At 41.2% G+C, this 50,567-nt stretch overlaps 1 protein-coding gene across 1 annotated transcript; it reads right to left on the reverse strand.

The window, feature by feature from the left end:
- Positions 1–21,823: 21,823 nt before the first annotated feature.
- On the reverse strand, positions 21,824–47,407 carry SMAD1 (SMAD family member 1). Its single transcript, XM_009577384.1, has 6 exons — positions 47,008–47,407; positions 33,302–33,559; positions 30,428–30,544; positions 26,360–26,581; positions 24,042–24,298; positions 21,824–22,150 (listed from the first exon to the last, which is right to left on the reverse strand). The coding sequence occupies exons 1-6, from the start codon at positions 47,405–47,407 to the stop codon at positions 22,007–22,009; spliced, it is 1,398 nt and encodes a 465-aa protein (XP_009575679.1). The 3' UTR covers positions 21,824–22,006.
- Between the last annotated feature and the right edge of the window lie 3,160 nt (positions 47,408–50,567).

The following is a 50,567-nucleotide window of genomic DNA, read 5'->3' on the forward strand; positions in this document are numbered from 1 at the left end:
GATCAGAGCCACCGCCATCCTCCTTGCCCTTCGCCAAGCATCCCGCCCCTCCTGGGCTCTGGCAGCGGCCCTGGAGTGGTGGCATCCCGAGAGGGGCCAGAGCCTTCGTGCTGTCAGGAACGTGTTCTCCACCCTCCCTGCCTCCAGCGATTCGCCTTTGGGTGAGATCAAACAAGCCACCTGCTCAACCGCCCACCGCGCTGCCAGCGTAGGTCTGGGGTTGAAGCAAGGCAGAATTTCAGCAGCTGACTGACATAAACTACACCTCAGGAGAGGGACACACACCTTACTGTGCACGGGGAGACAAGGCCCAACATCCGCCACCCCACAAACATGCCCTAACCAGGTCCCTCCACAACAAACTCAGGTGAAACCACATCCTAGTCTCAAAAAGTGACCCTGACCTCTAATCCAACATCCTGGTGATCTAGGACACCAACTAATGAACTCAGTCAGTGCAAAAATAAACTTTCCCTGAAGGAATGTTAAAGATGAATGAAAAACACTATAGGTACACAACAGTGGCAACCAAATCTCTTTTCAAGTCCTCGCTTTGGAGATACGCTCAAAACTCATTCCTGGTCCTTTCACAAGTACACAAACTTCCATGTTAATGTAGTAACAGTTTCTTGACCCTGTCTTTATAAGGAAGGATGTTGCAAATTATCATTTCTCTCCGGGTCTGAAAAACTAAAAATGTCCAGTTTGAGTCTGTGTGCAACAATTTACTATTCCCTGATTTCATTTCAGATACCAGGAAGGGAGAAGAAATGCTTAAACACCCCAAATGTGTTTATTAAATCATATTTCTTTTCAGTCTTCGTTTTGCCAAGTTAAACAAACCTGATTTTTAAAATTTCCTCTCATGGAATGTTGGTTTGTTGTTGTTCATTTTCTTGTTTTTGTGGTTTGGGTGGTTTTTTTTTTTTTTTAATTGTTACTATTTCTCTAGTGATTCCACCATCCCTTTTCTGTACCTCTTCTTGTTAAAGCACACGCATTTATTTCCAATAAATAGAAATGCTGACACAAACAGCTGTAATGCCTTACAATGATACTAGCACTTTTCTAGAATGTATTAGACTTGTTCACAGTCCTATCAGATTGGCAGTGCAACTAATGGACTGTGTAAAATAACAAAAGTTTTGTTCTTAACTGCTGAATGCATGATTTAACCTCATTCCTATTATTCCGGTCCACAAGATTACCATACACAGAGAACTGAACAATCCACTCTTCAGAGTTGAGAAAACATGCAATTTTGTGTCCCTATCAGCATGTGATGAAACCACAGCAGAGAGAGACAAGAATTCTCATTTCAAAATAGCCTTGTCTAGTCTGTTTAACCAGATCTTTATTCATCAGAGTTAGCATGTATCACTATCATCTCTCCCTTAAACAAGTTTTCTAAAAGCTCTCTGTTTCAAATGCTGTGCTTAAACCTAGGTAGCACATCCCCACTATTATTTTAATAACAGCAGCAACAACAAAAAGGCCATTCTGCTATGGTTTTATCACAGATCATTGAACCTGCATTTTATTCCACGTTGTGTGCTTTCATCTTGAATACTTTTGTTGTTAACCTTGTTGCAAGAACTAGATGAATGGGTACACAAAATTGCACATTTTGTCAATGCTGAAGAGGAGAGTGAATTGTTCAGTTCTCTGTCTATGATAAACTTGTGGACCGGAATAATAGGAATGAGATTAAATTGTGCATTCAGCAGTTAAGAGCAAAACTTCTGCTATTTTATACAGTTCATCAGTTGCACTGCCAATCTGATACGACCATGAACAAGTGTGTATGTGTTTTAGAGTACTCTTCTTAGAAGAACCATTTCAAGACCTTGCACGCTGGGAGGTGTAGAAATCCAAATTGTTCAAGTCACCTCTTTTTTCTCCCTTTCCCCTCAACTCCGTTATTCAACAAGTTTGCTTTTCTTCAGAGACTATAGTCCCCAAATGTCAGATATGACAGGAAGAGTTCCTGTTGCACTATTATATACACCCTTTCTTTCAATATTCTGGAAAAGAGATTACGCAGAACTGTGCGCTCTTCTACCACCTCTGATTGTATGTTACTCTAAACTCATCCAAAAAAGGCAAACTATTTCCTTAGAAGCTGGACCGTTATCTAGAGTCTCTTTAATCTACGTTCTGTCATATTATACAGTGCTCTTATGCTTCCCCTATGGTCTTTTAACATACGTGACCAAACAGGTATTTTTTTTGGTCTTTATTACACACAGCCCAATAAATTTTGGTCAGACTCACTGTTTGTGTGCTTTCTGATCTCCAACATAAGGAGTTCTCTTGGCTCATGTGTTCCTTTACCCAGTCATTATTAATTCATTTAACATCCTAGCTGAGGTATTCAGGAGGGTACTTCAGTAGCTTTCCACATCAGCCTCTGTTTCTCTTTCCTTTTTTTTTTTTCCCCCCTTTCTTTTTTTTTTTTTTTTTTAAATTTTTTTGGGGGGGAGGGTTGTTTGTGGGGTTTTTTTTAATTTCACATTTAAGTCATCTTCCTTTTTGTGTTCTCTCTGCTTCTTTTCCCCAGGGGTGTCAGAAGAATAAAAATGTGCATCCCATAGTTATTCCATCAGAGTCTGCAAACTTGTCCAAGATTTAAGGAAAATGATCTCTTCTAACCTCCTTGCTGCAAATCTACCCCAGATGTTAAAGAAAATGGTACTGCTGGTTACTCATGAAATGGCAGTCTTCCTTCTGAGCCAACAGTAAATCAAACATCCCGTAAAGTGTTGCGCCATGGAGTAAGGGTGCGAGGAGGCACAAATCTTGAGACAAAATGTGCAACTGAATCCCAATCATTATAAAATAATAGAAAGAGAGCCTTCTGTAACTTCTCACAGGAGAAACAGTACCACCATTAGCATCTTTGCCAAATTCCACCATGTAAATTTACATTCCGTCTAACTGGCTTCCCCTTGCAGTTTTAGTTGGATTCGTTCGTTCTTCCTTTCTCTGGCAGCACTCTGACTTCCTTGCTCTGTTCACCTCCTCTTTAAGAAGTCTCGAAGTAATCTTTGTGCACGTTATTATCACAACAATATTTAATACGTTCACAGACATAGCTATAAGCAATGTGCCACGAAGGCAAATACAAAACTAACAATTTTTATGATCTAAATGAAATTACAACAGGACAAATAACTGATGAAATTAAATAAACAGCATCAGCCTGAAACTCACCAGCTTTTCCCTAAACATATAAAGACGTACTTCTGTTAGGAACTCTCTATGGGTCCCCTCCCTCTGTATGTTAGAAGGTCTGGCATGCCTACAGTCACTACTGGTTATGGTTACAGAATTATGAAATTTGCATCACTTACAAGAAGAAATTATGATTTCTTAGAAATGAGATTTTATTTCATCAGTTCTTTCTCCCCCTGTGAGGCTGAAAAGAGTGTTTAAGAAGGCTCTGCCATGCTCCCAAATCCCTTTCTCCACTATGCCTTATTGCAAAATGAACTTCTCATCCAGGAATACAAATCATTGGCAACTCCTACGCTGGCTATTCACATTGCACTTGCAGTGTAGCACCTGATTGTCTTCACTCTCTCTCTTCCTCCAACATTTCTCCATTCTGCATGTATAGTCCACCCTACTCACTTGCAAATGCATGTTCTTGGCTAGTATGATTGCAACTAGACTAGTGGTTTTATTGCTATTACAAGCAGTCCAAGAAAAAAATCCAGGATATTCCTTAAACTACATTAGAAACTTTGGCTGACATAACACAGATTGAAGTTCAGGGACCTCTATCAGGGTCCATCCTGCAAACACTACCTGCCTGTCCCCCAGCCCCCAGGAACCAGCATCGCAGCGCTTCCCCTTCTGTGGCTACGAACCAGACCCATTGCCTCCGAAGGCACAGGAGAAACGAGGTGTTTCCTCCATTGCAACCTACAACAGCTGACCAGAGCAACAAAAAAGTGTCCATTTGTGGTAAGGGTTAAATCCTACCTATATCAGGTTTAGCCAAGTTACAGAATAACTACAGTCCCTGCCACAGTACAAATGGAAACTATAGTGGTGACCGAATGACCACTTATCCTTTATTTTAGAGGACACCCCTCAACTCATTTCAGTTCTCACACAAGCAGAGAAGACTAAACCAATCTCCTCTTTGCAGCACAACACTAAGGAAGGTAACTGCCAACTACAATCTTATTTTCAGTAAAGAGCACTAGCCTTTTAGTAAGAACAGTCTCAGCACTTCAGACAAAATATTCCTTCTGCCTCATCTGAAAAGATAATTAAACACCTGAAATAAAAACAATAAGAAGCATATTCACAGCTGAAAGTTTGCCTGTTTAAATGCAACATGAGCCCAGGCCTCAGGTTTTGCATTCATTACTCAGGCAAGGCAACAGCACAAAAGAAGCAAATCTCCCCAAAGGCTCATTAACAACCAAACATGTTTCCTGCATACGGGCATTCGAAGGTTTTACTACAAAGGCCAGGACAGAGCAGCAAGTCAGCTCCCTGGCTAGGTCTGGAGACAAAAGCCTTACCACAGCTTTCCAGGTTCAGCAACCTACAAAAAGGGGATGACTCCAACAGCTGAGCAGATTCACTGTACTCGTGCTGGTGAGGAGCCGTAAGGTTGTCAGAGCTGTTAGAGCTGCCTGAGGAAGCTGGAAGGGGAATTTCCTCTTTGAGCTTTGGCTGAGACCTGCAAGAGAGTATCTTGAAGAAAGAAGAGGAAAATTCACCTTTAAACAACTATGTTTATATTTATGTAACATTTTTATAAGCAAGGGAGGTGAACTTTCTTCACAAAACCTTATAGCAGTGACTTCAACATTTTCTTGTTGGTATGAACTGAGCTATGATTGCACGTTAGTGAGAAATGACATCAACCGTTACAGGAAAGTTTTCTACTGCTTATGCACAAGTTTTTTAACTTGTTCATGATGAACTGCCTCATATCAAATGACACATAAAGGGGACAGATAAAGTATTTTCTTATAAAAGTGATTATCTTTTCTGTAAATGTTCACATTTCTTAGAAAATAAAAATAAAGTTACTATATGGGCAAAAAACCCTAAGCATTATTCATATAGACTACTGATTATAAAAGCAAGTTAAATAATGTTCTCCAAGACTGATTCGTTGTTAAAATTATAAACCTGGAAGGGCAAGTCACTTGCCAGTAAAATACTAATTTTTTTTCTTTCAATTAAGAAAGTATTTAAAAGCTTGGCTTAAAGAGTATGTTTTTCTCCATGGCCACCAATGACTCATGATACCAAAATGTCTCATGTAGTTCATTATGGCACAGCTGAAAAGGAAACCATTAATTGCCACCTCCTGATTATTTTCAATACAGCAATGAAACCATAGCAAGTATATTAGTAAACATAAGAAGTATTATACAATCTGACACTTGACTTTGACAAGGCACCCTTGTTCCCAGCTACTTTTTGCTTAAGAAAGGCTTGATCAGCTGGAATTTCTAAGTTCTGCAGGAGTTGACAAAGACAGGAGCGAAGGACTGACACTTTCAAGTGACTAAATACAATCCTCCTTCCCCCCACCCCAGTGTGCTAAAGATTTATTAGGTTGGTATGAAATTAGCACAACCTTATACACCAAAAAGTGAATACCTTAGTTCACAAGGTGAAGCGTACATTGGGGCAAGGAATGAATCATGAATGCATAACTCAGTTTACAACTTGAACATTAAGAGTAAAGACATAATCTTTCATGCATTCAAGTGTTTTTTCCCTGCATCTCCAACAGTATTGGTGCTCAGAGGTCTCTCTCTCAACATCCCTATGCCAAGTGCTTCACAAGCAGGTGAAAACCACAATTGGTGGAAGTGAGATAGTGGGTAGAATTGTCCATAGGAACATAACATTGCAGCAAAACATATCAAGACACATTTTCGGTTCCAGGATGACACTTACAGCCAAGATGAAGAGGAAGACCAAGCCCACAATAAATCTGATAATTGGGATTCAAGACTGAGATATAGGAAAACCTAAGTGTTTCCAATTCGGACCAAACCCATAGTATGAACAGGGAAGCCTGTTTCCTGCAGTCCACCTAAGCGTCTTAAAGACGAAGCTATCATTTGTCACGCAGGAAGTTTCTGTTTCTCTGGTATGTATGTATGTGCATGCATGTTGTGTTTGCATGCTTACTTTCCAACGTGCCCACAAAAGCAAGACTTTGGTCTTCTTATAACGCAGAATTGTTTAGTGATTTAGATGTCCCATTTTTCCAGGCAGCTGTAGCAGATGGGAGTGAAAATGACAGAGGAAAGATTCTGCTAAGATTCAATGTTATATGATCAACCCACACAGAAATGTAGTACCACAACATTGTAAAAGGCTAGCAGACTAATTTAGAAAGAGCTTGTTAAAAAGCATGTTGGATCATACTGTGTATTGTTGCTTTATACCACAAAATAAGCACCTTTATGCTAGTACACCCTACATTTACAAAGCTTAAGCTAATGCTTACATTAAAATGAAAGAAGAATCTTTAAATAAGACAAAAAGGCAAGCAAAAAACACCCCGAACTCCAAACAAAAAAAATTTACAATCATAACTGATGCAAGCTGCATGGGGAAAATTAGCATACAGAATATGAAAAGCAGCAAAATATTTGTTTCTAGTACCAGCTAATAGGGATGCTAGAAATAGGGAATCTTTCTGTCCAGAAGTTGGTATTTTTATGTAATTGCTTTCCAAATTAGGCCCATGTTCAGAAAAGAATTCTATGTTCCAACAGCAACCCCATTTCAATACATCATTGTATTATGGTGCAAGAAGCAAAGATGTTCCACCAGCACTTTCCCCCCTCCCCCCAACAGCAGTTAAGCATTAATTTGTTCTCTGAAAACTAGTATTTATCTTTAGCACATAGAAATAAGATTGAGAAATAATTCGTGTGACTCTTGCCTTCAGGATCACTTACTTCTTTTAGCCAGAAGGGGAAGCTAGCGCTATGTATTTTTGTCATTCTGAACACAGAGGAATTCAGTATTACTTCATCATCACAATGGTAAATCTACCCTGTTCGGCCATGGCAGACTTTTAACAATCTGAGGAACTTAAACACATTGAACATTTATTCAGGTGCTTTCAGTAGGTTTCAGAATGTAAAATATAAAAGTCACACCTCTGCCAGCATGAATTCCATCTCAGTTTTGTTTTGGAGAGTTACTCACAGAAGACTAGCAGCAAGTGGCTATAACCCTCTTTAGGAGTCCTTTACAGTGAGTTTCTGACTTTCCAGCAGAATTTGCCTGTTGCCCTCTCGATGGTCATTGCAGTAAGTCAGGGATCTCCATGTAACATAGGGCTTATGGGGGAATGTCATCTTATTCCCACCTAAATCAGAAACTAAATACAAAGCATAAATTTTAGCCAGTATTTCTGTGTTAAGACGCCTATTCAGAGTATCAGTGTGGGGAACAAACTGAAAACATCATATGAAACGTATGAACAGTTGCCTTGTTGCATAAATCAATGTTAAAGGACTTTATGTTTCATTGTTGAGAATGAAGAAGAGGAATCTGCAGTATTCACCTCAGATGACTCGCGATCATCAGCATCCTGCATCCTTCATCCTTTTCAGACCAGACTGAACTGTATTTATTTGATGTTTTGCAATTTTAGTAGAGAAGGAGACAGACTGAATGACTTGAATTTTTTCTTTCTGATCAACTATTCTATTTCAGCTTCTCAGCATTAAACAAACGTCTGTTTATTTGATTAAAGCTGATTTGATTATCAGCCATGTTAGATGGCCTTTCTCACAGTCAGTTCTGTAGAAAGAAACACCAGCAGTCAGATGTTCCATTTTTCCAGGCAGCTTACATGCCCATTAGATCTTAAAAATGACCTAAAATGAGGAGATAAGCAAAAATTCATAGTGTTGCATTAAGAGTACTCAAGAAAGCCTCCTTTGTTGAAGAGTCTCTTCCCCACCACCATCCCTTTCTACTGCTTACTTTTAGTACCTACTTATTCTAAAAAAGATGGAATGAGTGGAGACTCAAAGGATTAGAACAGTAGAGTTACTTGGGGAATGAGAAATTCCGTGAAAGGAAGGGATCTTGATTTTGTCTTTAGAAAAGGTTCTCATATTTTATACCACACACTGGGCTATAAAGATCTTTTTGTTAAAGAGCAACATCTTTTACCAAAAAAACCCACAAACCCAAACCAAACAAACAAGAAAATCAGAGCTCTCAGCTCTTAAGCCACATTTCAGAATCACATCAATGACATTTCACCTCTCCTGTGCTACTGTTCAACTGAAGGAAAAATAAGCAGTCATTCAAATCCTCACTTACTTTAGCTGGTATTCTAGAAAAACAGCATTTCATGAGTTAAAGCCTCATGATCTGTCCATCTAATTGTGGAAAGCATAAAAATTCTGATGTCATCTCCTTAGAGCGAATCCATTCCTATAACTAAGCCTATGACAAGAATAAAAATGGCATCAACAATCTGTTTTAATGACACTGTTTGTATCATTTCCAATTACAAAAGTAACATTTCTCCAAAGTCATTACCGCCCTGCCATTATAGCTGTCACCGCTTCTCCAGTCCTGCTGCTCTGAGAGCAAAGACTCTGGGTAGGTCCCTGTTAGGAATATTGACAAGCCTCAGGAGAAGCTCTTTTCCAGATGGTCTCATATGAGGCATTCATAGTCCAGCCGTTCCCAATGAAGGTTAAATGCTATTAGCAGAACACGCTTTCCAGCAGAAAGTGAGGTTTGTCACTAGGATAGCTGTGCAAATCACTAAATTTTTTAGCTGTAACTCATCTTTGTTTTAACTACATAGGCATGTGGAACAAGGAGAAGAGGGGAAAAATATTTTTGCCTGTTTTATATTAAATCAGTATGGCTCAATAGGCATGAAAATATATTCAAGTGAAAAGGGATCCCCAACATCAGCTTCTCTGACAGAATTCAGTTCTTAAATGTTCAGACCAAGCCCTAAATACTCAGTCACAGCACAGAGCAGGAAGGCATCCAAGAAAGCATCAAGGACACCTGTGCTATTTCCAATGTGCATTTTTCTAACCTGTCATTGACAATCTCCAATGACCAATTCTACAAAACCTATCCAGAAAACTTGTTACAGTATTTTACTATCTTTACCGATAGGAATTTCTCTCCCCTGCCCCCAGTATTAAACTAAATTTTTTTCTCTGCAATTTAAGCCTGCTATTACTTGTCCTATTCCCCATGAAGTAGAGAAAAGGGGCTGAACTCTTCCTCCTCAGAGTAGCTTTCTATGCACATTTCAAGACCTTCAGGTTTGTTGCAAAAATGTGAGTACAAGCCAAGTAGTTCTAGTTGATGTTCTAAGGATGAACCACTAAGGATGCTGTTTCCTATCTAGTCCCTATAGTCACACAGTAGTTTATTCTTGTTGCAATGTCGGTTATCACATTTGTCCCTATTAAAAAGCAAGCTATTTTTTCAGCTACCAAGTTACCCATCTCAGTACCTCAAGGGCTTAGGAGTCAATGCAAGTAGAAGGAAAGCTGGCCTTCTTTGTTTCTCACTTTTCTGGTCTTTGCTACAATTAATTAAAAAAAAAAAAGAAAAGAAAACAAACACCCTCCCCCCCCCCAAAACAAACCAAAACACCAAAATAAACAAACAAAAAAACCAACCACAAAGCTCTTCTCCCTTTTGCCCCCTCCACAAATTTCTACTTACTTTTAACATCAAAAATTGTCCATATTTTTTCCCTAGGAATCTGTGTGGCATATGTTTTATCATCTTCAGATCAGAGAAGCTAGAGTAACCTGCAAAAGCTCACTAGTCAAAGCCCTTATTCTACAGGACAGGGACATTCCAGTAGTCTATGTAAAATTAACACGGCAGACCACAAAGGTAACTGTGCATTTAAACAGTTAAATCTGGTTTGGTTTTGTTAACATAGTATTAAATGCCAAGGCAGGTGGCAGAAAAAGCTCCTTAACCATAAAATACAAAACCCCCAATCTCTTCCGTTAAGAGCAGAGACAGAGGCCACTGACCAGAATCTTCAAAGACTTCCAACTAAACAAGTACAACCCTGATCTGATATTCTTTAGCAAGAAGAATAGAACTCTATCTGGTGGGAAGGGGGGGTAGAAATCAAACCTCGTTTATATGTCACAAATCCATTCCTCTGACCTTTTCAGTTAATTTTAAATCATATTTATTTACCATGATGTTTTAGAACAAAACTTTTCATAAGTAACGATAGTAATACAGTGAGTATAGTGAGCTCTGATAGGCAGTTTCCTCACTTGATTCTCCCACCATGTACGCAAACACTCCTAGATTACTTAATGATGACTGCAGTATCTCAGAAGCACAGACAACAGGGCAGCATGTATTTTAGTGAAGGTTATTTCTGAAAAGTTTATGGTCGGCCTTTCTGGAAGACAACTACAAATACAGACCTAACGCTAGTTATCTAACCACATACTTTCTTAATTCATACATTCTAAGTAACAGAGATCACATTTTCAAGTCTGAGCTGTAAATAAAACTTTTTGTTCCTTGTGATCTACGAAAAAGGTGACAGCACAAAGGTGACAGCACATGCATTTTTCCCACTGAAATAAGAGGAAAAGAAAAAAAAAAATCTTTTGCCTCCCTTCTTCACTGTAATGCAACTGTTGAAGGGTTCCCCCGCCGCCGCCCCCTCTTTTTTGTTTTTGGTTTTTTTTTTTTTTTAAAATAGTGACTCTCAGATGCTTGTTGGATAAATATTTCAACACTTTCTTAAGAAAGAACAGTAAATACCTACCAAAAAAAGAACACTTAAGAATTTTAGTTTAAAAAGGTATCAGAGAAACAGTCAAGAAAGAAAAGGCAAGAACAAAAAAAAGCTTCATCCAAGGGAACTATCTCTGCTGATAGCTTAATTAATCTTTTCTGAAGACTAATCTGGACATTGCCCATGATCAATTTCCAGGGGATACAAAATTTAAGATTTTGGCTCAATTATGCATGTAAGAGTCCTGGAATTTGGCCAACTTTTTCCTCCCCTCATTGCTCATTCTCACAAGAGCCTCATGAAAGCATCACGAGATGATGAATGCACCAGGACTCCCAGGAAAATACAATGGAACCCCGCTGTATTTATAGTGGGGTAACAATCACTAAGGGCAAGCACAAGAGACAAGATTTTGTATAAAATAAATACATACATACATAACTACAAACCAAACCCATTTGGCTAGGCACTCATCCTACTAAAAAGGGTTGGAAACCAGAGACTGGAAATGCTGTTGCAAAATGCAATTCTGAGATGTATTAAGAGAAGTGTTACAAGAAAGAAATGAAGTCATCATTTCACTTTACTCAGCTCTCCACTCAATAGCTTTGAAGTATTGGTGAGGCCTCAAGTAGACTACAGCACTCAGTTGCAGGCACCCTACTAGAAGAGATGTAAGCAAACTGGAACCCAGAGGAAAACTTCACCAAGTACATTTAAAAGGGAAGAAAAGCAAAGAATTTAAAAAATGAGGTTTTTGACAGGAGGAGAACTGGAAAAGCAGGGGAAAGAGTGGAAACATACCTTTCTTCAAGGCATAAGCTATTATGAAGATGACAGTGAATGACTTGCTGCATCACCATCAAAAGCAGACTAAGTAGTAATCAGTTTCATTTGTAGAAAGGCAAATTTAAACCAACTCATAGAAGAAACTTTCTAACTACAAAGGTGATTAAGAACTGGAATAGGGTACATAGTGAGACTGCAAAATACCTTCCATTTGAATTTTACTTAGTCCCTATAGAAGTCCTTCTGTCCATACCATATACCATCTGAAAGCATGCATGATGCAGCCAGCCATCACCTGACTGGGATTTACTGCACTTCTGCATATGTATAACATGTACGAGGCTCAAATACGCTTCAGATGCAGCATTCCTAAAAGAATTTCTCTCAAATCTTTATGCACCCAAAGTGTTGTTTTGTTTTTTTAAAGTATTTTCCCTCCCCTCATAGCCCTCAGGCTTTTAGCCTGATCTTTTTAGAGGCCGAAATTCATACCTCCTCCGAAGACCACAGCATCTGTTCCACTGTGAGATCTCCCCCTGTTGCTCGGTCAGCTTTACCCAGAAGGAAACCACATGGAGCAAGTCCCTCCAGATTTTTCCCTTTCCTCCCGTAAGACCTACAGAGGCAGAATTCGCTTGGATGAGGTGGCAGGGAAGGAAGTGAAGTAGATCCCTGTTCTCCCGCTCCCCAAATATCAGAACTATAATTTCTCACCTCTTTTCATCCAGCTTTCCAGGAAAAAAAAAAAAACAAACAACAAAAAACAAACACAAAAACCCCCAAACCCACAAGAGATCATCACTTAAGCACATTTGATGAGACAAAATAAATAAAGTGATGCATCCCAAGCTTGGTCCTGTCATTAACATTGCGTATTTCTAAATCGTTGTACCACGTGAATGTTACTTCCAACCTAGCCTGGGTTTGATTCTACACACTATGAATCTTTCATTTTGTCAGACACCACAGTCTCCCAACTCTAGTTCCTTAACACTTAGTCCATTACCACTTTGAGAGGTGCTACAGTATATCTAAAGAGTATAAGCACCTATGGAGCAAAAGAACTCCAGGACCAGATGAAGTCCAACCGCTGTGCCAGTTAGTAGCTACTGGGTACTGTGAAAATGGCACTGAGCTCCATTTTTCAGGAACAGTAATTTCAGGTACACTACTATTTTGATAGTCAGAGAAAACGCATACACAGCTCACAACAGATGCTGTTAGAGAACAGCCACAAGCACAGTCAGCTCCTACAGACATCAGACCCATCTGTTTGGCTGTCACCCTCAGACCTGTGCTCCTTTGAAAAGTGACTAAAGGGTGCAACTGCCATGCACAGCAAACCCAGATTGAGCAAAGGAAATCACTATTTTCTATTCTCACCTGTGCCTTAAAAATAGGGTCTTATAGAATTTGGCTTCTCTAAAGAAAGGGAATTTAAAATTTAATTCCAATGGCAGAATTTGAACCTTAGTAGAGAACCAGCAATGCCAGGTTAACCACGTCAGACTTGCAGTCTGGAAGCTACACTCCCAACAATCCACAAACAATAAATAGGATACTTAAAAAACCTAACAAACACAGCTGTTTGTTTTTCCAGGTATACACTAAATACCTTCTCATGGTTCCACATCAACTTGTACTCTACTTTCTTTCATTAACCAGCCCTTTTACTATGCTCTCAAAAACCTCTGTAAGAGCTCAGAGGAAGAAAGGCTACAAGGAATGAGAGGTAGGAGCTTCACGAAGTGTTCTGGTTCTGCATTTGAAAAATCCAAAAATGAATATGAATATAATCCATAGATTATACATGTGGAAATACATGTGAAAATATGGAAATTAAGAGTGCCTAATTATTATATATGCCTAAAGAGGCATCAGTCTATTGTTACATTACATGGTATTCTTTTTGAGGAAATTAAGCCAGCTTTTACTGACATACTAGCCAGCACTTAAAAGTACGTTGTATTCCATCTCTGACAACTACGTCTTTAATAATGTATGCTACCTCTCTGGTTTTTACTACTCATTGTCATCAGAAACTTCAGACGATCAGAGAAACCCCAACCTTGTTTCTAGTGCTGCAGGTCCAGCCCAGTTCCTGTGTAAGTAACAACCTTCACGCATGCAGGCTTTCACCCACACTGCTGTACGTAAAACATTTGTGTCTTGGATCGATTTTAGAAAAAGACTTAAATGTGTAAGGCAACATCTGGTACCTACGCATTCATCCAGCATGTGGAAGCCAGTTACAACCACGTTTTCCAAACTTGCGTGGCACTGCGACGTTACCATATGGAGATGACTAACAGTGTTGTTTGGATTAGGCTTTCAGCTACACTCAGCCCCTACAAGGGCTGTTTCCTGTTTATGTGACAGGCATGTCACATTTTGCAGGCATGCCATATGCAGTTGTAGAAATAATGAATTTTGACGGGGTTTCTTGTATATGCCACCTGTGTGAGGCCACGGTGATTTCCAACGCAAGGAGACACAGTAATGTTTTACAAAACGCAAGGGGTGACCAGAGCATGGAGAAAAACAAAGGAAAGGCCACATACTCTGCATATGCTTTCATCCACCTTACTATTGAAGGAAAAACAGCGCAAGAGCACCTAGACAACTCTGAACCAACACTGAAAATAAACACCACACACAACGAGATCACTCAAACCGCGATCAGGTGATCCTGTCCCCCCATTCTACTCCAACGCGATGCTCACATGCAAGACAGCCTCCATGCACGTTCAGCTGCGAAGTTTCAGGTCTGACCAACACACTTGGGATTGTTCCATGTAACAGCACAGCCGTACCCCAGCCACCCACCCACGCAGGCACAGAAGGGAACATTCCCTGTACTTTCTCAGGTGATGGTAAGAAAACCTGGCTGCGAAGACACTCCCTTGGTACTTCCTCAGCCAGCCACTCTTCCTGTACCTGCTCTTCGCTGGCTCAGCTCCCTGGCTACACCAGTGTCACCAGTGCTGCTCCTCTCGCTCCTCCCTGACAGCGCAGTCGCCGACGCAGTGCTGGCTTGAGTTTGTTTCTTAGGGTGACTGGGGCAGAGAAGGGAAAGAAATTAGACTAAGCACAGCTTTTAGTTCTCTTCATCTCCCTCACCAGTTTTGCTCATCATAAAAGCAACACCATACCCATGTCCAATTGAAGCGGGGTGGGTGGTGTTGGGGGGGAAATATCAGAGGCCACTACACTAAATCTACCTCTGAAAGAAGATCAGGAAATCAATTGCTGTTGTATAGCCCTAACAGCCCAGCCTGTAAAAAAAAAAAAAAAAATTAAAAATTCACCAAGTTCAATGAACCCTCCCTTGCCACTGTACGGACACCTTTTTTGCTTTGCTTCTATTGATTACTCACGATACGGATTAATCTGGGGCTTGTGTGGTGCTAACAGATCCCATGAGCCAGAAAGGGTGGCCTCCTACTGAACATATGCTTTGCTGAATCAGGCTCCTCAAACTTGAGGTTCCTACCTCAAGGTAACTGCTTAAATTGCCACATGTACCTATGCCAACATTAAGACATCCCAGTGCTTTTCTAGGAGCCATTTTGAAGATGATCAATTTCTAGAAAGTTTAATGTTTTAATATTTTGATTATAAGAATGCAAATAGCTGTTTTCTACCAATGTAAGATCATCAAATTCAAACTAAGCCCTATTGCTATATCTGTTCACATTTGCTCCTGTGACTTGGGGAAATCACAGGAACACTTAGGGCAATGACATGACTCCTGAAAGACCAACAGCAATACAATGGGTCAGAAAACAAGACTGGCCACAATGCCCAGAATGTATTCCTAACTAGCGCCAAATCAATTGTTACCAGTAGGGGTACAAAGAAACCCCACACCCAAATTAAAAGCTACCCCATGAAAGAGTATTTACAAAGCTACCCTCCTGGCACAAGATAAAAATCCAACTCCGGAATCATAAGTCTTCAGAGCATGCAGATCAAGGTAGCTTCTTTCTGTACTGCTTTAGAAAACATCATGGACCAAATCCAACAGACACAGGGATTAAGCTGTGTTTGAGAGGTTTGTAAAGTTTGTTTGTAGTCAAACCATTGCCCGAGTCATGTTCAAAACAAGCCATGCTTGGATCCAGTTTTTAAATAGTGCTGCTGCCAGCACTACGGCCTATGGTGATTTTGACTTGAGGAGACCAGTCCACAAGCTTGAAGAAATATCTGATGGGAGAGCAGCCACCTTCCAGTCTCCACATACACATCTGAAAACGCTCAGGATTACCAATCCCAAAAGTATCAACAGAAGTGGAGGGCTCAGGGATGAGACAGACCCTGCTCTCCTGCCAAGAACCAAGTGCTCTGGGAAAACAGTAAGTCTTACTGCAGCACTACACACATCGAGTGTCATTCTCCAGCTTGTACTAAGTTCAAGTCAGTAATCTAAAGGAACAGAAAACCAAGAAGTTCAAAGTCATCATGTAAGGAAGGGTAAGGGAAGGTGAAGTTAGGCACACTATTTTTCTTCATATAAAAGAATGTATTTACATGTTACAGGGATACTGAGGAAAGAAAGAAGCTGCAATAGGAAAATTAGAATATTCTTTACAAAGGCAAACTGTACTGTTCCCACCACATCTAAGCAAGTGACCTGTCTACTTAAACCAAACTCTTTGAGCAAGGGAAGCCTGTTTGGCATGGGCAGAGTCCTCTCTGTAATACAGTTATAGCTCATTTTACATTTACTACAATATAGAGTTGTAAGTGGCAGGTTTTTATCACTGCTATGAGGAGAGATCTTAAGTCCTGTCTACAATCTGAAGCACGTGAAGGTGCTCACTTCTTCAAAATTTACCTACAGCAGCCTCCTCTGAGCTTTATGGATTTAAAGTCTCAGATGAGCTGGTGGGATCATGAAGAGATGATACAGATTTTTCAACTCATACCTTAACAGCAGGATGAAAAGGGAAAAATCACAAACCAATTCCTAAGAGAAAATTAGGAATCTGCACCCATTAGGATAAAAATTGTTACATTCCTGAAAGATGACTGAATCAAATTCCAGACTTTTGGACTGTTTGTAAAATTTGGGGGTTTGTTTGACATTACTTTTGATGACTTCAGCCACACGTGACAAGTTAACATACACTGAAGACCCAACATGCCATTTTTAACTGTAAAGCATTTATCAGATCCGAGTGAAAACTATACCGATCTCATCCATTCACTGTAATAGACCTGCTCATCTTTGCACCCATGTCAAGCCCAGGGGACGCTTACATTATAAATCTTATTGGAGTCACTTTTGGGATTGCAACAGGCTTGATCAGGAGGTTGTCTCTCCATTGCAACTGCTTCAATGAAAAGCAATTCACCATATACCCTGTCAGACATAGCTGTTGCAGCTAAAGAGATCATCATCTACCACAGCTGGGATGAATGAAATAGGAGCCATCTTGCCAGCCACCTCAACTGAACTGAAGAAAAGTGGGATATCGGAGCCCTCTGCCTCAGCAGTTCACAGCACATGAACATACACAGACAAACCGGTGGCAGTTTGCCACATCACACAGACGCGTGACCTGCAGTGGCACAGGAACAGGCACAGCACCTCATGAGGATGGCAGCCCCTGGGAACAAGGACCACTTCAGCCATCCTGCACATATCAGCAGTCCCGGCGAATGAGAGCCAGGTCCCAGCTACACAGCTTCATTTGTCCCGCAGAGGTTTCCCCTCTGAGCAAGTCACCCAGGCGAGCAGAGAGTACAGGAGCTTCGTTCTACAAACCACACAAGTTATTTATTCTGGAGCCTGTTGGGAGAGAGAGATGACGAGAACAAGTGCAAGGCTTGCTTGTGAAGCTGAAGGCAGCAGCCAGGGAACACAACTGCTAAATACAAAGCCTGAGCACCCTGGCTGACAATTTCTGTCATTTCAGTCAGATGCAAGCCAAGTAACATACTACCATAGAGAGGAGGGAAGGGAATCTTAATAACTGTAAAAACCTTTAAAACAATAATCCCAAGCAAACGTGAAATCCAATAGCACGAACCTGTCCCACTTCACCTTCCTCTTCCAAAAAGCATTTGAGATAGCAGGGGTTGAAAAAGTGGTGCCTGTGAAGCATGCTTATCTTTATGGGTGGCTTCCAATGCCTACAGCAACCCATAATTCTTTACCTGCCTTTGGCAAGCATACTGTAGAAGGTTTTTTGTCTGACTGAAATATACAGTGTCCAGCAGGTATGAGAAAAGAATCAGACAAAAAGCTGTCTGCAAAGAGTTCAAAAAAATAAGGAAAGTCATCAAGAATCTAGCAGTCAGGAGCAGTCCCTAGCTTAGGGAACAGACAAGAGAGAACATCCCCTAAAAAGATAATGTGACCAGGCTGTCTCTTCCTTGAGGTGTTCAAGTCAAGGACAGAAAGGGACAGAGTAAAATAAAAGCCATTTTCACTTCTCTCCTGCACGGAATTACAAATGTATTTAAAGAAAATGAACTGTGAGATGATGCATGTAAAAAATATATTGCTCTACCATGACTGGTGATGGTAGAGTTATGTTGTATATTTAGGCACACATCCAGAAAAAGGTGACTGCCAGTTCACGGTTATGAATAATGAATCTCAAGAGCAGAATAAGTGGCTACAGTGCGCTGAACAGAGCGAACCAGCAGCAATTAATAGAGAGACCATCAAAACACAGCTAACTTCCAAGATGTCAATCAAAGGTTTAAAGTGTGGCAAGACAAAGGAAAAATCAAGGAGACAGGCAAACCAAGAAAGGGCCATATAAATTTCAGACACCTCTGCATTGATTTATTATCTTCAAGTGACGATAGTCACAGAACTGCATTCTTTGAGGCTAGAAAAGACAACTGCAGTCGTGAAAACACAGCTACAGTAGCAAGAGAAGTGATTTAGTAAGGGAATGGCTTTATCAAACTAGATAGCAATACCAGGTTAGTGAGCATTAGAAGATCAGGTCCATGATTCTGATACAGGATATGTTAAAACATGAATTATTTCTCTCCATACCTTCCTAAAACCACACAAATAACCACGACTACCTCTCTTAGTTTTCATCAAGTCCTTCAAAGGTTCACCAGAGACTTAAAGGGTTAAAAAGCCATGTCCACCTGGGGAGAATTATTTTCTTTCCAGCACTTAAAAGCCAAAGCACAGATTTCAACACACATTCAGCTCCATGGAAGTATTGGTCTCCACATCTACTGTTCACTGCTCTCCCTCAATTCTTTTTCTAAAAGAGTTAGCCATACCTTTTCAGCTTCTTCTAACAGAGACCATCTTGGTTTTTCACCTTGGAGTAGTGTCTTCTGTGTTTAGCTGCTGTTCAGAAGACTAGACCCAGGAAACCAAATAGGCAGCAGGGACTCACCTGGTTACAGAGTCAACACTGTAGGCTCTCTCTGAGTTCCTAGCTCTCATCATTCTCTGTTTTGTGAGAGGTCAGCAAGAAACTCTTTTCCTTCTGTCTTGTCCTGTGCCTTTTCCAGCTTTCTGACTCCAACTATCTGAAGTGGGGCAAAGCAGAAAAAAAACTTCTCCAAGATGCTCCAGAAATCTTCACAAGAGCCTCTTCACAAGAAGCTAGCAGTTGCCTCCTCCAAGGTAACTTCTGGCCTACCTCCTATTTTTCTGGCTATTAGTCTCAGGTGCTACTCCAATCCTCTCAGCTTATTTAATAAAGTGCAGCTGGGATACTCTGTGCCATCACATGAAGGTACACTTTTTCGTTACACCTAATGTCTCCTCACCACAAACAAAAAGCTGGATAACAGATAAAGAAAATATTAGGTACACTGCACTTCAACAGTATCAACAGCATAGAAAAATTCACAACAGAAGGAACATACAAAAACTGGGACCCTGCAGAAGTATTACCACTGAAAGTTTCTGAGACACTGCAGAGCACATATTTTCTGATTTTAATCCCCGTTTAGGAAAAACAGAGAAGCATTACAGCCCAAAACATACAGGACACTAACATTCAAAAGCAGTCACAACATAAAACTGTCTTTTCTTACTCCAAAGCTATTTCAAAGTCTACCAAAACTTGCACAGGATCATCCAAATATGAAAACATCTAAATAGAAACACTCTTAAGACTTGCATGATGGATGGTTACAGCCCTGATAAAAAATAAAAGTCACTACCTCAGTGCTGCATTCCAACAAAAGGAAGGAAACTGGTTGGGAACAGCTGGGAATTAATGTACCAGGGGCTGAAGATGGAAAAAACAGAGACAGTGACTGAACAGCAAGCAGTATTCTTTCTCTTTTTGGTCATCTTTAAATTTTACTTATTTTTAAGACTTACATTTGTGCTATGATTGCTTCTTTATGAAAAACGTATGTTAAACTGAATTTAAAAAAAAAAAATCTGTTCTTCGAACTTACAAATACAAAAAAGTCACTAACCAAGTTCTCCTAAATAGGCAACTTGAACATTATGGATTTTTTTCCCCCTTAGCAGGGGAAGAAGGGTTAGTTTTAAAAACCAAGCAATGGGATTAACTTTAAAAAGAAAAAACAGATGGGATCGACTCATTCTGCAAAAAGGGCTATTACTCATTCCAGTGACATATACATGCATACATCTGGCTGAACACACATTCATCTCTGTTGCTCAGCTTTCCCTCATGCTCCTGTTAGTGCTGCACAGTCCATTATAGCCAGGCACAGGCACTGGATCTCCACTCAACCCCCGGTCTCTCAAACTCCATCATCCCAGCATCTGACAGACAGTTCGCTGCTGCAAAGGGACAGTCCCTCCCTCACCTCTCCCCACAGCAAAGGCAGAGGTGTGGGGAAGGGAGCATGGAGGCTCTTCACCACAACCACGGCAAGGAGCAGCGAGAGCCTGCTGACGGTGCAACCTCAGCAAAATCTCTTCTCCTACAGACACTGTACGTTGAAATCTCACAGAAATTTAACTAAGTGGCTAGGATACTTCAGTGTTACCGCATCCATTCTAATCTTGCCTGGTTAAGAAATCTTTCTCTCTAGAGTACTCATTTATCTCATATACTGAGTTCAGTAGGGTTACTAACCTGTACTAATCATAAATGTCTAAGCTCAGCATATCTTCATTTCTAGTTGTTCCTCCTGCAAGACCATGTCTTTATCTGGTTTGTTAAAAGTCTACTAAGAAGTGGACAAGACAAGGTTTTAATCAAATGTAAGCAGTAACAACAGGTTTTATTCAAAACTTCCAGTAAAGAGGACCCACTAAGTTTTGGAATAAAGGTACTTAAAGTACTACAGCTTACGTGAATATAAAAGATCAAAGAGAAGAAAATAAACCAAGCAGTAAAAAAAAATAAAAATTAAAAATATATATTTTTTTAAAAGTTTGAAATAGACCCACACAGGGATTTTGAAGCCCTCCAAACAATTAACAGTTACTAGGTTTGGCAAAACAAGATTCTCTTACAAAATTAAAAGCCTACTTCTGTTACATAAAGTGTATAAAACTGCTCAATAGTTAAAGAGCACTCTGTACATTTTTGTCTTGAAATACATAGAGCTGCAGCCTTCAAACTGCAGGAAATAATCATTTTGTCCTCTTCACAGGTAAAAGAATTAACCAGCTGCACAATTGTTTTGGGGGAAAACGAAGAGGCAAAAATAGTCAGAATTAACAAGATGAAGCCACTATAAAAATGAAATGCACAGCAAAACTCAGACCTCAATTTAAACTAACAAGCTATGTTTACAATATATTCTACATTTCAGTTGTCATCTTCCCTTCCCACTCCCACCTCCCCCCATTCAAATATTCCTAATTCCTTTATGGTCTAAATCTAATTAATTTCTAAACTTTCAAATACACCGTACATACATTTAGCAAAAAACATACCTAACATTCTTACAGCAGTATGGTCAGGACACAATTTCAAAGATTATTACACAGTAATTGAGATTAAACCTTATGACTTTTTTTCTTTTCTTTTAAAGAGAACAGCAACCATCACCTTAGACAAATGGTTTTAAAATGTACTGTAGAGAGCCTGCAAAAAGCAGACTTCAACATCGGCTCTTAGCCCCAGAGGACACAGGGGAAAACAGGGAGCACTGAACATAAGGAAGAAAGAGAATCTCAGAGTGCCAGCTACAGGAGGATCCTTCGGGAACTCGGTCTGACAGATTGTGGTTTTGGCTCGGTCGTCCCCGCTGCACTAAGCCCTGCAAATCAACTTTGCAATAGTACATTACAATGTAAACTAAAATTCTTGATACCAACAGAATGTCAAAGGGGTTTGGTTTTTTTTTTTTCTGAATCCAACAGTTGGTAACAGAAGTCAAGTATTTTCATGGCTCTTATTCAGCTGTTGCCAGTTCAGGGGACAAAAAAAAAAAAAAATGTGTGTGTCTGACTCATACGTCCTTCAAGTACATGCAAGGCTCAATTGTTTCCAAAATGCAGGAGCTTGGGACCTTTTAAGACACTGAAGAAATAGGATTATGAGGAGAGCCCATCTGAGTAAGTACTTTATCCAGCCACTGAAGGGGACCATGAAGATGTATCTCTATCCAGCATGGAGTGCTCGTTACATCTTGGCGATGATATTCAGCTCCCCAACCCTGGAAACAGAATTGTAAGTGGGGAAAGAAAAAAAATCACCTTATTTTATAGTATCAAATACGTAAGAAGCATACTTCAATCATCTTCTTTCTTACCAAAATACTCTAGCTTTCAACAGTCATTATCACCAGGTTAGCATAACACCCTTGATGCACCAACTATTATCACATTTCAACAAACAAATCTGAAGTTAAAAAAAAGGAATTAAATTTAGAGGAAATGTCATTTTGAGATCTCTTGATCTCTTGGAATGGAAGTCTTTAAATTCTTAAAGACATAACCTGTGGCAGTGCAAAATTTCCCCATATCTCACTGCCAGCTGCATGATGTCCCAATAAAGCCTCTGAAGAGGGGGTTAATCAAGTCTTCTCTGCCAAGACCAAAAATAGAACAAATTGCAGGGAAATGCTGCCAAACAGATCAACAAATTAAAAAATGAGGTCATAGACTGACATTATGGAAGTGGGGGTGAGGCATCTGTCTGACAAGAACCAAAGCATCATTCACAGGATGGACACGATAAACTGAGCAATAAGTCAGAAACATTCCTCTTTGGAGAAAGAGGGCATGGTCGTTCCCCAGCAGGCTATTTCTCAAGTTAAGACAAGATAGGTTTTATTTCAGCTCATACCTGATTCAGTTATAGTAATTACCAAAGATATAAGCAGACATTCAAACAGCATTCAAAATCATTTTGTAAGTGAACCATTTTTGGGGCAGGTCTGGAGACAAGACTAAGATAGCCGCAGGTATAGTTTGCTCTGCTCTGTATTAACCCCCAATGAAGGGATTACCCAGCTCCCAACACCGGTGGCAGCAGCTCTAAACACTGTGCAGTGCAACATCCAATGCACAGGAGGTCCTCTGCAACCGTTCAGGCAACATTGCCGTACAACTCTATAGGATGCAGAGCTATAAATAACCTGTTTCATTTTAGGAACCCCTGTCCTAACACATCTGAATACATCCTGATACATCTCCTATCAAGAAGAGTATATTACCATCTTCATTTGACTACTTTCATATATGTGACCAGCCCTTCTATATCAGAACCTATATCACAGCCACATCACAAATCTTGACCTTGCATGCCCCTCCCCTAGAATAGAAAGGTATGTATGTTATTCTAAATAATTACTGCAGCTCCTAGTTTGGGAGCTGCTGGTCAAGACAGATTTAGAGGATTATGCTATCTAGACTCCTACAACCACTATAATGACTTGCACTGCAGTCCCAGCTCAACTCTCCAAAAATACCACCCAGGAACAGGAGCATGAAGTTCACCTGGGCCTCTTACAAAGCAGGAGACGGCATGGACTGTAACAATGGGCAAAAAAAGGGGCAAAAGCTGATGCTACATAATGAATTGGTGGCTTCTCCACTTTTGGGCCAAGTAATTAATGACTCAATTCTTTTCAAAACTTACTTGCACTGTATCTTGCCATATCGCACAAAATTAAAGAGACAAGCCCCATAATTCCAGAGTAATTATGCAAATAACTCTCTATACACACAGACTATATACACACATACTAAATACAAGAATTCAGCTGAAACACTAAAAATTTACAAGAGGCAATTCAATGAAATTAGAATAGTTAACAAACATGATAGAAATGCTTCACAAGTGACTATAGACTTATGTGAAGAAAAACCTTCTGCAAGCCACCTCAAGCTTTCGAAGTATGTGCGTCAGACAGATTTTTGTCCACAAAGACAACTTTGTTTCATTAAGGTCTGTCTTACACTTAACGAACATTATTCCATACTTAAAATTCAACAGCTATTAACAGGTCGCTGGAGGGAGGCACTGGACCATTCAAAATCACCACATTAAGAAAAAATAATTTATTTTGCTTACAAAATAATCTCAAGCAAATTTTCACATACCTTTACAAAACTCATACGGAGAGTGCACATCTTAGTAAGCTCATACACTGTCTCAAAGCCATGGTTCACTGACTGAGCCAAAAGCTGAGCAAACTCTTGATTATTGAAAATCTTCAAACTGCAGCCACTGGGGATTTTGCAGACCGTGGTGGGATGGAACCCGTGATGGTAGTTGCAGTTCCGACTTTGCACAAAAATACTGCTGTCGCTAAGACATTCAGCATACACTTCCCCACCAACATAATAGAGATGAACACCTGGGAGGAGAAGGTTGACATAAGGAGATTAGACAAATTCACACCGTGTATCTATTTTTCATGCTCTATCTCCACAGAGATATGTTTCTGCTTAAAGAGATAAACATTACTGCATATCAGACCATCACTTGTCTGTCTTCAAACTTGATTTTTACTTTCCTGTTTCATCAGTAGGTGATTTGAAAGGAGGATTTGTATGTATGTATATATATATAAGGGAAATCGGTAATTCCTGCATTTTAACACATATATTCAACAACAATAAACTAGCAAGCACTGCAGTAGTTTTGATGTAGTACGTCAGATGGCTTGACCACTTGAACTTTCTCTCATTATATTTATGTAAAACACTAATTGGGAATGCAAGAGGAGAGAGCAGAAACCTACTGCATAATTTGTAGATACTAAAGCCGCCCCAAGCTGGATTCTCTGGAAAAGTCCTGAATGCTATTTTGGGTAGCATGAGTTTCTTCAGCTCGCTTTAATTCCAGAAAGCTGGAAAAAGAAAATGGCCTATATATGCCTCAAATGTATCTGTCAAATGAGGGTACACACCGATTTTTTAGTCCTTTCCCCTTCTACTGCCTGCTCCCTCACCTGCCACTGATGGCAGCAAGCCCCAGAAGAGCGACATACAGGGAACCTTTGAGGAGATTTGCTGTCACTAGGACTCAATTCCAAAGGCTTTGAGAAAACAAGAAAATTTGCCTTTTGTGTTTAAAAATAGATCATTTGCTGTTTAAACCTTTCACCTCCCACAATGTCACGAGTCAGAGAAGTGAACACACAGAATTTAAAAACTAAACCAGTCAGAAAGCCTTGACTGTGCTCTGTCATGTAAGATTTTGCCACTGACTATGCATGTACCTGTGTGGGTACATATTTACTCCCACCTGATCTGCAAAAACGTTTATGGCTATGTCTTCATGTTTGGGATTTACTCCTCTTTCCTCAAAGACTAACAGTTCTACATCATCATTAGTTGTACACATCTACTTATTCAACAGCATCCTTGTCCCTTCCACGCTCTGCTTCGGTACCTACGCAGTTAAGTGTTTCAGCAGAACTCTGCTTGCAGCTGGGTTACTTTTAACAGGAAAATGAATGAGGTGTTAAATAAATATCCTGATACTTGGTAAGATGGATGGGGAGGAAAAGAAGGAAGAAGTATTAGGACTTGAGTGGCACAGCACAGGTGTCGTGTACTGCTGAGAGCTGCACAAGTCCTCATGTAGAGAAAAGCTCTCCAGACGAAGGGCTCAAACTTGAAGACCTGACTGTTCTCTTCAATTTCAATTCTTTTCTCCTCTGAGGAGGAGGAAGATACTTCATTAATTGGCACATACAACATACACCCCACTGCTTGGGCATGCTAAACCCTCAACTGTCTCAGAAAATTTAGAGTTTACTAATAATGTAAACACCTAAAAAGTTTGTCTGGCAGGAATGAGTCAGTTTTGCCTGTCATTTGCATTATAGGTGAGTTCTCAGAAGAGAGGACTGTATTAAGTCAGACATAAACCAGAAGCTTTTTCTCTTTTGCCGGACACTATCACAGCCATGGAAGAGAAGCACAAAATTCCCACTGAAAGAATCACCAGCCTGTGAAAAATGCATTTGGAAAAACTGTTTTAGCAGGTTGTCTCTCTAAACACATGTTAGGATAGCTAATTTATGTTGGAACTAAGGCTAGCTAAAAATTTGGTGCCAAGAACTATAATTTGGATTTCCATATACACCAATAATCAAGATAAATCAAAACATTTCATTAGACAAACTGTCTTAAGCTCTCATTGTAATTAAGATTATGATAGCCTTTGGGAAATTAAAAAATGCTTAAGGGTAAAAGCTTCCTGCAATTACACACCAGGTAAGAACAATACTTTGCTTACAAGAACCTGGCCAGAAAATTATGTATTTACCAACACAAGCACTTATCCCATGTACTTGGGAAGACCAGCCTGCTCTTGAGGCAAGTGGCCCAGGTTGTCATGTCAAGGGGAAACGACCCCCACCCCCGCCCCCAGCCCCAAAAAATGGATGCAGAGATCCAAAACTCACCTTTGCCAATATGCCGCCTAGTGTTCTCAATGGTGGAGTTGCGGTTAACGTTCGAGAGCAGCCCCAGGCAAAACCTGTTCTTGTTGTTTGAAGGATCAGTGAAGCCATCCACCAGGACGCTGGTGGAAGAAGCGTGGAATGCCTCCCCGACGCGATTATTCAGCTCATAGTACACGATGGAGCACCAATGCTTCGGCTCTTCGTAAGCGACCGCCTGAACATCTGTAAAGCAACAATGGAAACGTTACAGTCTAACGGCGCTGGAATACAGGCTCGAGATGTAAAGATTCATAAACCTGCAGATTTTGGCTGAAGATCACTGAGAGATGAGCTGGATAAGCAATTGCAGATAAAGGAAGGCTCTTCTATCTTCAGTTATTTTTGAACTTTTCATAGCTACAGACATACAACAGAGTAATTTCACCTCAACTTTACTTGCACAAGACTCACAAGAGACAAAGGTTGGCACTAGGTATCAACAGAAAAGTGCAGGAAGCTCCTGGACACACACCAAGCAGTGCCCCAATATTCCTGCCACATTTTCTACAACACGCTATAGTGCGGGCCCAGACAGCAGAGAAACGCTACAATTACATAGCTCAGATTTCTTTCCAATTTAGTAAAGGAACTTCTACTTCAGTTCATTTTACACAGCTACCAAATTACAAGTCACCTCTATGCTTACTGCAAAATTGTATAGTGAGAGGGAGAAACAGCATCACGCAATTGCACAAGAGACCATTTGTAACTTTGGGTATGAAGAAGTATAGCAAGGAGCTTAAATATACAGTCGGCAGATCAATCTTTTGGCATTCAGGGCGTGCACAAATCTTTCTCCTGGGCTTCTTGGGGGAAGGGTAGGAGACTTCAAAAACTAAGAGAGATTGACATCTGTCTGCAGAACATGCATGAAGCACATCTTCAATATGAATAGATACTGCTTGGGATTGGAAGCTGAACAAGGGCATAACGCGCAGGATCCTAACAATTACACTGGGCTGAACAGCAGATGAAATGGAGGAAGAAACTATTTAATGAGAACCTTTTATTCATCAGGTGCTACCAAATGCAAAATCTGCAACTGTTCATCACGAAAAGAATTACTTGTTGAGTAATAGCAAGGATTTCTCAGAATGTGGTTTTCCAGACTCTGGTAACAAGAAGCTCCTCAGCAGCTCCTAACTGAAGCTGGGAATTGTGCAGAATGCCGACAGGAAATTCCTGGTTCACGACTTTCACCCATCAAGCTCTAGAAACACACGGAAGTCTTGAGGTAACACTTGTGACTGTGCACAGGGGACAATTTCTCCAGATGATACCGAAGGTCTTTACCAAAAAGAGTTTCTGAGTGGGTGTCCAACAGCAGCATAGGCTTCCTCAGATATCTCCACCCAGCGAGCATTCTTTCAAGTGCCAAATACAGCTACAAATTATTAAACTGCCTCCAAATAAAAGGAGGCTAGTGAAGGGATGTGGTTGCTTTATGTGGTTTCTTTCAAATGAAGGAGACTATTTCATTGCTAAGCCTAGCACAGTTCGACTTGCTGCTAAGATACCAACTCTGCAGATTAAAGCTCCAACTACAGGTCAAAGTGCTAAAATGAAAATCAGACCGGTATTATGGGAAAACTTGTTTCTCTGGCCAGAGGTTTTCTTCTCACAGCCCCAAGTCTTTACTGAAATCAGCCAACTAAGACCAGTGTTCTTATTTTCCTGTGCTCACAGATCATACCGCTATGAGTTTTCTGACACGTGCAAAACAAAACCCATAAAGTCTCCCAAACAAGCAGTACACAGCAGATACAAAAGGCAGCAAATAATCAAGAGCAGGCTAATACATCCTATATCACTGTGCAAAACTTCTGAGCATGGTGTCTACTGCTGACCAATAACTTGCTTAAAACACCGGTACAAAGGAGCTTATCTTTCCTGATACCCTAGTGTTTTCTATCCTTTCACGTCACTGTAAAAAAAACAGTAAAAAAAAAATAAAAATCAGTCACTAATTATTAGTAAGAGGTTACTACACTTTTAATTCCCATGAAGATGCCAGCAATTATCAAAGCTGCAGCTTTGCCCCAGTTCTCAAAGTCAGGAAGAAATCTTGCCAGCTGGCCATTCTTACAGAATGAATCATATCTCTCTCACACAGATTTCACACTAACTTCCTTACATTTGCTTTAAGTCATGCAGAGCAGGTGCGTTTAGTCTCTCTATTCCCAGCATGGGCCAACAATGGAAATTACCCAACTTCATTGACAGGATGCAGCTTGTTAAATCAAATCTCCCAAGACTAACAAATCACCATGAAGAACATGCTCCTAAAAAGTTTGCAACAAGAATGCTGCAGTAAGTTCACTGTAAAAACTCTTCTTTTACAACGTGCAGCAGATTTTTTTTTTAAATTAGTGCAATTACAGCATACATATACGAATAATAAACATGTGAAGGCACACAGGAGTAAGGTATCTTTCCCGACCCCCCCCCCCTTAAATGAAGGGACAGAGATGAAAATCCATTGTACTAAACTACTAGGAGGGAAAAATACTAATAGACACAATTTTTATTTTGAAATGGTTGAATGTTAAAAAGCAAGAAGAAAACCCTTTTGTCTTTATCAACTGTCATGTAATAGAGGAATCCTACAGTACTCGTGTATTTTGGGAGAGGGACAAACATGCAAAGGTCTGCAGTTAGGCATAAACATACTTTGGGCCAGCAAGGACTATACATACACACAGAGTGTACTGGATCAGCGAAAAGCGGAAATGCTACAGATGGTGTTTATCACATGCAAAACTCATTCCACACAGAGAGTAAATAGGTTAACACAAAAGCTATCCAAATTGTTCTAAGAGGGCAAATATAATTCCTGAAACCAGACATTAAGCTTAGCAACAAAACAAGTACCAGAAAAAAAAACCCCAAACAATCAAACAACAGTTAAATTGTTCATATGCTTGTGATCTTGATAATCATCCCAGCACAGCATCCAGCTTGCTGCTCTTTCTTGGTATGGGTCACAACTGTGTAAGCTTATGTGTTCTCTAAAGGGGCTATTTCTCACAATGTGATGAATGCACTAAATCCTTTAACTCAGCAGTCACAGCTGGCTGCAAAGGCTTTAAAAAGTAATGTGTAAAGAGATGTCTGTGTCAGTACATAAAGCAATAGGGTTTTTTTTTAAACACAGATTTTAAAGTCTGTAGCAATGCCACTCCTCAGGCAGACAGTTCTGAATTCTGAACCAAGTGCTGTCACTGCATGGCTCAAAGATGGAACAAAAATGGGGAGACAGGGTGGAACAACACAAAATACAAAAAAAAACCCCTGGCCCTTATGACCAGGAGAAGGGTAAATTATTAAAAGCAGAGCATACTCTTTAAGGACTGAAATTTAGAATTCAGGACAAAAACATAGACAGCTTTATGAGATGCACTGTCTCAGAGGAAAAAATACAGATACTGCAGTTGCCCATGTAAAAAGTCTCTGGGCGTTTACATAACTGACAGTATTAGCTTCCATCCTCTGATCAAGTCTTTGCTTTGAGAGCTATACTTGATCATATCTACTGTCATCCACAATTCAGTAGGCTTTATATAGCATTAACTGCATTGTTCCAATAAATCAATGTAATTATAAGAGAGAAAGAGATTCCTTTCCTTGCACGCATGTAATTTCAGCATCGCACACAGAAACGTGCAGCATCATAGGAATTGTTTCTGTCTGGTGATTAGTGGAAGTTCCAGATACAAAGCATAAAATGACTTTGGTCGTTGAGTTGGTTGGGAGTAAGAAAGTAATAAACCCCATACATTTTACAGAGTCATGTGATAGCTTCTTGTCCTAAATACATATTTACATTTATAAACTTTATCTCCAGATTTACTATTTCATCCCTTACAACAACAGAAAAAAATTACATGGCTGTTTTTTTTTCCTTTTCTACAGCTAACAATTTCCATAAACAACATACATCCAGAACTAAAACTCAATTATTAAAAGTAAGTTCTGAAAGTTCTTTACTCTTAATAAGCAAAGCAGAAGTCGAGAAGGAAGGGTTTTTACCTCCTCTGTGTATGTCAGGGGGAATTGTGGGTGCCATCATGTTGGTATCCATTGGCTGGGAGGTATCGTGCGTCATCTGATCTTCTGGAGGCAGGTAAGCAGGAGGGGGAGTATCAGCTAAATATAGAAAAGGCAGAGATACACGAGTCCTTTCTTCTCTTTAAAGTATATATACATACTCACATAAACAGTTTTAGCCTAGAAATGCTTCCAGCCTGACTCAGCTATAAACTTCCACCCACCAGAAATCTGAGAAAGCAATCATGGACCTTGAATCAGGAAAGCAAAGAATTACTGTGCATATTAAGCACAACTGCAATAAAACCAAGTCACTTCCCAGCCATCAAGCCACAAAAGAAAGCTCAGCTATGTTTCCAGCCCATGTTTTTTGGAAGTTGAAAGTGCCATATAGACATTAAGGCACAAAGAGGTCTCAGGACCAGGCCAGAAGTAGATATCGGATACGGTAAATGCGAACAGAAGTTGGAGCAGAAAACTTTCAGTTCGAACTTTTCTGTTTCCAACATGATTCTACGAGCAAAGTATGCAAACATCCCAGATATATCCAGGATCTTATTATTGTCATTGCGAACTATTAGCTCTATTTCCCTAAATTGGGAACAGTAGAAAGTGTTCAGGAGCCCAAATTCTACAGAAGTAGCCATCTGGGTCTGGAAATCATCTGTCAGTGTCTCTTACTGGCTGTACTGCCCCATTCAGGATTGAATCACTAGCATAAAGCTAGCCCGTGCACAATGACTGTACTCACTAAAACACTGCTTTCAGCCCTGTTTGAAGCATCCCAGCCAGGTACTCGCGTTGTCCTTCAGCTGCCTACTTCACTTCTGGGAAAGCTTCCCAAACGGCTTCTTAGAAGCTGCAGGAAGTTGCCAATCTCACCATTTCCCAATACACCAGAGGATGCTCTCCTCCAAAGCAATTGCACAGAGGTACATGCAGAAAAGAGAAACCCATGCCTGATCCCTAGAAGCTTTCGCTGCAAAAGCTGAGATTAGATTACCGCTGTACTATCTCTGGTGAACATGGCTGCTGCTCATCCCACATTTACTTCCGTTACTGAGAGCATGGATTGCAAACTACCACAGCAAATAATCACAGGGACCTCCAAAACCCTGAAAGCCAAACTAGCATCAACAAGAGGCAGGAGAATCATACCACTGCTTTGTAAGTTTTGTTGGTTTTTTTTGTTTTGGTTTTGTTTGGTTTTTTTTTTTTTGTGGTTGGTTTTTTTGGGTTTTTTTTGTTTTTGTTTTGTTTTGTTTTTTTAAAGAAAACACATGTTAATTAAATCTATTAACTGCTTATTGTCTAGGAGATACTCTGTTGAGAGCTTTACATCTAATGCTGGCAGGTACCTTGCTAATTCCCTTACTTGGATACCCTCAGTTGGACGAGAGCAGCAGAGGAAGACAAAGATGACAACAGGACTGCATTAAAAGCTTAACAGTCTGCACTGGAGTTTAAATCTCGTGTTTTACTAAGCCTTAAGTGTTCGTGTGTGTGCAAACGTGATGTTAGTGATGCATAGATAGATGCCAAGATTGTAAGGCCACAGGCAACAAATTAGCCAGTATCTAGAAAGTTTTCAAGATCTCTGGATAACTGCTTTGCTCCTTTTTTTGTATTTTCCAAAAGTCAGCCTCTTTCCCCATTAGTGCAAGACAGACAACTGTCCAGAGCTAAGCATCAAGGACATCAGTATCTTGACCTCTCTTCTAATTCAATTTCTTCACTGCAGCTGCTGACTTGTCTTTATGGGCATGTGGACAGAACAGACCCCCAAAGATCAAGTGAACTTCCATAAGCCAGTGTTCAGGAAGACCTTGTTAGAGAAGCCTTTATCTCTGCTGGAAGAGCCCCAACCACACTAATCATAATTTAAAAAAAAAAAAAAAAAAGGAAGGAAAGACAGCTGGTTTTGCGGCAACTTTTCACATTTTTTTAGAAAAGCCAGTACAAACTCTTTCCTTCCCTCCTGCCTCTGCAAATTCAGTAGTCTTCACTCACAAGAGAAAAATTTTAAAGAGAAATAACTATCAGCAGCAGAAATCTATGGATGTTAATTTCACGTAATAGGAAACACATTTTTACAAGTCTGCCGCTTCGTTTACACATGCCCTTCCCTCAGCTCAGGAAGAAAACATGCAAACAGAACATCAGTAAGCATTTGTATGGAGTCCCTCTCCTAGCATTTAGATCAAGAAATCTGTCACAGACTGCTTCTGCAGTATTTTTATCCATCCACATGAAAAGACCAAAAAACAGACAGCTTCACAGAATTTTCTACGGACATCAGTCAACAAAGAAAGGTTGTTGCTTCTTTGACTTTAGGAAGTAACAGCCTGAAGATTTCTTTTCAGGGCCTGTTTTTCCATTGAAGTATATTTGTTTCTTGAAATTACATCATTATGTGAAGAAATTTTATCAAGTAGCAATAGCATGATCCCCTTGAGAAATATCCTTCTTCTGCAGAACTAAAGCCTTGTGCTGAATTTATGACAATCTCTTTCCTAAGCAAGAATGATCTGTAGCATTACGCTTCTTGTGCATTAAACACTATGCTTTGTGGACTAAACTGTTGAACTGGTCCCCAAAACATTTTGAATCCCTCCCCCCGCCCCAGAAGACTTTTACTGTAATGTTTTAACTGCGTTTGAGAGAGGCATAATATTAAAACCCTCAATATTATTACTATACAAAGCGATTACATAGTCTTTATTACCTTACATCTCTCAGCTCACTGTTGAACACAAGTGTTGGTTGATAATTTGATATTACTAAGCAAAAAAATCATGACACGAGTGATGTCCCACCACCTTCTCCCTCCCGAAGAGAAACCAAAGTTGACTGTACCTGGTATCTGGAAAGGACTTCCCGGGTCTGAGCTGGCTGGAGAATGCGGGTAGGTGCTACTGCTGCTTCCAGGTGAGTTTGGATAGCTGCTGTTGGGCGAGTGGGGGAACGGGTGACTATTGGGTTGCTGAAAAGAGTCCGGGAAAGTAGCATTGTGTGGCATGTGGGGCTCGTTTTGTCCCAGGTTGCGGAATTGGGCCAAGAGGCTGTGCTGAGGGTTGTACTCGCTGTGCCTTGGAACCAGCACCGGAGGAAGGACTGGAAAGGGAGAAAGAGGGAAAAGCCACAGCATTAGAAACTCAGTTCTGAAGGACTAGTCTATACGGGGGAAAAAAACCCACATTCTTCCTCCCCTAGGGCATATTCACATCTGTCTTAAAAACAAGGCAGTCAAATCTAGGAGCGCATGTCTAAGCAAGAACTCTTTTCCTTATATCCGGTTACTGCATAGCTTGAATTCATAGCGTTCGTGCTAGCTACCTGGTTCGCCAGATGGGAGCTTGTTTTCACAGAGGGCCAGTGAAGAAGAGCCAAGAACAAACCGCAATTCTGTGTTCTAGTTTTATTCGCACAAAGAAATGCTGGGAAGTAAGCGCGTTACAATGCTGACATGCAGTTCATTTCGCTGCACTTGTGATCCTGCTAATCACGTAATGGCCTGTAACCCAAAACCTTGCTAATAAGGAGAGATATTTTTTTCTGAAGACAATACTAATACTAATAGGCCTTGAACTCAGTCTGGTCCCAACAGCTGTAATTTTATTTTTAACCTGGACTATGTCCTTACAAGTTAGTATTAAAACAGTTATTAACTCTTCAAGTCAGTTTACAAAATGTGCAATTTAAACAAAATTATGTAGTTCAAAAAAACCAACCGAGCAGCAATTGAGCTCCATCAATATGCTACTATGGGATCAGAGAAACACACATCAGAAACTACTAGTCTCACCACACTCCCAAGGCCTCCTCACCAGTGGGGAAACAAAGGTCTCTTTTTAACTGGGAATATGAACACGATACCAGATACACTAAGATAAAAGAATCAGCTCTTTCTCCAGTGCCTCAGCTTCTATCTTTGAATGCCTCACAGCAAAGTCCAAGCTACTCAAATGATTAAAAGCTAGTCTTGTTATAGATTGAGATTTTTGGATGACGGGCGGAGAGGCAAGGGCAGGGGGAGGGAGATCCGTGCACAAAAGTAGTGGAAGTGAAATAAAAGTTATTCCTCTCCACATCTGCCCCCCTTCAGCACCTCCATTTCCCAGCTCCATGGCCGAGCAGGACTGGAAGAAATCCCCCTGGATTGCCTGCCTTCAAGGGAGGGTGCCAAAAACCCCACAAAAACCAGCGAAAGCAAGCCAGGCTATCACCCCCTCTCCCCGAGACTCCTGCCCTGTCTCCAAGACCTGGTGGGCACACAGAAGAGGAGCAGGAGCATGTATACGTGACAAGCCTATACAGACATAACTATCACTCAGATTAAGAAAGGTGTTTCGGAGACGGCTGCTTCACCAAAAGGCTGAATTACAAACTAATTGCAAAAAAAAAACCCAAAACTTCTTGCCAAGACAAACAGATTCTTCCAAGACACTGGGGCATCTTTACTCGTCCAGCACTTTGCCTATACAGAAGCATTCAGATACTTACCTGAGTCCTGGAGTCCGACAGTACCAGGACACCGCTCGACGCATAGACCAGGCCTGAGGTCTAGGTCCATGTTTAAAACGGATACAAAAGGATGCCACATGCAAAACTCTCTCTATTCCTAAACCAAGTCACAGATTAACTAAACCAATCCCCCCCCCCCCCAAAAAAAAAGAACACCAAAAAAACCACAAAACAAACAAAAAACCCAGGTTTCCCTTGCTCTTTTTTTTGGCATATGCCTAAGAGAGAAATTAAGCCACCAGATTTTTGCCCGCTAGTGGCATGAATGAATGAAAAGTTTCATCCCAGAAATCTTCACTGAACATACACTGAAAAAACATACCCTCACTACTGAAATTAAGGCTGTCAGAGTCAGAAGCAGGTTTTGAAGATTTAATCTGATGTCTCACTTTTAGAGCAGCTTCACTGAGATCCCAACAGATCTCAAATATTTGAGCTTCACTGAGATTCAAACAGATCTCAAATATTTGAGGCAGATGTCACCCCTAAAGTAGATTTGTTTAGATGTGAAAATTTTAACCAGCTCCACTTTACAAGGAATATACAAAGTTCCTAATCATGGCACTTTCTGAAACAAAACACATCCATCTGCCATTCTATGGAAGTTCTCAATTGCAGAACACCCCAAGAGAAGCTGCATCTCCTTCAGCTGTGCAGACCGTCCCTTGCCCCTAATGCAACCATTCTCACACATCACTGGAAAAAGCCATTAAAAAAAAGTTACTCAACATTCAGGTTGACATCACAAATCTCCTCATTCACAACACAGCAAATGTCAAACCCAATCTCTCTGAATATTAGGATCGCTCAGAATTAAGCTTGATCTGTTACATCTAGCAGTCCTTTTGCAGTGAGGTCAAGCACTATTTAATTGTCATAGACAACATTTGCTGGGCTAATAAATTACCAGTGAAAAAAGTAACAATGAGATCATGTGTTAAAAAGTATTTTCCCTTTCCTGTCTTTATGATTCTTCCTTACTTTTCCGAGCATTAAAAACACAGCTTTCCTATCTCTTCCCTTCCTTCAGATGAAGGTCAAACCATTAACTTTTCTGAAGCTGATTCGTGCAGAAAGTACATCACCTACCTTTCCCATCCCCTACCTCACATTAAACAATGCCACACATGACATCACAGGAAGCCACACAATTTACAGCATTTTAAAATAGCAGGAGAACAGGATATTTTCTGTATGTTTTCTGTAATTAAAATAAAGCAGTGCCAGATTTTCCCAAGGTATATATGCATGTTTTCTCCTGTTGGGCAGAACCACTGGTGAAGTTCAGAAGGACTCGAAATAAGAAAAAGTCTCCTCTTCCCAGCTCTCCCTCACGCAAACCTACACTTTTTATCTAACCATTTCAACCTCAAATTATTAAATGCCAACTTCTTCAAACACACATGGAAAAGGGGGAAGGGGGAAAAGAATACAACCGGTATTGACACAGCACAAATAGTCTCAAAAATATCATTGCTGAATTTACTTTGAGTGCTGCCCCTAATTCACATCCTCCCTGCATACGTACAACCTTAAATGAGGAGGAAAAGCCCTGAAAGGCCACGTCAGGTGGGACAGAGACTACAGCGCTCCAATTAGTCCAACTCCAAGACAGTCACTCACTGCCATAACCTGATCTCTCTGCAGCTCATGGGCTTTTTTGCAGGCTAGCTGCTCCTACCAGAGTCACGGAGGAGTTAATCTGAATGCTGTTCACCCAGGAGTGAAGACGTGGGCAGGGACCGGGCCCTCTGCAAGCATGGAAGGATGCCAGCAGTTCAAAACGTAAAAGGGGATGCATACCCTTCTTGCTCCCCTCGCCCCTGTGTAAGGCGCTGAGCTTCTGGTCAGGTTGCAGACCTCAACCATATGAAATAACAAATTACTGAGGCTCAGTACAGCAGGGGAGGAGGCTGATCTCTGTTGCAGCTGCCAGCTCCAGGAAGAGGTATAATTGAAGGGGAGAAAGCATGAGAGAGTTATTCTGTGCTAAGTCAGCACACCTGTTGCTATAAAATAATGAAGCAGCGCACATCTTTGCTGTGCGGATCTCCGCAGGACACTGCTCTAACAGTTTGCAGACAGAATTTCTCCCTTCCTCTTTACCTTCTTCAGCAGAAGGGAACATAGATACAAAAAAATACGATTTTTTTTAAAATTATCTTTGTTTCTATTCAGTAGGGATGCATATATTTAAAGGAAACATACTATTAAATACACTGTTGTCTTAAAAAGCTACTGCAACAGATTTGCAAATTCAACATCATTAAAATGGTTAAAACCAGTTAATGGAGTAGAACCACAAGTCATCCGACAGCTTGATTTCTGTACTTTCTCAAACACCAGATTAAAAGGTTTTATGGGCTATATTGTGGCTAAATTTTGCTCCAAGGTTTTGTGTCAATGTGGACCTGGAGTTGAGAGTTAATACATGACTACTAGCAGCAATGCTACTAGTAATGGTTGAAGAGGAAGATGAACCACCTGGAAGCCAGGCTGGGTATGTTTGTGGAACTATAGCTAAGAAGAGATCCTGTATCTGTCAAGACAGCCTGGGAATTGGGTAGCTTGTTTTTACCATGCAAATAATACCCAGAGTATGCCCGCACCAAACAAGTGGAGCTGTATTAAAGAAATTACAGCCACAAGGCAATTTCACCTACAGGGCTATTTCATCTAAGAGCCAAGAATGCCAAAAATATAGAAGATAGACCAAAGACAACCTGGCTGTTCAGATAAATGTTCCAACTAACCACACCAAGAAAGAAATGCTTTTATGAAAATGTAATGGTGGCCTTTGAAGAAAGCTACTGATCTCTACTCTTTGTATCTCCAGCATGTCATCTGGTTCTTCAGAAAACTAACAGGTGTGCTGTCCTAGAGTAAAGATTTTCTTGGTTTTCTTTTTTGTTCTATTTTCACATTCCAGAGATAATGATTTTAGCAAACATAGAGAGTCTTCAATTTATGAATATAACTTCTTTTTTTTTTTTAAGTTTCTCTATTAAAAAAAAAACCCTAATCCAAGCCAAAGGACCTGCTGTACTTTCAAAATAGCTTATTTTCTATCCAGATGGGTTTCGGTTATCTTACACAAGCCCAGATGACAGCTAGTTTCCTGCAAGGGCTCATTTTTTTTTTCCCCCTTTGCATGTTACATGAAGATTTGGGCAGGTATCTCTCTTGCCATGTCTGGAAATTGAAAGACGAAGTAATGAAATACAAGAAGGGGCCACATATAAGAAAGCAGACTTTGATCATCTTTCCTTGCCAAAGCAGACTCTACTTCTCTGAGCTTTATAGAATTAAAAAAAAAAAAAAAAAAAAAGGATGAGCAATTGCTGCTGCACTTTCTGCTCTTAAAAATCATGATGACTTGGTCAACATATGTTCTGTAGAAGGTGTAGAAGGGTTTGTACAGGCTTATACCACAACAGGGCCCTCAGCCCTAATGAAGACCTGAGGGCACCATCATTAGACAGTGTGCTTTAATTTCCAAGCATCATATAGCTGTATTTTCATACGAATTTATGCAAAGCCACTTATGTTTTACTAGAAAAACAGAACTGCAGGTTGGGAAGGAGGGAAATCCTCACACACCAGTTCATGCTATCTGGAAATGGGTATGAAAACATGGGGCAGGGGGAGGAACTTGCGGCTTGTACTCCACGCTCTACAGAGAAAATCCTGTAAAGATGAAGTTGTAAGAAAAACGAAGAGTCAGGAGAAGGAAAAAACCAAACACACCAAAAAAAAAACCCAAAAAACAACCAGAACACAGCAACAGTGTTAAACTAACAAACTTCAACCCTCCTAAAGACTCCTAGCTTAATTTCCTGCCTTTGAGGCCACAGCAGCTGAAGTTGGCTGCAGCATCCTGGTGAGCAGTCCAGTCCCACGGTGGGAACAGAGCAGGTACCAACGTATGCTCAGCTGAACATGCTTAGTTTTGCTTGCTGTCCGTAGCGTTAGAGAGTCACTGAAGCATGCTGACTGAAAGGTCTTGCCAAGATTTTGCTTGTAAACAATAAAACACCAAGTAGAAAGAAAAGTTTTAATGTCATTAGGTTTTCCTGTGTTGCCGAAAACAAGACCTGGCAAAACTGAATATTCTTTGACCAGAGGACAAGTTCTCACATACAAAGACACTTACATGTCTACACTTAGGATAGAGGTTACTCTTGGTTAAAAAAAAAAAATTAATAGTGTTGTGGCAAAAGCAACCTCTGAGGATCTAGCTACTTTATGTTGTTCCAATACCACCTGGCTTGAGCAACGCTGTGCTACTGGCTGTGGTAGCACAACTTTGCTTTACTGTTCTCTCAAAAGCAGAAATGCCATCCTTTCAGACTTTTGCTCCAAACCTATGTTCTAGTAATTGCAAGTGAAAAGGCTCAATAATAGCTATTCAGCAGCCTGTTTTGGGTGACAGACAGACAAAGATGCCAGACTTTCTATTCCTGGAGAAAGCTGAGCACTGTCTTGTTTTCTCAACTCTTAACTTTATTTTCCAGTTTCAGTAGACCCCACAGCTTGATTTGTCATTTTACATAGTTACAACTGAAGTCTGTATTTAAAAAAAAAAAAAAAGGCAAAACAGTTGTTGCCTTACTTTACTTTTACATCAGACATCTGGTCTAAATGCATTTGGCAAGTAATATTAGTACATTTCCTGCATTACAATATTCAGCTAACATTAGATTTTATTTGCGGATGCTCTGATAAGCTAACATTTTGATTAAACTGACATTTGTCAAGGCCAATTTCAGAATTTAGTACTAATCGTATGCACATTAGTGAAGGAGTTCTTGAAAGCGGATTTGGGGGAGAAGCAGTCCTGATGCAGGAGGAAGTTACAGTGTGATAGTGTATATTAACTCAGACATTTACACAACCCAGAGTTCAAATTACCTGTACAAAAGCCACAGTCACCATCCTACTGAGTAGGTTAAAACTTGGAAGTCTGGTCTTTTAAGTCAGAAGAAACATCTGAATCTGGTTAATTTTAAAGAAAGAAAAAAAAGGACACAAACATATCTTCTTGACAGCTTTTATCCCTTATTGCAGCTCATTTTTCTGACACGTGGTGAGGTTAGACAAGGGAAACCCTGCTGTTAGACCATTCCCTCCTCTCTGCCTCCCTATTTCAATTCCTCTCCCCCGGGTCGGTTCTGGTGGGGAATTTTAGAACCAAATTCCACAAAATGGAAGCGAAGAACGTTTTATACTAGTTGCCAAGCAAACTGACAGTTGCTTGCTATTTTGGGGAACCATCCGATAATTGTGCCCACCTGTTGTAGCACACTATTTTTAAAGTTACACCCAACAGCAGCATTACACAGCGATACAGCAAAACTTCTCAGCGACGACATTCTCTGCTCCCTCAGCCCCAGCCTGCAGAGGTGCAGAAATCCTGCTACAGAAATCAGGCAGGCACAAGGATTTTTCTAACTTGGTTCTACCTATTAACTCCAAAGGGATGCATCGGTTTTCCCCTCCCTTACATCCCCCGAAGCAGCTTCCCTTTTGCCCTCGCTGCCCTGGCCCCTCTCCCCTTCCCTTCGACGCCTGGCGCTGCCAGCGTTATCCTCGGCCAGGCCTGGTGCTGTGGGAGTCGCGCAGGCAGCTGCTCCGCCGGGCTCTCTCCGGCTGGGGCCATCAAAGCTCTCCCATCTGGCCAGAAACCGCGCTGACGACCCCCGTTCTCCCAGGGGCTGGGGGGTGAGAGCCACCAAGCAAGCCCCGGGACCCCAAAAAACTCAGCCAGGCAAGCTCGCGGTCCCAAAGGGACTCGCCGTTTACTCCCAACTTTTCTCTTCTGGCTCCGAATTTGACCCGGGCAGACTCGCGGCACCTGCCAGTTTGACGGTCCCAGGAGCTGCGTTTGAACCCTGCCACTTGCCGAAAGCGGCATTAGCGATCCAACAGGCGACCCGCCGCAACAGGCTGCGTCAGGTTTGAAGAGCAGGGGGAGGATGCCGTGACGGGTTTTTAGAGATCCTCTCCTCAATCTACCCTGACTAGAAACAGTTTGGGAATATTAATTTTATATGTAGTGATCCTAGGCCAGTTGAGGACGTGGGGATGACTAACTGACCCATTTCATTCTTCTGTAAAGTACCTAGAGAGAGCTCACGAGCTCACAAGCATGACCAGACGAATACACACAACCAATCTGTGTGATTTCAAATGGCATTAAAAAGCTCCTTTAAACATGCCTTATTTTTCTTTCACTGAGGACCAGAGCTGCAGCGCTGTACACGAGAGCATTCAAGGAGCACTTTACTTCCAGGACCGCGTGAGTCTAAACCTGCCTTATCCAGGATTTCCACCATTTCAAGTTTCTTTCTGCACCCCTGGTGCCTGCAGTATGTGTGCAGCCTTATGGAGACTCACTTAGAGCAAACAGCAGAGGAGATCAAAGACAAATATGAAAACAATCAGGTTAAAGTCATAGGCAAGGAGTCCATGCCAGAAGCAAAAACAGCGTGACACACCTACCGCTCTCCTCAGAGCCTGGGGACCTGGCCTGTTCTTGTGGCAAAAAGCAGCTGTACATTCAGGTAAAATGTTTCTTGCCAAAAACAAGCTTGCTGAAGGAGACATCCACTTTGAATTCATGGTTATAATGGAAAGGAACATCATGATCTTTAGGCAGAATTGAAAATTCAACCATTCTGACAGTGTATTTGTCTGCGCCACGAAAAAGCAACTGCTGCTCATCCCCCGATTTGGGTGGAACATCGGCACCATCAGCTTCATAAAGCCCCTTGATGTAGAGCAGACTCAGCCAGCTCTCCAAAGAAGAGAAGCTTGACAGAACAAAATCATCCAGCCTTTTTTATCTACGCTTTATTGGTAATTGCAAAGAGCAGAACCAGTGTAGTTATTTTCTGCCTCCAAGTGGCTGTGCTAATGGGCTGATCCATGCAACTAGAAGATTTCAGAGGACAGATCGGCTGCTTCTGGACTGACTGGTTTTAGTATCCCTGGCATTGCATGCTTCAAGCACGGTGGAGCATCAGTAAGCACTTCCAGAAATGAATATCGAAAAGTTAACAACTGCATTTCCCAAGGCAGGCTTAAGCTCACTCAGATCAATGCAGAGTAGGTTTCTCCCAAGCCTGACCCCTGAGGAGGCATCAGCAGATTCTGGACACCCTCAGGAGACAGCAGTCAGTTGTGGGGCGGGGGGTAGCCATTTACATACACACTCTGCACCTTCAACCACTTCCACACATGAAGCATAAAAGAGAAGTTAATTCCTCTTTTGCCTCCTTTGTAACATATTATAAACTCAAATCCTCTTTAACCTAGCAAGCTGATGAGCAAGGACGCTTAGTAGAGGCAAACTAACACAATTCTGCATTGGATGGAACCGAGAGCTAGTATTCACTAGTACTTTAAGAAAATGAAATATTCAGTTTCTTCATCTTCCTTCCTTCCTTTCCTTTAGCTAAGGCAAAAGAACTGAACCTCCTCCCTTAAAGCCACATTAGAGGTGTCATTTACTTTTTTTTTTTAATAACAGTGTCAATTTAAGCACCTCTTCATCCTCCCTGCTCCCTATCCCATTCTTTTTGTTTTGTTGTTAGAGAAACAGGATCCAGGCTTGAAAAAAATACGCATCCTAAATTCTGGATGACATCTTTCACCTGATCCCATTGACATAACTGAGGACAGAGGCAAGCGACAGAAGCTGTATCTCCACAGAAACCAAAGGAACAAAAGAAGGGAAGCAAGTATTCTCAGGCGGGACTTCCAAATGTCATTTCACACATTCTCCAGCAAAACCTGAGAGGTCATTTGTGGCATTTTCGGAGAGAGATGAGGAGCACTGTGTTCACTTCTTCCTCACAGCCTCTATGTATGCTCTACACCTAATTATTTCCCAAGTCTTGATCACACTTAAGGATAGTTCCAAACCAGGTATGAGCCTGATTTCCAGATATCTCTAAACCAAAAAATAAAACTGAGGCGAAAAAGCAGATTCAGCCAAGTGAGCACACCAGTTCAGCTGAGCGTGCCAGTTTTTAAAAGGCACCAAATTCAGACCCTGCCCTCCTTAATTAAAAGCTTTGCTTTGCCTTGCCAACGGAGAAATTTGACAGCCATTAACTACCCTGCACCAGAAATAATTCTGCAGGCAACAGACGTACGAAACAGCAGCAGTGAGTTACTGTAACACATTGCGAGGAGATATTTCTTCCTGGAAGTCGAGTGCAAGGTTGTATTCCCAACCCCAGCAACAAACAGCCTCTACTTTCTCCTCTCACTTCCCACCACCTCCACTCCTTCCCACACGTCGTCCGCAGGGCTGTGTTGGTACAGATGTTCCCGCAGCCACGCGGCGAGCCCCGGCGCTGTTCTGATCAGCCTGGAAGATAACACAGCAGGGGAGGGAAAAAGGGACTGTGATCTGGTTCAGCACGAGGCCAGGCCAACAGCTGTGCTGGCACAACACAGCGAGCAGGAGCTGTTTATGCACCCCGTCACGGTCCGGATCGAGTCTCCATCGCCCGGGGGGTGGCTTGCTGATACCAGGCTAACCGGGTGTCACACCATCACAGGAAGGTCACCCTTCCTCGCCTCTACCCCGTGCCCCAACGTTGCCTTGTCCCCGTCTGACTCCGCAGCGAGCGAGCTGAGGGCACCGAGCTTGCCAAGCTAAACGTGCCAAAAAGTCGTTTTTTCTGTCTGTTCAGCTTTCTTGATCGACTCGCCACAGGATCAGATAGGCACCCGTGCCCGCGTAGAGCCCCTAGGTCAGGTTAGGCGCGAGTATGGTACCACCACCTCACACCCACGTGCCTGCCCGACGCCACGTCCCCCTCCTTGCGCAGGAGCGGCGGCGCAGCCTGCGCTCAGGGGCACCTGGGAGGCTCCCTATTTGAGACTGCTGGTAGTCTTTGGCCTCCTCTTGACTGTTTAAAACCGGTTCCTATCTAGCCTGGCTAACAGAAAAATCTCTTGTTTGGATTCAGGTGTAGCTTTGTAGCTGGCAGACACACCACAGCCTGCCAATTCTCATGTTTTCCAAGCTTATCTTCTTAAGCTAAACAGCAAGGATGGAATAAGGCATCAAGGTAGAAAATCCATGCATCCCTCCGGCACCATGAAAAGTGAGACGCATCCACAGCACTAATTTCCCAACCTAGAGCATTACCTGATTTTATGTATTTGAGGATTTACCACTAATCTGCTCCTCAAAAAAACCAATCACACGACAACCAGCAAAAGAGTGAACATATAGATGCCATCCCATGCACGCATTGTACGCTTCAGCTCTCCAGTAACTGAATCTGCACAAAGCAGTTAAATACAGACAGTTAAATGCTGTCAAGCAGAGCCAAAATTTCACGATGTACCTTGCACACAAAGCGCACATCATACACAATCTAAGCTTCCAATTTTGTTTTGTCAAGAGAGTACATTTCTAACCCTTCTGGCTGTGAAGATAGCCTTGGAAACACAAGCCTTGATATCTGCTCAAGTCCGTAGACTGTTGGAAACAGTGACTCATACGTGAATTCCCACCACCCATTAATCTCAAAGCGTAAGCACTTATGCAGCAATAATGGTGTTTTAATGTCCTGGCAAAAATGGGAAAAAAGGTTAGCAGAATTTGGGAGTGACTGTCAGGAAATGAAGATAAAGACGATGCTTGGAGAACAGCAAGAACAAGGAAGGGACAGGAAAAAAGAAGTCATAAGTTATGAAGCACAGCTCTCCAAGCCAAACGGGAGTTCAGCTACCACCTGTTTCCAAAAGCCACGTTTTCCCACTCATCTCCACGCAATATCCCTCAAAACAACAGTAGATCTGTGGCTGACTAAATACAAAACCCTCCTCCTTTACATACCCAGCCAGAGACCTCAGTAAAACCACAGTGGGCTTCAACCCCACTCTCGCACTTTGGCAAGCTCTTAAAAGTTCTAGACGTAACCTCAGCGTGCCTATAACGCTGTACCTCCAGACCCGGATTTAACCTCCGCAGGACTGAATGCCAGCCTCTGGTCAGCAGCTACCTCCAGAATATTTTAAGTGGTTAGAGCAGCACATTGAGCTTGTTTGTGAAAGACTGAATACTCCTGTCAGCTCCGTCAAACTGACTAGAGCCCTAATGCTTACAAGAAAACTGCCCAGCTGCCTATTAGGCAATTGACCAAGAATATCCAGTTTTTCCTGAAAAAGGGTACTCTCTGGACAAAAAGGGAAGCATTTTATTTCTACCATCTCCAACTTAATCAAGTTACTGTTTCGGATTTTTTTCCAGCAAGAATTGTGTAGCTACATGAAAGTAGAGATTTTTCTCATCCAGTTAAAGAGCAATCCAGAATTCAGGCTTACAGTTAATAACTTTTTGCTCCATTTTTCAAGTACAAAATTCATAAGATGACTTAACACCCAAACCCCAGCTTTCCAACCACTTAAACTACTTAGCAGCACTCAGCTAAAATGTACATTTTAGTTAGACACCTTTTGAAAATTTTATTCTATTTTTATCTTGCATATCTCATTGAAGTGACAGGATATTTACAAATACCTATTTTTAGATATGGTATAAATGGTCTAAATGAGAACGTTCTCAAACTCAGTAATTGTTTCCAATATTAAAGCAAAATGAGTTAGAACATGTCATTGGACATTACAGTAACAGTAAGAGCCCAACTATTGCTCAATCTGACGGAAACAGATGTCTTTCAGGAATCTTAATTTTCAGTATTTTGGAATACTGAATGCAAGCAACTAGCGTAGACATATGCAGACAGCTAGCAGTACAAGGACACGGCTGTTTTACTACCCCACTTATGCTTAACATGGAATTGTTAAGAATTTTAACTTTGTTTTTAAATTTTTAATTTTTTAAGAACTGTTTTTCAGTGCAGAGTTCCTTTGTTCAAGCTTCTGCTGCATAAATACATACATTATGGGTATTACCTCTACCATTCACATGATTTCCAAGTTAATACTAATACACCAAAGGGAAATATTTAACATCTAGATATGCACTATGTGTTGCAGATACAAGACAAATGCAATTTCCATCCACAGAAAAACAATATTGCAACAATTTTATTTCCACTGTAGTTCTTAAGGTGTCCATGCCACTCCGCAGAGACAGCTTCACAGTTTATGAAATGCCTAACACAGATGGACTTCCCAAATTTAAACCAGGGAAGTCCACCCACACCTGCAGTGCATTTCTGCAGATGTCCCTGTACAACCTCACAAGTAGCTGGAGACTAGCGCAGATACGTCCAAGCACATTTCATCTTAGTCCCTGGAAGTATTCCCTGATAATAAACTTGCGTATGTAAAATTAAGCACAGATTTATCAAAAAGAGGTTTGGCCCTTGAAGAGGGGACAGAGAGAATGGTTTGCACCTTAAAAAAAAGAGGTGGGTTACAGGTAAGAAAACCGAGCTTACAGAGCTGACAGTAAAACTTCACGTACAACCAAACATTGCTATCAAAGCTTTAAGTTGAGGGGATTATATTCTGCTGTCTAAAATCACAGTCTTTTCAAAAGGCCAAGATTGTGGGAGATCTTAAAGACAGTATTACCTTCTCGGGGATGAAGAAACAAAAGTGATAGAAGTGAAATAGTAATTTGGAAATAATAATAATAATAATACCACACTATGCAGAATAGTTTTCATGCACAGACTGCAGTAATCCTTTACTTTAGCTTGCAATGTTTCATACAGATTCACTGACCTGCACAATTCAGTAAAAAACAAATTAATTGAGGGATAGTGGTCACCAACAAAACCAGGTGATACCAGCCCAACAGCTTGAGGCATATACTAACACCATGTCTCTGTATAGTGATAAAACATTTACACAAGTGAAGCATTCACCATGTGAAAGGGAGAACTGCTAATTAATGCTTACATCCAGATAAATTGCAGAGGAAGAGTCTGACATGTGCAAACAGCCACTTTGGCTTATTTAAGCTGATGAGTCACATGATTAATTGTCATACTTTGCATTGTTCAGATAAGGTGTAAAGGTACAAACAAGGAAGAACCTACCAGGACTCTCTACCCGCTTGTAGTGGTAGGGATTGATGCAAACCTCCTTCTGTTTTGAACCAAAGGGAAACTCGCAGCATTCCAGTGGTTTCAGTTCGTGATGGCTCTGCAGGTCCGGCCAGCGCCACACTCTACAGTAAATTACATGCGGTAGCCCTTTCCGGTGTGAAACCTGAAGCCTGCCGTCCAAGGAACGAGGAATTGTGACACAGTTGCTGGGCTGACCAGGACAGCTTAACGCTTTTTCCAGCTCCTCCATAGCACCTTTTTTCTTCTTCAGTTTTTTCACTAATGCATCAACAGCTTTCTCTGCCCATTTTTCTTCTTCGTCCCCCTGCTTCCATCCCAACAGCCTCTTCACTGCTGGGCTGGTGAAGGAGAATAAACTTGTCACATTCATGGTGACCCCACCGTGGCGATACCACAGAACCAAGCAGGAGAGACTGTCCTGTTCTTCCACCACCACCAGGGTACAGCGGATTATGTCAGTAGTCAAAAGCAGCCTGTATCAAACAATTCTGGTCCTTTCTCCTCAGTCCTCCAGTCCCAGGAAGGCAGCGCTGACATCCCCCCTTGACATACGTGACCTTCTCATTATTCTAAACCCTTCCGGCCGAGAACCTGCAGGAGAGTATCAGAGGGAGAGAAAAAAAAGGATTTTAGCTTTTAAATTAACATACAGCAGTTAAAAACATCCCCCACAACCCGCAGAAGTGGTGTGACCAAAAACCAACCAACAACAAAAAAAACAACAACAAAATGTTGACAGCCTCCAGAACTGGACTCCAGGCACATCTGATGAAGACTTTTAAGCAGCAGGGCCTGCTAAAAAAAATCATTCCCTCCCCAAAACAGCCCTGAATAAATGAGATGATCACCCTGGAAAATAATGACACAGCATAAACAAAACCAAAAGAGGCTGGGGAGGCGGGTTAGCAGGAGAGGGCAAGGGGTAGAGGTAGGTGGTGGGACAACTCCACATCAGCTCAGTTCCCTCATGCAATTTGCTGGGTGGCCTTGGTGATTTTTGTGCCATGCAGCAAGGGGGACAGCAACTGCATTTGCCAGCTTCAAACAATACTTCTGCTCGGTGCCCAAGCATGGCCTCAGTTAGTACCGTGAGAAGCTCGATAGAAAAAGCCAAAACACAAGACGACATGGCTGTATTCCCACATATACTCCACAAAAGGGCAAGGGTCCTATATTAGAAATTTAGCTCACATTAAATCTAGCCTAAAGCAGTCCCTCAAATTTCATCTTTCACCATTAAGTGTGAAGGGCACTCCCCTCTGCCTATCAGCTGTCGCAACCTTAACCAGCAACGTGTCCCAAGGAACCAGTGCAAGATCACTAGCGCTTTTTTTTTAAAATTTATTCTGGAGAGCAGCTGGAAGCAATATGCCCCAACAGCATTGTCCTACCCAGCCCTCTCCAAACTGCCAGGGCTGCAGCTCAAAAGTCACTGCGCTAGACTTGTGCATACCACGATCTGAAAGAAAACCAGTTCAGCTTCACCTCTGACTTTCTTTGAGGAACAAACCAAAAAAGAAGAAAACTAGGAAGATCCTTGCCCTCACTCATCTCATATGAGAAAGAAAACTCCATCTCCCCACCCCACCGAAAAGCTCTCACAGGTCATAAGCAGACTGTGAGGGAAAGATATCGTGAACTTACTTCACTGATTACATCCTGACCTTCCCGTTGCAATGCCTGCCTGATGTATTCAAGGACACATGAAGGAGCGGGAAGGAAGAGGAAGTCCTGATAAGAAGATTTTAGATGGCACAGTGGTCCTCGAGCTGGGAGACGTGGAACGCGGATGAAGCGATAGATGAAGAAGGAGAGGAACTCCACATATGAAGGAGCCCCTGCTGTGAGCAGCAAGTTTCGTACTTGTCCGGGCTGGGAGCAGGCAAAAGGCTCTTTCGGGGGAAGTAGGAGAGACCCTGCACTGGCAGGGAGAGGAAAATGAGACAAAGAGCACTAAACCACCGATTTTCAAACAGAGCACGAAGACAGACAGGAAACGTATCCTGGACTGGATACCAACAGGTTGCAGAGGAAGGGGGAAGGGGAAAAGGATATGAATGTTTTTGTTACCATCAGAAAGACACAAAAAATCCCAACCAACCAGCAACCTACACACATACAGAATAGGTGTCAGCACACTTGCATTAGACAGAATTTCACAGTTATACTAAGAAAAGATTGCAGATCTTAAAATAGTAAATGCTATGCCACACTTATCCTCTTGAGTATCATGCATTGTAATGGTTTCAGTGTACCACTATACTTGAAGTACTTTAAGCTGAAAACCATCCACTTGATTCAAATTAATTTGTCACTAAAACAATTATCTAATTGCAAAGGTTCGGTTTTATTAGCCTGAATGCATAAACTACATTTATGTGAATAATGATTATGGACTAAGACACAGACCGTGTCTACCTGCACTTCGTACTGGTACTTCCCATTCCTTTTATGCTAAGAATTGTATTTGAAATAATAACGTCAATGCAAGGGCAAATTTAAGAATTTATTTTGTTACCTGGGCATGTGCTATACTGTTAAATGAACTGAAACTCCATTACTGTCACTGACTGTACCCCAGGTATACTCTATCCTTACACGCACTGTAAAGTGCTCTATTAAAATGCTGTGCTAATTTAAGAACCGTATTACCAGAACCGTATTACCAGAACCGTATTACCAGAACCGTATTACCAGAACCGTATTACCAGAACCGTATTACCAGAACCGTATTACCAGAACCTGTGCTTCAAATGTATTTGTAACAGACTTATTCTCAACTCATACATAATCTGTATCTCAATCAATATTCTAAGTACCTTTTTTATGTATCCTTCAAACAAAACATGCAAGTTCCACACACAAGTCACCAACTAATCAACTTCACATCCATTCAAATTAAACAAAAAAACATTTAAGAGACTTGAATTGAAGTTCTAATAAAAAAGAAAGTACAAAGTCTAAATCATTTGAGACTTGAATTGAAGTTCTAATAAAAAAGAAAGTACAAAGTCTAAATCTGAATCCAAACTTCTTTCAACATTGATAATGAATGCAGACATGGTTCTACCTAGACCTGACCCATTTCCACCAAGCTACTTTAAAAATAAGTGGCCAACCTACTTGCTGTAAAAAAGAAAAAAAAAGTCCCATCTATTAAGACTGTATGTTTATACAGTGCCTGAAAATGCAACCCTAACATGAGCTAGTACACAAGTTCTGCAAAGACTAAGACAACATTCAGATGCTGCCCAAGTACTCAGACCATAGGAACAGATTTTCCAAAGTTTTTGGACCAAATCCTGCAACACACGCATGTCCTACTCCCACAATCATACACTCCAAAACATATTTCACCATCACAATCAAAGGTATTATCTTAACAGCTGGCACCTCTGTAGCAACAACTGCGGCAAGAAATACACTGGGAGCGGGAAGAGTAGCATTAGGTACAGTACTTGTAGATATGCTTGGAAGTAACACAGCTCAGCAGGACCTAGCCGGCCACCAGCCTTCAGCCCAGAGACTCC

The sequence above is a fragment of the Fulmarus glacialis genome, unplaced genomic scaffold, assembly GCF_000690835.1.
Source record: "Fulmarus glacialis isolate BGI_N327 unplaced genomic scaffold, ASM69083v1 scaffold6985, whole genome shotgun sequence".
Classification (NCBI taxonomy): Eukaryota; Metazoa; Chordata; class Aves; order Procellariiformes; family Procellariidae; genus Fulmarus; species Fulmarus glacialis.

Bases quoted from the DNA above. Each gene is read 5' to 3' on its own strand.
- SMAD1 (XM_009577384.1), bottom strand. From the start codon at position 47,407: ATGAATGTGACAAGTTTATTCTCCTTCACCAGCCCAGCAGTGAAGAGG. The intron at 24,299-26,359 runs GTGAGTTTTGGA...TTCTCCTCCCAG, and splicing joins TAGGCGGCATATTGGCAAAG to GTGTTCATCTCTATTATGTT. The intron at 22,151-24,041 runs GTATGTGAAAAT...TTCTGTTTCCAG, and splicing joins TCCGTATGAGTTTTGTAAAG to GGTTGGGGAGCTGAATATCA.